The sequence below is a fragment of the Borostomias antarcticus genome, assembly GCF_949987555.1.
Source record: "Borostomias antarcticus genome assembly, chromosome: 23".
Classification (NCBI taxonomy): Eukaryota; Metazoa; Chordata; class Actinopteri; order Stomiiformes; family Stomiidae; genus Borostomias; species Borostomias antarcticus.
In genome coordinates this window covers 2,199,610-2,270,074 of record NC_140256.1, presented here as the reverse complement: position 1 = coordinate 2,270,074, position 70,465 = coordinate 2,199,610, and the positions used below count along the sequence as shown (strand labels likewise).

The window sequence follows — 70,465 nt, the reverse complement described above, 5'->3', positions numbered from 1 at the left end:
TCCCTGTGCTCATCTCCAAAAACGCCGGTCAAGGTAAGGCCAGCGGAAATATAGGGCCTCCGGTAGAGTGAGGAGTCTGGATCCACAGCTCCGGGTCGGTCCACTCATCCTCAGGGCACACAGCGTCGCGCCATCTGCCCTCCTCAACCCTCACAGCCGGGCAAGATGAATGCTCAGGGCCTTCGTTCGGAAGGCCTGACCGCAGAGTCCATTCACTTACTGAACACCGCTGATGAGAGGCTGATGAGTGCAGCTTGTCACATCCTGGATGTGCCACGTGGAACTAGGGAAGTGCACGATTAACCGATTAGTCGATTAACCGATTAGTCGATTAACCGATTAGTCGATTAACCGATTAGTCGATCAACCGATTAGTTGATTAACCGATTATTCGATCAACCGATTAGTTGATTAACCGATTAGACAATTAACCGATTAGTCGAGTGACCGACGGGAGACCTGTTATTCGGCAAAGAAATCCTAACCGGTTTACCTGAAATACAGATTGGCCACTGCAGCTCTGACTGCGAGAGTGAATCGTGTCGCGATGGCGTGATGTAGCCAGTAGTGGAGTTGCCCTGTGAGAAATGTCGTGTGATCGGGTGGTATGTCGGCTTTGAAAAAACAAATGGGTGTAGCCTATGAATCAAATCAAACTTTATTTGTATAGCGCATTCCGTACACAGAGGCAACACAATGCGCTTTACAGAGAACAAGGGAGGTGGGCATTGGTCCCACCCCTACATATTCCAGAGGGAAGCAAAAAAACAGTTTCACCCGGGGGCCAGAAAAGTGAGCTGTAAAAATTCTTCCCTGACCTCTAAACGAGACGATCGAGCAAGCAGGAAACAACCAGTCTACCAGCAGCATGCTGAACCATCTTAGATATCGGCATGTCGGCGTTACTTCAGTGAGGCGGAGAACGCAGAGAACCGAACAGCCAGGCTGGTACTCACCTCAGTAGACGTGTGATCAGAGTCAGTAAATATTACTTCACATGTCATGCAGGACGCACGGTTATATGTATGTACATGTATATGTACAGTATTTTTTGTTTAGCCGCGATAAAGCAGTTACAGTTTTACAATCCTCCGTTTAACGGTTTAGAAATAGCCCGAATGTTATTTATCTCTCGGTGTAATCTAACGCGGTCGGTAACACTACTCAATCTGTTTCACTTTAAAAACTATTCAAACCAGTTCACTTGTTAAAGACGGCACTGTTGTCGATTAAATTATCGAATTCAGTTTTTAAAACGCCTACTGACTGATGCATGTTAGAAAATGTTCTTTCTTTGACTTCCAAACGCTGTTACAAGAGCTTCTGAAAGTTCTCCTCAGAAAGTTCTCCCCTCTTATCCACGGGGTAGAAGACGGTTTTATGAGCCGTTGTATATCGACTAGTCGGCTAGTCGATAGTGATCAGGTGAGGTTACCGGACCTGAGATTCACATCCCTCTCTGGAGCATCAGGTCTGTCCATGCTAGCAGCATGCTCTCATTCCAGTGGGCCTCTCTGCTGTCCTGCCTTAAGTTGTAACCTTATCAACTCTGTATTGATTGAATTGGCGGCTAGTGTCCCCATCAAAGGGACCTATTGTCCCCATCAAAGTGACCTAGTGTCCCCATCAAAGGGACGTAGTGTCCCCCTCAAAGGGACCTAGTGTCCCCATCAAAGGGACCTAGTGTCCCCCTCAAAGGGACCTAGTGTCCCCCTCAAAGGGACCTAGTGTCCCCATCAAAGGGACCTAGTGTCCCCCTCAAAGGGACCTAGTGTCCCCCTCAAAGGGCCCTAGTGTCCCCATCAAAGGGACCCTCCACTCTGTTGTCCAGCACTGTTTTGCTTAGTTAGACCCAATCCCAGGGTCTTGTCCCCTTTCATAGGGGGAGATTTGAACCCACTAACCCTTGACACTGTTCTGAGGGGCAAGGATTAGAGAGAGATGATTGGTCCTTAGTGTAAACATGAGACTAAGAGGGTCCAGTTAAGACCTCCTTCTGACTCACCCTGAAATGCTGCAGCTGCATGTAGATAACCTCAGCTTACTGTCTTCTCTCTGTCTTCTCTTCCTTCCCATTCACCCCTCTACCCCTCCATCCCCAATCTACCTTTCTCTCCCATTCACCCCTCTACCCTCCCTTCCATCCCCAATCTACCTTTCTCTCCCATTCACCCCTCTATCCTCCCTTCCACCCCCAATCTACCTTTCTCTCCCATTCACCCCTCTACCCTCCCTTCCACCCCCAATCTACCTTTCTCTCCCATTCACCCCTCTACCCTCCCTTCCCCAATCTACCCTCTTTCCTCTCCCATTCACCCCTCTACCCTTCCACCCCCAATCTACCTTTCTCTCCCATTCACCCCTCTACCCTTCCACCCCCAATCTGCCCTCTTTCTCTCCCATTCACCCCTCTACCCTTCCACCCCCAATCTACCTTTCTCTCCCATTCACCCCTCTACCCTTCCATCCCCAATCTACCTTTCTCTCCCATTCACCCCTCTACCCTTCCATCCCCAATCTGCCCTCTTTCTCTCCCATTCACCCCTCTACCCTTCCACCCCCAATCTGCCCTCTTTCTCTCCCATTCACCCCTCTACCCTCCCTTCCCCAATCTACCCTCTTTCCTCTCCCATTCACCCCTCTACCCTTCCACCCCCAATCTACCTTTCTCTCCCATTCACCCCTCTACCCTTCCACCCCCAATCTACCTTTCTCTCCCATTCACCCCTCTACCCTTCCACCCCCAATCTGCCCTCTTTCCTTCCCATTCACCCCTCTATCCTCCCTTCCACCCCCAATCTGCCCTCTTTCTCTCTCTCCATTGTTCCATCCTTTCTTTGTCTAAACATCCGCTCCCCTCATCCCATCATCATTTTACTTTCCTCGCTCAATATTACTCATCCCCTGCTTCCTGTCCTCCATACTCTCACCACCTCATCCTCCCTCTCTTGCACCCTCTCTCTCTCCCTCTCTTTCTTTCTCTCTCTCTCTCTCTCCCTCCCTCTCTTTCTCTCCCTCTCTCTCTCTCTCTTTCTCTCTCTCACTCTCTCTCTCTCTCTCTGTCTGTCTCTCTCCCTCCCCCTCTCTCTCTCTCTCTCCCTCCCTCTCTCTCTCTCTCTCTCTCTCTCTCCCTCCCTCTCTCCTCTCTCTCTCTCTCCCTCTCTCTCTCTCTCTCTCTCTGGCACGTTTCAGGTGGTCACTCACGCAACAGCAGTGGCAGTTCAGAGTCCAGCATCTCCAGCTTGGCCCGCTCTCTCCTGCTGGTGGATCAGCTCATCGACCTCTAGGGGACGGGCGGGGGGGGGGGGAGAGGGGCGGGGGAGGGGGGGGGGGGGAGGTCGAAGGGGCGTCGAAGGGGCGGCGTGCAATCTTAACCTGTAGGGGGCGCGGAGGGCGGGGCCGCAGGTGCGTCCGTAGCGCCCGCAGTAACCAGGTGAACCCGGAGGAGCTGGCTTGGGTCATGTGGCCCCGCCTCCATACCCTCGCTTGCCTCATATGTAGTCTGGCTGTAGTTCCCATGCCTGCCCCCCACACCCCCACCATAGTGGCGATACGCCCATTAACCCCTCGCCACATCATCTGCTTCTGTCCCGGCTGCGCCGTACTCCCCACACTCACGCTGTCCTCCATTTGCCGTCCTCTGTCCCTCACTGTCCTGTCCCCCGTGTCCCGCCTGGCGCCTCCCCGACCACATCCCCCCATCGCTCTGTTGTCGGTTCACTTGTGCAAAACCCCCAGCAAACTAATTTATGTCCGGGGGGGGGTCTGTCTAACTGTATAACGAGCAGTGTCGTGCTGTGGCTCTCTCCCAGTTATCTTGATGCACTTTTACCCGTAGCGCAGCCTAGGGCTACTGCTAGAGCCCAGACAGCGGTTGACCCGTAGACAACACAGCTCGGCTGGAGGACTCAGCTGCTCTGTGATTGGACACAGAGCGTCACGAGGGACCGATAACGACCAGCTGTCCCTCTTGGGCTTTGTGCTGTGACTTGTCCGACTGCTATGGCTCACTGCACCCCCTCCAGGCTTGTCTCAAATGTTTCTCAATGTGATCTCCAAAGCGCATGTGTGTGTCATGCGCAGTTATGGTGGTTATATGTGTTCAATCTATATAGCTACCCCCCCAAAACTCTCCACTAGGCAGGCGTACCCCGACCATCCTCCTGCGCTACAATCATTAGTCTCTTGGGATTGTTGTCGCTGTCCTTTGCGTCGTTCCTCTAGTCCTCCGTACCTCCACTTGTACCATACCTCTTAATGTAACAATTATATGGAACCGTTGATACAATCATGGTATTATTGTGAATATGCGTGATTAATTTGCCTGCTCCTCACGGCAGGGAACTTAACATCTAGGGCAGATGTGCTAGAATGCATGCTACAACTACCAGTGATGCGTTTACATGACGTGAAGAGCTCACATTGCGTTTGTGTTACCCTTGGGTTTACTTTGAGCAGAAAGCAGAGGGGTAGAAGTTGTTCCATTAGGGAAAACTCATCATGGCGTCGCTGCTAGACCAGGGTTCGAGGCCAGCGTTGTGTTGGTGTGCTGCGTGTCGTTCTGGCGCTGTGGTGTCGGAGGTCAACGTGAACGAGATAGTGCTCTTCTTCTTCGTTTGGGTGTAGATGTTTCACTCCCCCCCCCCCCCCCCCCCCCCACCCCCCCCCCAGGCTCGGGGCCGAGGGGCTATCCTTTTCCCACCCCGAGCCTGGGTGAGGGGTCACCCGGGCTATATATCCGGCACACCTCCAGGAGCCACGTCATCGTTTCGTCATCCACAACCGTCCGGCCACGCGATCCGTTGGGTGTCCGGTAAATCGGACAGTCCTTAGTGACATGGTCAGCGGTTTGATCTGATAGATAGATCGTGACAGTCTGGCCCTAGAGGGAGAAGAGAACAGTAGCAGTGCTGGTTTGGTACGTGTCCTTCTTGTGCAGGTGTGACCCCACAATCTCCAGTCTTTAGTTGAATGTGCCCTTTAGTTTAAATGTTGCACATGGTCACCCACATCATCCATGCATCCCCTGTCCACCCTACCATCCATACCCCACACATGTTGATGTTGCTTGGACCCATCACACACCCCCCAGTCTCCCTTGCATCGCTGGGCCTAGTGTCCAACTCTGGACCACTCCTATGTATATAGAACCACCCTCACAATATCCTCATTCTTCTCTTGTAAATCAGTAGTAAAAAGTAGATTAAAAGTGTTTGATATTTAAAAAAAAGACATGTCATATTATCATGGTATGAATAAATGTGACTATTGATATTATAGAATGAATGTATGAAGTGAGTATCAATATGAAATATATAAGATTCATGAGAACATATTATAGTGAAATAAATCGGTTTTATTTCTGTGTATTCTTTATGAAGCTGTATTTAAGAGTGCAAAGATCTTGTCCCTCTCTTTTGTCCAAAGTATTTTTGTCGATCTCTCATGCTTGGTGTTGTGGAGGACGGTGCGCCCCTTATAGTTAGTGTATAAGGAAGCAGCTGTTCCTGATGGGGTGGCGTTCTGAGTACAACTCTGTCTTGTTTTGTCACGTTTGTGATTTAATTTACTCACTCAGTCTGAGCTGTAGACGCAGCATATTTATTTAGGCGGACTTTACTTGATTGGAACAGATTCCTCCAGACCGCACCCTCGTCCAATCACAGCACAGAGCTCATGACGGGAGTTTGCTTCCTGATATCTCTGCCCCTCCCCCTTATCTGTTCTTTCCTGAGCGGCTATCACTGGCTGAGCTCCTCCCGGCCTGATGCTAGTATGAGACGGGCCACACCCTAGTATGAGACCGGCCACGCCCTAGTATGAGACCGGCCACACCCTAGTATGAGACTGGTCACGCCCTAGTATGAGACTGGCCACACCCTAGTATGAGTCCGGCCACACCCTAGTATGAGACTGGCCACGCCCTAGTATGAGACCGGCCACGCCCTAGTATGAGACCGGCCACGCCCTAGTATGAGACCGGCCACGCCCTAGTATGAGACTGGCCACACCCTAGTATGAGACTGGCCACACCCTAGTATGAGACCGGCCACACCCTAGTATGAGACCGGCCACGCCCTAGTATGAGACCGGCCACACCCTAGTATGAGACTGGCCACGCCCTAGTATGAGACTGGCCACGCCCTAGTATGAGACCGGCCACACCCTAGTATGAGACTGGCCACGCCCTAGTATGAGACTGGCCACGCCCTAGTATGAGACCGGCCACGCCCTAGTATGAGACCGGCCACACCCTAGTATGAGACTGGCCACACCCTAGTATGAGACCGGCCACACCCTAGTATGAGACTGGCCACACCCTAGTTTGAGACCGGCCACACCCTAGTATGAGACCGGCCACGCCCTAGTATGAGACCGGCCACACCCTAGTATGAGTCTGACCACACCCTAGTATGAGACCGGCCACGCCCTAGTATGAGACCGGCCACACCCTAGTATGAGTCTGACCACACCCTAGTATGAGACCAGCCACGCCCTAGTATGAGACCAGCCACGCCCTAGTATGAGACTGGCCACACCCTAGTATGAGACTGGCCACACCCTAGTATGAGACCGGCCACACCCTAGTATGAGACCAGCCACACCCTAGTATGACTGGCCACGCCCTAGTATGACTGACCACACCCTAGTATGAGACTGGCCACGCCCTAGTATGACTGGCCACGCCCTAGTATGACTGGCCACGCCCTAGCCAATGTCCGCAAGCACAGTCAAGCCCTGTTTGTTTAATGTACCCTGCTCCTACAGTAAGACGAGGGAAAGATCTGATCACTGTTCTTTGGAAAATACTGCATATCAAAATGAGATTTTACTAAAGATACATTTCCATTGAGATGTTATAACTACTATATGATATACTTTAAGTTAAAGTTTTTTCTTTCGTTTTTTCTTTGAAATATAAACATTCTGATGAATAGTTCGCCCTCCCCTACAAACCACATTCTGCGAAGGTTAGTCACGGTACACCTAGACAGAGTAGACCATGAAGGTTGTGTGGACAGGTCACCTACTCTTGTTTTTTTGATATCCACTCAATTCAATTGTTGTACAGTAAAAGTCATTAGCAGTTTTTAGTGTGGCTAACCTATGCAATTCTGCAGTAATGCTTATCTTTAGACAGCGAGAGCTGTGTTCAGTAGAGGTGTAGCCTTGCCCGTAGTTTGAATAGTGCTGCTGTGAAGCCCATGTTCCTAGTGTGTTTGGCTGGGGGTAAGACAGCTGCAAGTCCAATCAATTACATTATGGTTTGGATCAAAACTGTTTGACTTGACGGCAGATGTCCACATGCGAGAGCGAAGAGTTATCTAGTGTGTACCTTCTATTTTTATGAATTGAGGAAAAAAAAATAAGTCAAAAAAGAAAGGGATGTTAAATAAACTTGTAAATGTGAATGGAACTCGGGTCTCTGGGGGTTTTTATGCTCACGGTGAACCACGTTGACACCCAGGCGTAGAAACGTCCGTCTCTCACTCACTCTGGGCCTATTAAAACTCTGCTCTCACCGAGTTGACCCACTAACACGCCGGACACAGCGGCGGCGTCCACGGCTCGTCCAAGTGAGACGTTGAGTCAGTAAACGGTAGTGATCACTGGTGTTGAGATGGTTCTAAACGCTGAAAGGTTGAGTAGCTCACACCCTACCCAGCTCCTACCACGCTGACTGAGGAGCTGCGTCCTTATTGGCCGCCACTAACCCTCCCCCTCCGGATCTACCGGCTAACTCCGCCCTCCCACGCCGCCCAGGTAAGACTGTCCCTGTTTCTGCTCTCTGTCTGTCTCTCTGTCTCCATCAGTCCCCCTCTAACTCTGCTGGGACTCCAGTATGACCTCTCACCCCTTGTTTCTACACCTCCTTCCTGTCTTTTTTAGGTCCGTCTATCCTTACAAAGCTCACAGAACAACAGCCCTAACTAAACCCGCCGGCCGCTGCTGCCGTTGACATGGCACAAGAGGAACTGTTAGAAGGGTTTTTAGCGATTTGTATTTAGTTTGATGTTGCTGGTCTCCTGAAAAAAACTTTGTGGAAACAAGGTAATTTCATGTTGTAGGTGTAGAAGTCTAGTCTGTGTGTGTGGTGATGTGTGGGTTGTGTCGTACGCGGTAGTCGCTGTGTGTTGTTTTGGACGTGTGTTTCGCTGGCTTGTTGCTCGCGGCCCATCTAGCTGCTCGCTGCTTCCTCTGTCCCCCGGTGTGCTGTAGAGATGCGTCATCTTTGCGAGATACGTCATCTTTACCGTTGAGTTTTTGACGCTCCGCCACGCCAGAGGGCCTTAGGTAGTCGTCATTCAAGCTGTGATCATGTGTCTCATTGCCTAAAGACCTCAGCTGCGTGTCTTGGATTGTTGTTTTTTTGTCTCTTGAAGTTGTGTCTTTGTTGTTTTTGTTTTCTCCGCAGAGCTGAGCGGAGAGAGTAACGGCTACGCCGCGCTGAGCGAGGGGAGAGAGGCGGAGCTTCCGGGCGGGGGCTTCGCCGCAGACCGGGGCTGCGTTCACTCCAGTGACGAAGAGGAGGAGGAGGAGGAAGAGGAGCAGGAGGGAGCCCAGGAGGAAGAGGAGGAGGAGGAGGAGGAGGGTAGAGGGGCCGGCGAGAACGACGAATCGGCCCTGGACTGCAGCGGCTCCCGACCTCTGCTGCTGGACTCTGAGGAAGAGGAGGAGCAGCTGGCCGAGTTGCCCCTCCACCCCCCCCAGTTACCCTTCCACCCCTCCCAGTTACCCCTCTACCCCTCCCAGTTACCCCCCTACCCCTCCCAGTTACCCCTCCACCCCTCCCATCAGCCTGCCCCCGCTCACGTCCACAAGCACTCCCACCAGACCCCCCAACCGGGCCCCGGGGCCCCCCCCGACGTCTTCTCCAAAGCCCCGTTTCGGATCGCGCAAGAGGCCGCGGCCGATGTGTTCGCCAACGCCCCCTTCCCGCGCCCCCCTTCCACAGTCCTGCCCCATCCGGACGTCTTCTTACAGGCTCCCTTCGGGAAGAGGAAGGAGGCGATGGGAGTCAGCGGTCAGACTCCCCTGACCCGGCCCCACCCCGTGGCCCCCGAACAGGTCCTCCTGGGCCCCGTGGCCTCGCAGCCTTTCCGGCCCCAAGCCCTGGCCAAGTACTCCCGGCACTTCGAGGGCCCCGTGCCGCAGCAGGCCGTGGCGTCCCTGAGGGCGGTGACCAGCCTGGGCAGGCAGGCCGCCGTGGGGTCCGTCCCCGTGGGCCCTCTGCACTCGTGGACGTCGGAGGTGAGCGCCGTCGACCCCTTCGTGTCGGCGCCCTTCCGCCTCAAAGCCCCGCAGGAGAAGCCTTGAGGGAGGGGCCAAGGCGCTGACCGGAGGAACTGACCAGAGGAACTAACTGACCGGAGGAACTGACCAGGGGAACGCTCGCGGGGGTCACTGACACGGAGCAGGACACTAGAGCAGGCGTATCGCATGCCGTCACCAGCATTGAGACGCAGCGCAGGGCTGCATGGAACTCCTCCACCACCCCCATCGTTAACTCCTCCACCTTCATCCTTCACCGCAGCGCTGCATGGAACTCCTCCACCCTCATTCTTCACCACCGCAGGGCTGCATGGAACTCCTCCTCCACCCTCATCCTCCTCCACCCCCATCCTCCACCCTCATCCTCCACCCCCATCCTCCACACTCATCCTCCACCGCAGGGCTGCATGGAACTCCTCCTCCACCCCCATCCTTAACTCCTCCACCCCCATCCTCCTCCACCGCAGGGCTGCATGGAACTCCTCCACCCCCATCCTCCACCCCCTTCGTTAACTCCTCCACCCCTTTCGTTAACTCCTCCACCCCCATCGTTAACTCCTCCACCCCACCCTCCTCCACCCCCATCGTTAACACTCCACCCCCATCGTTAACTCCTCCCCCCCACCCTCCTCCACTCCCATCCTTCACTGACTCAGATGAGTTTTGTTTTTTTAAAGCAAAAAGGGTCATCAAAGCACTTTCCTGCTGCAGTAGAACCCAGAGCCCTGGTTCTGTGCTGGTTGCTGTCATATTCTGTACTTTGGTGTTACAATCGTTCGGTACGAACAGGGATGGTTTGTTTGTTTGTCTGTTTGTTTGTTTGTCTGCCTACCTCACGTACGGTTCTCCTATCAGAGCGGAACCATCGTTCCGTAAGAGAACCGCGCTCGGGGCAGTTGGAAGGTTTCATTTCCTGGATTGCAGACGACACTCGCATGTTTATTCCTACTTCTGCTTTCTACCATTCCAGCTCCTTCACTCTGTCCACTGTCAATAGCAGATTCACCCTTAGGACTCACTTTCCCATGAGCGCTCTGGTGTGTCCTGGTAAAACCATTCCTCCATATTTGTAGTTTTCCTTCAGTAGGGACCAGAAAAATCTCCTATGTCTGTCGTCCATATACATATTATTTCGAAATGGTCTGAATATCTTTTTTCCAGGGTTTATTTCCATCCTTATACCAGGTAAAATAATGGCATTTAAATCTAGACAGTAGTGCTGCTGTTGTATTTGGTAATTTATAATGATATTAATCAGATGCTGGATTATGTTGCACATGTCAATAGTGAAGTGTGACCACATTTTAGCCGTTTTGTGTTTTGATTCAACCAAGTCTATTAATCATGTATTGTGTTTAAAGTGGTCCGTTACTTTTCTGTGCTGCAACCAACATGGATAGAACTGGGTTAGTCTGGAATATACGTACATGTACAAGTTGACCCCATGTGCTGCGTCAGCCTTATGGATCTTTGGCATGATCTACGTCATTCAAAACACAAGACTATCTTTTACGGATGTACAAAGTCAGGGCTTCTTAGTAATATAGTCTGTATTCTCCTCACGATTCTCCGTGTGTACATATTTTGGATGTCGTGTTGGATTGCTTAACATCACAGGAACGCAGAAAACTGACACAAAGGACTATTTCTGAGGCCTTATAATATTCAGCGATGTTCGCACAGTCTCAATCTGCATCTTCACTACAGGCCTTATCAGCATCTACTCCTCCTAGCTTCAAAGGAGCACCTCTACTCAATCAACGCCCGACCATGCACAGCTCTTCCTAATCAGCACTTCGTAACTACCTACTGTACACTCCCTTCATTATACATTAGAAGTGCTTAGGATATACAGTAGCTCTCGAAGGGGGCCGCCTCACTCCATACAATCCATCCATCACAAGACATTTCCTATAGCAACAACTGAATATTAGCAGTAATGATTTCCGGCGAATTGAAGAGAAAAACAGAATGTTTCACTCCGTGTTCTGCCTTTGTTTTCATCGCCAGCTGGAATGCGTTTGGTATTTTAATGTCTGTTCTAGAATCTTGAAGCACTTTGAATCCCCCTGTTCTCATTGGGTGATGGGAGCCAATCGTGAGCTCCACAGCTGTTTCATCCAAAGTACAAGGATCATTGCTGTCTTGCATTAGGGGAAGTCAAATTGTTAATTCATCTTCACTGTGACTGTATGACATTTATTACTCTTCACTCTTTGGCAGTTTTTGCTGTGCAAATGAAGACTGCATCGGCTGTGATTATGTAGACCTGCTCTACAAATACATTTATCGTAGCTGCACAGTTTTGTGAACCTGAATTGCAACATGTTTTTCCCGTTGTCTTTACTGTAGTCCAGGAACGCGTAGGAACGTCAGGCGGCTGATTCAACAGCAAGCCCACCCCTGCTGACATCTATGGCACCCATATCAAAATACTTGAGTCATCCAAAGCTTGCCTTTGATGAAAGCTATTATAATATGTTGTATGTCATTATATAAAGATAATTAAATGAATGTAAACGAGACATTTGAATAATAGTATTTCTCTTTCTCCCTCTCTCATTCACTCTCTCACACACCTCTGATTTATTCACACATATTCCCTTCCTATTAACTCACACACGTTGTGTTACACTGAGTACTGGTCAGCTCACTTATTTATCCTGACCCATTCATTAGGTTCCACCTTCTCTACATTTCATTCCTGCCATTGAAATACGAGCTATTTTGATTTTTAGGAAACTGAGCTTAAACTCAATGTTCTCAAACCACCTATCCTACAGTGTTTTGAAGAAGATAACTCACTTAATAAGGCGCATAAGGGCAGATGATATACCAGGGGTGCAGACTTGTCACCTTTAGGTGAAAATAACTGTTTTAAATCCAAAATAGGTCATTTGTTTGATCTGTGTATGTATGTTTTTGCATGTTTGTCACGTTTTTCACCTGTGATCGGTTTGCACCTCTCTGATATACAGGAGAGAAGTCAACAACTTGATACACACAACACAGTTTTGACAGAACCTCAGACAGACTGTGCAAACACCACACCAACATGCGAACAATGCACATTTGCACTTTTCACACACACACACACACACCACACACATACCATACTTTAATTTTTATTCTATTGTATTACATTGTTCTAATCTGTTGTTGCAGCTCAAGCTTGAGGAGTCAGAAAGCATTTTACTCCCTCATACCTGTATAAAGAAATCTCGATGCACTGCAGTTCGTCATCCCCACCTGCAGAGGGCAGCAAGGCGCTGCAACGCCACGCAACTTCAAGGACAGTACAAGGAAATTACGCAGCTACAAAGCATCACAAACATGGCGACTTACAGACAAGTCGGGAGGTTGTTATGCATTTCTGCAAGGCTTTCCAGACCGTAAGTTGTGTCATATGTGATACCAGCTATGAGCCAAGCTCTAGGGCATGTGACCGTGTGTTTGTGTCATGCAGTGTGTGAGAGAGCAGCTTGCTTGGTAACTTGCTTGGTAACCCTAACCCACTTGCTTAAGCATCTGGTCATGACGCATTTTACGCACTGTGCCAAACATGTTTTCGGATAGCTACATGTGATTTAATCAGCTCGCAGCTGTTATACATGATTACATGTTAGATTTAACCCATGTCACTGTATAGCAGTTTTTTTGTGAATTCGTAATCTTTCTGATAGAGTTATCAAACGATAAAGATGACATGGTGCGTCCTGCGCTGTTACGTGCAGCTGTTTGATAACAATGATGTCATTTGATAACAATGATATGTGAATGATATATAAATTGCACAAGTTATCATAAAGTGTATAAAACAGGGGAAAATAAGCCACACTACGTTGGAAGACATCAAAAATTATCTCAGCAACGAGTAAACCCAAGTGTTTTCTCCCAACTAGTGCGCAGCCTATGGTAACTAGGCATTTACATTCCATACTTTGCTAACAGACTCTTTTCGTTGGGACGTGCACTTCAAAGTAGCTTCTTATGACAGTAGGATCAATTAATCCTATTAATTCAGAACGGAAGGATATTTGTGTTGACTCAAGACCATATTTCTGGGACCCCACAAAGACTGCCTGATATAGACATTAGCTAATGGGGATACTTTAAATAAATAAACAAATAAACACATTGTTGTGGATGGTAGTGTTCACTGAAACGGTGCAGTGCTGATTATATTTTGTGAACTTTCTCCAGGCTTGCTGTGCGTGGGTATCGGAGCGTTGGGTCACAGTGGACTCCACACCACATATGTGCCCCAAGATGTCCAAAGCCACTTCTTTCTCTTGTGTCTGGTACGTCCTCGTCCAGTATGAAAGTTGTTGGTTTTATAATATTGAAGCAATCTCAAAGTACTCAAGATACAAGCAATCATCTTGACAATCTTGTCTCTTTTATTTATCCAGCAAGAACCATGTTCATTCAGACCCAAGACACGCCCAACCCAAACAGCTTGAAGTTTCTGCCTGGTCGCGCGGTTCTGGAAGCGGGAACGATGGATTTTGCTGGTCCCCGGGACGCCTACTGTTCCCCCCTTGCCAGGTTCATCACATACAGATACGCTGCCCAACATGGAGCTCATTCTAAACCTTCACCAAAGTTGAGTCGATCCTCATGTAACAAGTCTCTCTTTTATTTATCAAGGCAGCTATTTAGAATTGATGGTGTAAAGAGTGTCTTTCTGGGTTCTGACTTCATCACCATAACCAAGGTAACATATCAGCCACGTCACTCTCAAATGAGACATATGCATGATCATTTGTTTACATTTTATGTGGATATAACTTTGCTCTGTTTCTGTCTGTTGCCCTTCCGTCTCTAGACTGGTTTAGAGCTTGAGTGGAAAGTGATCAAACCCGATGTCTTTGCCACCATAATGGACTTTTTCACCTCAGGACTTCCTGTTGTCAATGAGGAGGATGCCCCTCGTGCAGATACAGGTTAGAACTCCATTACAGACACAAAACGCATACTTCTCAGGCCAAGACATCTTTGTAAATATTAAATGGATTGTTAAAAGTATTTGGCTTCGTGTTTATTATCATCTTGCCTTTACAGAACCTTCAGATGACGATGATGAGGTGGTTGCTATGATTAAAGAGCTTCTAGACACCCGAATCAGGTATTGATCGGTTTGCATATGAGTGCAGAGACATAATAGGCTTTTTGCACAAGCTCCACTACTACCTGAAATTCTACAGGCATCCTTATTTCCTGTTCTATACTATTAGATGGAAGTGATTAATCAGGTGTGCGGCACACCTGATCACACCTGATTAATCACTTCCATCCAATCGTATAGGACAGGAAATAAATATGCCTGTAGAATTTCAGGAAGTAGTGGAGCTTGTGCAAAGAGCCTATTACCCCAGACAGTTTCCATGAGTAAAGATTAAAGGTGAAATGGTGTTAACAGTATATGCATTTGGCGTGATATCTCACTTTAAATGGTGTCTTCTTCCAGGCCCACAGTGCAGGAGGATGGGGGAGATATAGTGTATCGAGGCTTCCAGGACGGCATCGTGAAGCTGAAGCTGCAAGGATCGTGTACCAGCTGCCCCAGCTCTATGATCACCCTGAAGAGCGGCATCCAGAACATGTTACAGTTCTACATACCCGAGGTGGAGGGCGTAGAGCAGGTGTGTCAGATAAGATGGGCCGAACGGTTTGAATAACCGCGGCACCTTTGCCTCGTCGTTTCTCCATGATCGTTTCTCACTTACTCTACAGCGCGTTGTCTTTGTTCTTCTTCAGGTGAAAGATGAGGAGGAGGGAGTCGCCCAAGGATGAGTTGAATGGAAACCAGAGCCTATAGGAGACATTCTCACCCTACAGGAGCCACGCTGGGACCCGTAGATGAATTAAATGAGCGTCATGGAGGCGACAAAAGTACAGCAGAACGGTGCTGGATGAACCGATCCTGTATTTATTGATTTCTTGTTGGTCTTGATTGGAGTTCCCAGTAGATGGCGTTTCTGATCATGGGATGTTGCATGCTGGGAAGGAAATGACACGCCAGCCATGTTCTCTAGCGCATATCCCATCTGGATGGATTACCTATAGAAGGATCTTTGTATTTATTATCTCATATTGTCACACCATGTACCAACAGTAACTCACTACTGGTTAATGAAACACCGCCCATCCATGTGTACAACAGATATGCTGTCTATAATGTACATTAAGTGTATTTAAAAACATGTTTTATTCCCTTTATTGTCTTCCACTTTTTTCTCAAAGTTTAAAAAAAGTTATTGGTCTTGTATTCAGCGACTCCTGTAATTTAGCCTACTGATAACTAATTCTTCAAAATATGCAACCTGTCCATTTGATCAATAAAGGTGAATGGTTTTTGAACATAAGACATTGCTGTCAAATTGATATTTGCCTCACAAGAGTCTTAATGCTACTGTATTATATTAAATGTGCACGTTGTCCTTGGGATCACATGTTTTAATAGTGCCATCTGATAGGTAGGGGACCACAGTGGCCCCAAGGGACATGGGATTTACCTGTTGATGCTTCCCATTGCCTTCTACACAGTACAGCTAATAGACCGTGTAGGAAGTGTCGGTCACTAGAGCAATGACTCATCGGTCCAAGTAAACTGCACTGTAAACTGTGGTATATTATTGTTTTAAATATGAACAACCCATAAAACGATCAGATGCGTAACTGAAAACGATGAGATATCTTATTTATTTAATTTTATCCCTGCATTCTCGTGTACGGATATCTGCATCCTGCTGCCACGTCAGGCATGTCTGCGTCGACAGGTGATGGGGATGACTGACAGGGCGTCGCATCCAATCAGAGTCGCCTATGTACTTTGGTACTTGGCTCTTACCCAATGAAATGTGATGTGGGCGGATCCCTCACTACCGTTATCACCAGCAGAAGAGCAGCTGAACTAGTTGGTTGTAATTAAAGAGGTATAGTCATGTGTGGTGAGTACGAAACATTATGAATTATCTATAGTTTACACCATAGATGTGTATCAGTATTTAAACGGGTGGCTGTTTATGAACATTGAACAAGTTCAAGTCGGTGTCACTCAATATTTGAGTTTGACTGAGCTAAGCTAGTAACCAGCTGTAGAGCTAGCTAAATCATATTATATCACATTATAACGTGTATAACATGTTCAACATGATGTGGGTTGGGTTTTGTATCTACACCCAGTATCCTGCTTGCTCACATTCAAGCTAGCTGCAGTTAGCTAGCCATGCTAACCTCCCTGTTCATGTATTAGCTAGTAGTACTAGTTCTAGACACAACAGTTTGTGACCTGTTATAAACCTGGTGTCACACCTGGTTTCTGGTTAATAAGTGTACACTTCCTTGCTTCAAGCTATGTTAGCTAGCACAGGAACTTGTTATAGCTAGTTGTTTGGGCTAGGGAGGTTTGAGACGACACGGAAATCACACACGCACACACACACACACACACACACACACACACACACACACACACACACACCATTCACGCACCATTCATTCCAGACAAGTCAGATAATGTGTTTTATGAATAATACCCCCAGCCCACCCTGGATCATAATGCCCCTTCATTACCCCACTTAACTCAAATGCCATCAAATAGCAGGTTATGCCTTGAATATTGAATATCCATCAGGGCTGCTATTTCAGGCACTCCCAGTGATAGTCTAGAGTTTGTCCTTGCCCTGATAAGAGTGTGTGAGTGAAACCAGAGTTCATTATCGGGTGTGTGTCTCAGTGCCACATCCCCCCCCCCACAAGAGCTAGCAGTGGTTAACCTGTTCTCAAAACAAAGCTGGTCCTTGTATACACCCACCTTACTTGGTCATGGCCGTTTGCTGTGTACTCGACCAGACTGTGCCTAGCGGGTCTCAATGGGTCCTCTGTTGGACTGCTTACCTTGCAGAGCGCCCTAGAACCTAATGAACATAGTCACTCTTTTATTTTTTACAGGCCATCTACATGTATATTCTCATTCAGTTCAAATATGGAGTGTTGTGTTAAATGTGTGGAGTATAGATTGAGTATAGGTACAATATATGCTGCTACTAACCAATCCTCCAATCAGACATGTTCGTTTTCCTACACAACCTCCCTTCCCTGTTATCTACACTTGCTCCCAGTAGCAGCTGACCAGTTTAAAACTCTGGTACCAGCCTACAGGGCAATGAAAGGAACCACTCCCTCCTTCCTCCAGGCCATGGTCAAACCCTACACCCCCTCCCGACCACTACACCCTGCTACCTCCACACTGCTAAACAAAGATTGTCTAAAACTTTTAGCCTCATGTTTAATTCAGTGCCACTTTGACTACGCCGTCAGTTCATGGTATTAGAGTCTCAACAAAAACACTAGAGCTAGTCTGGGAAATGTAGTCCTCTACAAGCACCAGACAAAGACAGGAGGAATATCTTTTATCTCTGCTGGTGCTGTGGAGTGGAACAAACTACCCCTCTCTCCATAAAAGAAGTGGAAAGTACAGCAGCTTTCAAAACAAGGATCAGGAAATGATTATTTAGCGACCTTCCTGTATACGCTGTCTGATGAGGATGTTACATTACTCTGGTAATGAGTAACTCAATATGTTGGATTTATTATTTGCATTTTTGCACTTGTATTGTATTTTATTGTTATTTTTTTAGTAATGGTACAATTGCTCGAAGCACTTTAAGCAGATGCCGGTCTCCACTTGGACTCCTTGTCCATCAGGGACAGCGATGGAAATAAGTCTTGGACTTTTCGCTTTTATCCCTGACATTGCAGACATGCTGTATGTTTTTATATATACTGATTGTAATTGCTTTTGTCAAATAAATCAAATCAAATACCTCAGGCGACTGGGACTCTGAGAGGGAGAATGGGTCTTTGGGGGGGCGATTCACACAGAATCTTTGGGGGAAACCTCTGTTTTATGCCGAGTAGCCTACCAGCATATACAGGCCTGTATTCTTCGCTGTCGTTCTGACTGAGCTCACTTTTCAATATCGTGGGAAATCTCCCAACATGACAAGAAAGCGGGATGGGCTGCACTTGAAACAAGCTATCAAACACATTTGGAGAGGATTTGAATTGCTATTTTTATTCTCAATTTTTATCACTTTGGCACTGGTGATTTTCCTTTGGCTCTGGCTAAAATCTCTTTGGGGGGCGCCAAAAATTCCTCTACGCAGGAAAAACCCTCCTTGTGAGTTCTGGTGAGCAGTAGTACGCTGACTTCCTACGTTAAATACAATTGTTGAAAGTTGTTTTGGATAAAAGTCTGCTAAATGACTGTAATGTAATGTTAGACTGAACTGGACCCAGGCCTACAGGAAGGCTAATAACCAATACTCAAATCAAACATGCTAGACTGAACTGGAACTAGGCCTTACAGGTATAGGCTAACAACCGATCCTCCAACCGATCCTCCAATCACAACATGTTATGCTGCTTTCTTTTCCTCTCTCATTGTCTGTGTTGACAATGGCATTCCTAAGCATCAGTCAGTAGTAGCAGGGTGTGTGACTGGCTTGCAGCTTTTTGATTTACACTATTTCACAGTCCTGGGTGTGCCACATGTTTTTAATCAGTGAGAAAAAACTCCTTGTTTTGCTTTCCAGCTCTATGTCTCCATGTTTACCGTTGAGGACGGGGAAAGAGAGCTCTATTCATGACTGGAGCGTATCTCTGAGGTCAATTTAGAGCATCCTGCTTTAGGTCCGTCTTATGACTAAGTCAGTCTACACGCTTCACCCAATAGAAGAAGCACGCCTGTTTTCCTATCACATGACAGGCTGTGTTTTCTTAGGCCGTATCATCGAGGAACATTCCGGTTCATGGTTGTTTGTGTCGCTCGCTCTTTTCCCCCTCAGGAATCTTCGCCTATCTGAACTACCAGGTTCCTCGGACCCGGCGCGAGATCCTGGAGATCCTCCTGAAAGGCCTGCGACGTCTGGAGTACCGAGGCTACGACTCCGCCGGTGAGGGGACATGCCGTGTTGAGAGAGACCACCGTGTGGAGAGACCGCCGTGTGGCGTCACGTTTATCAGCTTCCCCCCCCTCCTCTGTGTCCCGGTCTGACACCGGTGGTCCTGTACGCCCCCACAAAGGAGCTCTGTGACCGTTTCCCTCCTAATCTTTCATATACATGATTGTCATTTTCACGGCTTGAATCGTCCCACAGCTGTGACTGTTTAACACGAGTTTAACACTTTATTTATTTTTTTATTTTTATTTTTTTGGCATGTTTGACAGTTTAACAATAGTTTTTTTTGTTGTTTGTGGTGCAGCTTGTGATCAATGTGTGGTCTTTGTTCGTTAGAAACCAAATGTACTTGTTTTTGTTGTTAGGCGTTGGAATTGACGGAGGGAATGGGAAGGAATGGGAGACCAACGCTAAGTCCATTCAGCTGATCAAGCAGCGTGGAAAAGTCAAGGCTCTGGATGAGGAGATCCACAGTGAGAAACAGATGCGTCTCTTTACGGTTCAAAACGCATCTTTTCACGCATTTTCAAAAGCTCAGCCATTTTGTCTACTCCGTCAACTCGCCCATGTGCCTGCGTGTGATCCACAGAACAGCAGGACCTGGACCTGGATGTGGAGTTCGACGTCCACCTGGGCATCGCTCACACTCGTTGGGCTACCCATGGCGCCCCCAGCCCGGTCAACAGCCACCCACAGAGGTCTGACAAGGGCAACGGTCAGTACCGAGGACATTCAAATCCAATCAAACTTTATTTGTATAGCGCATTTCATACACAGAGGCAACACAATGTGCTTTACAGAGAGCAATGGGATTCATCAGTCTGTACAAACAAGAACTCTCCATCAGAATGCAAAATTAAATATAAATTAAATTAATAACACTCCATGAGATGTCGTTGTCTTGCATCATTGTGTCTGCGATTGAGTATTTTCCTCATGCGTTTTCTCATCTACAGAATTCATCGTCATTCATAATGGAATCATCACCAACTATAAAGACCTGAGGAAATTCCTGGTGAGATCTATTTATTTGTGTAAACGTACGGCTGCGTTCTTCTGTAGCAGGTCGGCTTCAGACCGCTCATCGCAAGTGTGTCCCACTCTCTTTTTAAATTGTTTTGCACAGGAGAGCAAAGGTTATGAGTTCGAGTCCGAGACGGACACGGAGACCATCGCCAAGCTGGTGAAGTACATGTATGACAACCGGGAGAGTGATGACATCAGCTTTACCACTCTGGTGGAGAGGGTGACCCAGCAGCTGGTAAGAGCCCTCGGATTCGCCCCACTTCCCCCTGAGTGGGACGCCTGTGAGGGACTCTGTGTTCCTGATTAAAGCCTAATTTATGCTTCTTGAAAAGTGTTGCTCGACAAATGTCGCTCGACAAAAAAAAAAAGTGTCGCTCGACGTAGCATTTATGCTTCGGGCGACACTTCGCGTCGTCTCTGGTTTGTTGTCATTCTGAGAGAAGCGTCTTTCTGAGGGAAAGAGTTTAATCTGAGGTAAAGAGGTTGTTCAGAGAGCGGTTTTCATTGTGTTTTGTTCTCATTCTTCCCCTCAGTATTTGGGCATCTCTGAAGGGACAGGGATGAATTATATAGACGAGGATATCTCCTCACAAGCTGGGAGAGACGTACCTCTACTCCTTCCATGATAGTCTTACGTCACATGACAGACAAAACTAAAACAAGGCAGCGGAACAAGCATATCCATGGCAACGCACGAGCCTTCTATCTAGCTATCCAATCACACTTGAGCGACAATATGTGGCGGAGTCAGCGACATTACAAAAACCCGTCGGTGCGCTACAGCCCTCGGCGACACTTTTTTTATCAAAGTGTTGCTGGATTTAGGCATGAATTGGTCTTAAGACTCTTCTGTCATCTCCTAGGAGGGAGCCTTTGCCCTGGTCTTCAAGAGCATCCATTTCCCCGGGCAGGCTGTTGCCACCAGGTACACCTCTCCAAGTTCTCCTCCTTCTAACCAGGCGTGCGCTCCCATTTATTGAACGTGTAAAAGCACCGTCGATACATTTTGACCGCCTCTTATTGATTTCTGCTGAAATGTTTTTTTGTTCAGGAGGGGAGGCCCTCTGCTGATCGGAGTGAGAAGCGACCACAAGCTGTCCACCGATCACATTCCCATCCTCTACCGCTCGTGTAAGTCGGACGCCCGGACACCCCGCTCTCTTTCTCACCGAGGTCTCTCGTCTCGGCGAGGTCTCTCGTTCTAGTGTGGTCAGTGTGAGGGGATTGGCAGCGCTGAACTCCAGGGTGTGTGACCTCCAGGGTGTGTGACCTCCAGGGTGTGTGACCTCCAGGGTGTGTGACCTCCAGGGTGTGTGACCTCCAGGGTGTGTCTTCTCTCCTGTAAATTAAACATCTTACTTGGTTTAGTTTAGATTTCAAAGAACACGCTGAGTGGTCGGTCAAGCTGGTTTCAAACAAAGACAATAAGTTTATTCTATGTTACGATTTGCAAGTCGGACTCAATGCACAGGAAGTGAATCCAGGCAAGAGTGAGTGACTGGGGAATGAGATCGATAGGTTATAACGTGAAAAAGGAAGTGACATAGTTTCAGGATGAAGAGGACAGGGAAGTGATGTCACACAGGAAGAATTTGTAGTTTAAAAGACTGATTCTAGAGGAACGAACTACAAAGTTAGAACAACAGTCAAGTAGGAAAACAAAACACTTTGGTGAGACTTGTATTTCATTCCCACTCCCCAGCCGTGAAGGACAAGAAGGGCTGCGCCACGCTGCCCAGGATGGACCAGGACACCTGTCTCTTCCCCGTGGAGGAGAAGGCGGTGGAGTACTACTTTGCGTCCGACGCCAGGTCACTAGTCCTCCTCTACCCTTTGAATATCGTCAAAAAAGCAGCCACTGACACTGTGGCTTCCGTCGAGAATGTTTGATTGGCTGTTTGACGTTCCGCTGTTGTCCCGGCAGCGCGGTGATCGAGCACACGAACCGTGTGATCTTCCTGGAGGACGACGACGTGGCGGCGGTAACCGAGGGCCGTCTGTCCATCCACCGGATCAAACGCACGGTGGGAGACCACCCCGCCCGCGCCATCCAGACCCTGCAGATGGAGCTGCAGCAGATCATGAAGGGTGAGGAGAGGAGGAGGAGGAGGAGGAGAGGGGGGGGAGGAGGAGGAGAGAGGGGGGAGGAGGAGGAGAGGAGGGGGAGAGGAGGAGGGGGAGAGGAGGAGGAGGAGCACAGAACTATAAAGAAACAACCCCCTCGGGGAAGTAGACAGTGATTTCGTCTTGTCTGCAGTGTTGGTCAAGTTACTTAATAAAAGTAATTCAGTGAAGCTACTCATTACTTTCTCCAAGCTGTAATTAGATTACTTTACTTATTTCTCTCTGAAAAGTAATCGGATTACTAATAACTTTGCTTTTGAGTTGCTTTCCAAAGCCAGATCATTTCTTACCCGAATCATAGAAGTGCTGATCCAGGATCAGTTTTGCATCATAGATACAATAAAAGATAATCTGATCCTAGACCAGCACTCTTGGTACAGCTCCACCCTGGTGACATAAACAGTCAGTTCAGCCACGACTGCAGCATACGCCTATCAACCACATGAAATACTGCTACGTGCGCAAGTAGCTCAAGTAATCACATTTTTATTAGATCAGTAACTGTAATCTGATTGCTGAAAATTCAAACGTAATCCCTTATATTACTTAGTTGCAGGAAAGGCAAGTTAATTACTAGTTACCAATTCCTCCCAACACTGCTAGTCTTTGACTGTTCATTTCCAGTACAGTAACCAGTATGGAATGTGAAACGTGTCGCATACCTGGCCGACCCCTCCTTGTTGCTATTACAATGGGGCAACGTAGCTCATTTTTCAGCGTGTGTGTGTGTGTGTGTGTGTGTGTGTGTGTGTGTGTGTGTGTGTGTGTGTGTGTGTGTGTGTGTGTGTGTGTGTGTGTGTGTGTGTGTGTGTGTGTGTGTGTGTGTGTGTGTGTGTGTGTGTGTGTGTGTGTGTGTGTGTGTGTGTGTGTGTGTGTGTGTGTGTGTGTGTGTGTGTGTGTGTGTGTGTGTGTGTGTGTGTGTGTGTGTGTGTGTGTGTGTGTGTGTGTGAGAGAGTAAGTAAGTAAGTAAACCAGGGGCCCGCTCATTAATTCTGTCCAGGAACCTGTAATAACTCTGTAGCAGTAGAGGCAGCTGGAGGCCAGAGCCCCATGGCCTCCCTGTCCATCACTCATCCAGGTGCTTCTCATCCTGCCTGGCTGAGTCAAGCCACCGGGGGGGAGGCTAGTGTCACCCTGGCCCCCATCCAGGAGACCTCCACAGTCCCTGCAGACCTCCAGAGAAACCCACTGTGCCTGGATCATAAGGAGGGCTTATAATTATAATTAACCTACTACCTTGACATAATATATTACAACTTTGAGTCTGTGATCTGTGTTTGAGCTTTTAACTGTCGTCTTGCGCTATAAGCGCTGCAGTTCCCCGGTGTTCCAGCAGAGGGCGGCGATCGACCGATGTTTAGCAGCCTGGAAACATTCCTTTGCGGCCTCGTCATTCCAGCCCCTCTCCCTCAGCTCTCCTGCCAGAAGCTTTGCTTAAATAGCCTAATTCACATGACCCAAATTACTGTCAGAGGCAGGCAGCAAAACACACTCGTATTTCATTGTCACAATTGGTCATGTGAGGAGGAAAGCGCCGTGTCCCTGAAGTCTCTTGTTTGTTTGCAGTCAGCGATGACTTATATTGAGGCCGTATTAAAGAGCGAGCTCCTAAAAGACATTGTTTATCTGGAGCGATGCGTCACCTTCCAACTTGTCAAAACAAAACAAATTGTTTTTGACGTGTGCTTACTTTACTTTTTTTTTGTAAATACAATATTTATCAGCAGTGATTTTTATTCTTCTGCTTTTTTTAAATGTCTTGTTATATAACACTTATAAAAACAACATTTTACTATGATCCTCAAAGCCATAGGTATTGTTTTTAAAGGTACTGACTGAGTTTTTTTAAAAGGTACTGACTGTTTTCTTACCTCCTCAGGGAACTACAGCTCCTTCATGCAGAAGGAGATCTTTGAGCAGCCAGAGTCTGTGGTCAACACCATGAGAGGAAGGGTCAACTTTGATGACAACACAGGTCAGGGAGAGGCCCTCTTTCCCCCGCGGGCCACAGAGACGATAAAGCACCTTCATTTCAACATAACAACACACCCAACCCTCTTATCATGGCTCTAGGTTTCCTCACTCTTGTGGAAAAAAAACCCATTTGAACCTACAAGGCTGTCCTCCCTATTCCAGCCGGATGATTTCCTGTGTTGTGTTTAGAGAGCGCCTGACGTGTGCTTGACCCCGTAGTGATTCTGGGGGGACTGAAGGACCACATCAAGGAGGTCCGGAGGTGTCGTCGGCTCATCCTCATCGCCTGTGGGACCAGCTACCACGCCGGGGTGGCAGTGAGTCCTTGTTTGTTTGTTTTGCTTGATTGTTTGTTTGCTATTCTTGCACTTTGCCTTCAGCACTAGATTATGCACTTGTTTTAGAAAGAAGATGCACTTGTGAGTTCTGGCGAGTAGTAGCACACTGGCTTTTCCTACGTTAAATGCAATTATTGTTAGTCGCTTTGGATAAAAGCGTCTGCTAAATGACTGTAATGTAAATGTAATGTGTGTTGTGATTACCCCAGATCACCACTGTCATCACCTAGCTAGATCCCTTAATGTGGTGCCATGAGGAACTGTTTTTTTTGCTTCCCTCTGGAATATGTAGGGGTGGGACCTACAGTATGCCCACCTCCCTTGTTCTCTGTAAAGCCCATTGTGTCGCCCATGTGTATGAAATGCGCTATACAAATAAAGTTTGATTTGCTTTGACGAGGAGGTAAGTGAGGGGGGTACTGAGCGGTCATGTGGTCTCCAGACCCGCCAGGTCCTGGAGGAACTGACCGAGCTGCCCGTCATGGTGGAGCTGGCCAGCGACTTCCTGGACAGAAACACCCCCGTGTTCCGAGACGACGTCTGCTTCTTCATCAGCCAATCAGGTAGGAGGATCCGCCATCAGCCAATCAGGTGGGAGGATCCGCGATGTCTGTGGCGAAGATTCCATGTGTCTCTGACTCGCGTTCCAAGGACATAAAAAATGCCCAGTGTCTGCCAACGGGACTTCCTGTCCAAACTGGGTTTAGTTACAGTTCTCCCATAACTAATAGGATGTGACGATTGTTTGACAAACGTGCCGTCAAATAAATGAATTTATCTTTTGCACTGCAAAGTTTTGAGATATTTCAGCATTAGGCACGCATATATCCACGTACATCACTCAGCTCCAGACCCAGCTGTGACCCCCTGGTGTTCAGCTCCAGACCCGGCTGTGACCCCCTGGTGATCAGGTCCAGACCCGGCTGTGACCCCCTGGTGTTCAGACCCAGCTGTGACCCCCTGGTGATCAGACCCAGACCCAGCTGTGACCCCCTGGTGTTCAGCTCCAGACCCAGCTGTGACCCCCTGGTGTTCAGCTCCAGACCCAGCTGTGACCCCTGACCCCCTGGTGTTCAGCCCCAGACCCGGCTGTGACCCCCTAGTGTTCAGCCCCAGACCCGGCTGTGACCCCCTGGTGTTCAGCTCCAGACCCGGCTGTGACCCCCTGGTGTTCAGCTCCAGACCCAGCTGTGACCCCCTGGTGTTCAGCTCCAGACCCGGCTGTGACCCCCTGGTGTTCAGCTCCAGACCCGGCTGTGACCCCTGACCCCCTGGTGTTTGCGTTGCAGGGGAGACGGCTGACAGCCTGATGGCGCTGCGCTACTGCAAGGAGAGGGGGGCGCTGACCGTGGGCATCACCAACACCGTGGGCAGCTCCATCTCCAGGGAGACGGACTGCGGGGTCCACATCAACGCGGGGCCGGAGATCGGCGTGGCCAGCACCAAGGTGAGAGACTCGGACACCGTCCAAAAATAACCCCCAAGAGATGCCTCAGCTGTGGAGATATCAGGGGATTTAATAGCTGTAATGAGGTAATAGGTTTGTTTTATTTATTCATTTGTTTATTCATTTGTTTATTCATTTGTTTATTTATGTTTATTTATCTATTTATTGATCTGTTTATTTATCTATTAATTAATTAATTTAATTAATTAATCAATTAATCTATCAATTTATTTGTGTATTTATTTATTTGGTTATTTATTTGGTTATTTATTTATTTGGTTATTTATCTATTAATTAATTAATTTATCTATCAGTTTATGTATTTGGTTATTTATTTATTTGTTCGCTCGCTCACTCGCTCTGGCTGGCTGTCTGGAAGCCAATCAGATTGCTTAGACTTAGTGTCCAGTCCACTTGGCGTTTTTGGGTCGAGTCAAGAGGTTCATTTGGGACCGGTCACATCCAGAGCCCGTCTGTCCGTGATCACAGCGTCAGCCCCGTAACTTTCCCTCCTGAAGATGACTTTACCTTCCTCTCATTCCTCACATACTGTCTCTCAGACTCCCAGTCTCTGAAACACGACACTCCACCGTGCAAGTCTACGCTGGGAAGAGATGGACGCACGCTGGGATGTCTGGGAAAGATCTCTATTCCCCAGAAGGATATTGGTCGGGTCAGAGGGGTCAGTGGGGTCAGTGGGAATGCGCCGGGGGGATTCCTGCTCTCCCACGCTGGTCATGGTGCATTAGGGCTGGTGGAGATTTAATGAGTGGGTCTCATTCTCTATGTGTTAGAGTAGAAGTATGGATTCCAGGGGGATGTTTCCCACAACTGGTCTAGTTTAATGGGTTTGGTTCCAGCCCTGTACAGTGTATATAGTCATTATTGTGGACATGGGTTCGTGCCAACATCCTGGGCTGGTGGTTTTCCTTCTAGTCAGTGTGAAGCCGAGAGCGTTTGGCCACCGTAGTGAAGGTGTAGCGTTTGTGGTTAACCCCTCTCTAAGCCCAGAGAAGCCTGATATTCTCATCTGCACCCTTGTTAAAGGATCCAGGGCCTCTGCACCCTCCTCCGCACCCTCCTCCTCACCCTCCTCTCCTCCGCACCCTCCTCCTCAACCTCCTCCGTCGCCAGATTGGGGTTGAGGAGCAAACATAATGAGAGCCACGAACTGGCTGGTGTAGGCCTAGAGAGAGAGAGAGAGAGACACACAGAGCTGGAGGCGTGGAGCTGAGCAGTGAGGTCCCAGTCCCAACTATATACTCAACTCAACTCACATTTTATTTCTAAAGCACATTTAAAACAACCCAGGTTGACCAAAGTGCTGTACAGCTCCAGAGCAACAGAACACACAGCACACAACAGAACACTACAATACATCACACACAATAAGCAATATAATGAGAGAGTGAGAGTGTGTGAGAGAGAGGGAGTGAGAGAGAGGGAGAGTGTGTGAGTGAGAGTGTGAGAGAGAGAGAGAGAGAGAGAGAGGGAGAGTGTGAGAGAGAGAGGGTTAGTGTGTGTGTGCGCCAGACACCTATTAGCTGCCACGCTGGCTGCCTATTGCCTGGCCGACGCCCACAACGCACACCCAGCTCCGCTGAACACGTCGCCTCAGGAAAGAGTCTGTTCGCCGAATATATCCGCACGCTCGTCTTCCTCTCACACAGGCCTGTCCTGTCACACAATCCTGATACTCAGAGGGACGCCGCGCTCTCTAACATCTTGTTTGTGTTATGTTGCCTTATCAATGGGACCAGATTCAGGTCCACTGGATGGAGGTCGAGGAGGGAGAGGAGGATCGCTGGAGCACCTCTCACTCTCGTAAACATCATCTCTCCTCGGTAAACACAGGAAATGGCTGGAGAGAACAACGGCAAACCAGAACCACTCGGAGTGTCTTTCTGGCGATGAAACGTGTTTGTGTCCTTTTTTGTCATTTGTCACTTTGCAGCTCGCGAAGCGTGAGAGGACACGGTTTGGACGCGTGGTGTTTGTAGTCCCTCTGGGACACCGTGGCGTCCGTTCGTGTGGCATGGCGGCGTGTCACACCCTGTATAACTACATGATGGACGGAGTGCTGGGGATCAAAGCATCGAAAGGGGGACTTTGATGTCCTGCCATGTCCTTGAGACGATGGCATTGACTTCTCAGAGTTATGACGTCCTGCGGTTCGATAATTTCACGGAAAATATCTTGTGTGAATGTTTTACAACCGATGCGTTTGGCTCTGGACGCGGCCTGGCTCTGGCTCTGCCCTGGCACCGCAGAGTCCAGCGGGTCCTTGTTAAACGGGCTTGGCTCCTCTCGGAGAACATTGATGAAATCCCCCAAACACGCAGGCACAGCTTCCAAAAAACGTTAGGGTAATGTTAACGTTGGGAACCATTTGTTGACACTTCAGAAACACGGGAGAGAAGTAGCCCCGCCCCCGTTCCCGTGACCGGCGCTTGTCTCTGCGCTGCACCTTTGTTTTGTTTTAGTGCCGCCTCCTCCTATTGGTCGATCTTTAATGCCGTCAGCTTCACAGCCCATCAACCTATCGTTAAATCGCTCTGCCTCGCCATCATTACTCTCTGCGGATGTAATCGGATGATGGAAATATAAATCCTGAATGGGTGGTCACCCTGGACAGGCCGAGCGCCACGCTGTGTCCAGCCCGGTCCTGCAACTCGGCTCGCTCTCCGGCGCTCATCTGGTGCTCGTTATTAGCCGGGGAGACCGGGGAGAGACCGGGGAGAGAGGGGAGAGAGAGGAGAGGGCCTTGGCTTCGCAGGCATGCGTGAAGCAGAGGCCCCTGAGGCTATTAGTGAAAAAAGCCGACGGGGAATCTGGCCGAGGAGGACCAGCCCTGCCGAGCCGCGTGCTGTTGTCATCTTCCTAGCCGGACAGGGAGCCGCCATGACGGTTTTTTGGTCCAGAGCCGGGCGACCTGCGGCGCGTGTTCATCTCTCACCTTCCTGCAGGGAAAAATAGCAGCTGGGGAAGCGTGGGAGAGTCTGGGACCGTGGGGGGGTCTTTCTGCTGGACCATTGTGCTGATGGTTTTTAAAGTGTGTGTGTGTCTGTGTGTGTGTGTCTGTGTGTGTGTCCAGGCCTACACCAGCCAGTTCGTGGCTCTCATCATGTTTGCGCTGCTGATGTGTGATGACAGGATCTCCATGCAGCCCAGGAGGAGGGAGATCATCCAGGGCCTGAGAGTGCTACCAGGTAAGACACACACTCACTCTCTCTTTTATCTTCCTCTCTCTTATCTCCCTCTCTCTCTCTCATCTCCCTCTCTCTCTCTCTCTCATCTCCCTCTCTCTCATCTCACTCTTATCTCCCTCTCTCTCTCTCTCTCTCTCTGTCTCCCTCTGTATCTCTCTCTCACACACACACTCTCTCTCTCTCTCTCTCTCTCTTATCTCCCTCTCACTCACTCAATCACTCACTCACATGCACACACACACACACACACACTCTCTCTCTCTCTCATCTCCCTCTCACTCAATCACTCACTCACATGCACACACACACACACACACTCTTTCTCTCTCTCTCCCTCCCTCTCTCTCTCTCTCTCTCTCTCTCTCCCTCTCTCTCTCTCTCACACACACACACACACGGTGGTCGTCAGAGAGGCTGGTGCACTTTGGAGACTACCAGAGAGGGAGAGACGTCATGGTTGAAAGAGAGAAAAGGAGAGCAAGTGAGAGGGAAAGAACAGTTGGGAGGAGGGGAGGGAGGGAGGGAGGGAGGGAGGCACACCCCTCTGGGACAGAAGAATACGACGGGGTGTTTCTCTGGGAAACTGATGAGGTGAGAAATGTTTGGCCCGGTGGTCCGGTCCCTCCCTGCCCAGCGAAGCGTGTCCTCATCGGGCTCGGCCTGGAGGAGCTGCCTGTAGGGCCTGGTGGTCCGGGGGTGTGCGTCAGAGCACGGCTGTCACTGCTTATTGTGCTGTTGGCTGATGACGTATCTCCTTTAGGAGTGACAACATTTTTAGTTTTCGACAGTTAATCTCCCTGTGAGATTTTGTTTTTCCTCAAATGTACTGTTGTCAAAGCGGGAGAGACTTGGGGGCGGACCTCGGACCCTCGCTGGGCTGCCCGTCCGCTACCAGTCCGCACGGGAAGGATTGCGCGCGTCAAACTCTGCAAAGTGCAAATCAGGCCCAGAACTATGGGACTTAGGAGTTTTCATAACAGCCACTCATCATGTCATCATTTCCCAGCACAAACGCCCACTTGCTCAGCCGTGGGGCTTACAGACAGTAACCTAATCATTATGCTGGAATGACACCCTAAAAAAAACATGAATAACAATGTCATAATGCTGTTTTTCGTATCTAGAGCCACATACACGCATGTGCAAACCCGCTAGGTAGCGCCGCTCGATGGTACACATGAAGCCGTGATGGTGAATATGAAGCCAGTCCATGGTGCAGAAAGGTTTGGGGACTGCTGCTCTAGTGGCTCCGGGGGCAGAAAGGTTTGGGGACTGCTGCTCTAGTGTCCGGGGGCGAAACACAAAATAGTTTCCTCTGATGACTGAACAGCTTGTATTCAATAGACAACAGATACACAACAGGGAGCACAATTATCAATTATCCTAAACCTCGCCTATACAGTCAGATAGAAATCTGCATATCCTAGATAGAAATCTGCATAGCTTGTATAGAAATCTGCATAGCCTAGATAGAAATCTGCATAGCCTAGATGGATTTAATTGATTGATTGATTGATTGATACTGTAGATGCAGTTGAGCAATGCTGCAGTACTTTTGTCGTCTTAGTTTTCCAGAAAGTAGCCCATCTCCAAACTGCCCACATTTCCATTCCTGGTGAAGAGTGTGAGACGTTGTCGGCAGGGTCTGGCTACACGCTGAAAGTTCCTAGTTTAGTCACAACTGATTACCCTGCTAACATAATGTTTATTTCTCAGCACGCAATTGAACAGAAGCAGATTTGAGCGTTGGAAGGGGCATGATGAATGAATCAGTGAGACCAGGCAGTGCCTGGGAGAGAGAGCTGGTCTCTCCAAACACGGTCTCTCCAAACACAACTAGAGATCTTATCTTTTAGAGAAGTGAGAGAAAAATAAGTCCTTCACATGTAGGAAATACATTTATTAACGGCGACGTTTCATCGTCTGACCTTCATCAGGTCGTCTTTTTAGGGATGTGAAAACTATTTTGGGTTCGTTATGAAACTGCCGGGACACATTAGACAGTGGCGAGCCGCCCGGTCGAGGTCATTAATGCGAAACGCTGAGCATTCAAAGTCAAAGAAGAATTAAGTAAACACGCTAATAATGCTCCCTTCCTGCGTTCGTTGGGTGAAGTGTGAATAACGAATGAGGTGTGAATGATTTATGAAGTGTGAATAACATTCATTATTATTAACAATGCAATAATCTTTTTTCCTGTTTCTACCTCTGTGTGTGTGTGTGTGTGTGTGTGTGTGTGTGTGTGTGTGTGTGTGTGTGTGTGTGTGTGTGTGTGTGTGTGCGCGCGTGTGTATGTGTGTCTGTGCGTGCGTGGTGTGTGTGTGTGTGTGTGTGTCAGACCTGATCAAAGAGGTACTGAGCCTGGATGATGAGATCCAGAGGCTGGCGGCGGAGCTGTACCAGCAGAAGAGCGTTCTGATCATGGGCCGAGGATACCACTACGCTACCTGCCTGGAGGGAGCACTGGTCAGCACTGACACACTCTCTCTCTCTCTCTGTCTCTCTCTCTGTCTCTGTCTCTCTCTGTCTCTGTCTCTCTGCCTCTTTCTCTCTCTGCCTCTTTCTCTCAACCGCTCTCTCTCTCCCTCTCTCTCTCAACCTCTCTCTCTCTCTCTCTCTCTCTCAATCTCTCTCTTAACCTCTCTCTCTCAATCTCACTCTCTCTCAATCTCTCTCTCTCTCAATCTCTCTCTCTCAACCTCTCTTTCTCTTAACCTCTCTCTCTCATCCCCTCTCTTTCTCTCAACCTCTCTTTCTCTCAACCTCTCTCTCTCAACCTCTCTCTTTCTCTCAACCTCTCTCTCAACCTCTCTCTCTCTCAACCTCTCTCTCTCTCTCAACCTCTATTTCTCTCAACCTCTCTCTTTCTCTTAACCTCTCTCTGTCTCTCTCTCTCTTCTCTCTCTCTCTCTCTCTCTCTCTCTCTCTCTCTCTCTCTCTCTCTCTCTCTCTCTCTCTCTCTCTCTCTCTCTCCCCCCCTCCCTCCCCCTCTCTTTCTCTCCGTGGTGGAGTGAGAGCATGTCCTGCCAGGTCTGGCCTGTAGAGACCGTTCTGCTGCCGTGTTTCTCGTCTCGGTAACTAATGACGACGTCTCTGTGTGTGATGGCCGCCTCCCTTCTCACACATTCCTCCACGCACCCATCAAATCAAATCAAAACTTTATTTATACAGCGCGGCTCCTACACAAAGGTAGCGCGATGCGCCGATCACACTTGAGAGAGAGACCTGAGAGGGAGACCTGAGAGGGAGAGACCTGAGAGAGAGAGGGAGAGACCTGAGAGGGAGAGACCTGAGAGGGAGAGACCTGAGAGGGAGAGACCTGAGAGAGAGAGACCTGAGAGGGAGACCTGAGAGAGAGAGAGACCTGAGAGAGGGAGACCAGAGAGGGAGACCAGAGAGGGAGAGACCAGAGAGGGAGAGACCAGAGAGGGAGAGACCAGAGAGGGAGAGACCAGAGAGGGAGAGACCAGAGAGGGAGAGACCAGAGAGGGAGAGACCTGAGAGGGAGAGACCTGAGAGGGAGAGACCTGAGAGGGAGAGACCTGAGAGGGAGACCTGAGAGGGAGACCTGAGAGGGAGACCTGAGAGGGAGAGACCTGAGAGGGAGACCTGAGAGAGAGACCTGAGAGGGAGACCTGAGAGGGAGACCTGAGAGGGAGACCTGAGAGGGAGACCTGAGAGGGAGAGACCTGAGAGGGAGAGACCTGAGAGGGAGAGACCTGAGAGAGGGAGAGACCTGGGAGAGACCTGAGAGAGGGAGAGACCTGAGAGAGGGAGAGACCTGAGAGAGGGAGACCTGGAGAGGGAGACCTGAGAGGGAGAGACCTGAGAGGGAGAGACCTGAGAGGGAGAGACCTGAGAGAGGGAGAGACCTGAGAGAGGGAGAGACCTGAGAGGGAGAGACCTGAGAGGGAGAGACCTGAGAGGGAGAGACCTGAGAGGGAGACCTGAGAGGGAGACCTGAGAGGGAGAGACCTGAGAGGGAGAGACCTGAGAGGGAGAGACCTGAGAGGGAGAGACCTGAGAGGGAGACCTGAGAGGGAGACCTGAGAGAGAGACCTGGAGAGGGAGACCTGAGAGGGAGAGACCTGGAGAGGGAGACCTGAGGGAGAGACCTGGAGAGGGAGACCTGAGGGAGAGACCTGAGAGGGAGACCTGAGAGGGAGACCTGAGAGAGAGACCTGAGAGGGAGACCTGAGAGGGAGAGACCTGAGAGGGAGAGACCTGAGAGGGAGAGACCTGAGAGGGAGACCTGAGAGGGAGACCTGAGAGGGAGAGACCAGAGAGGGAGAGACCTGAGAGAGAGAGACCTGAGAGAGAGAGACCTGAGAGGGAGAGACCTGAGAGGGAGAGACCTGAGAGGGAGAGACCTGAGAGGGGGAGACCTGAGAGGGAGAGACCTGAGAGGGAGAGACCTGAGAGGGAGAGACCTGAGAGGGAGAGACCTGAGAGGGAGAGACCTGAGAGAGAGAGACCTGAGAGGGAGAGACCTGAGAGGGAGAGACCTGAGAGGGAGAGACCTGAGAGAGGGAGACCTGAGAGGGAGAGACCTGAGAGGGAGAGACCTGAGAGAGGGAGACCTGAGAGGGAGAGACCTGAGAGGGAGAGACCTGAGAGGGAGAGACCTGAGAGGGAGAGACCTGAGAGGGAGAGACCTGAGAGAGAGAGACCTGAGAGGGAGAGACCTGAGAGGGAGAGACCTGAGAGGGAGAGACCTGAGAGGGAGAGACCTGAGAGGGAGAGACCTGAGAGGGAGAGACCTGAGAGGGAGACCTGAGAGGGAGAGACCTGAGAGAGAGAGAGACCTGAGAGAGGGAGACCTGAGAGAGGGAGACCTGAGAGAGAGAGACCTGAGAGGGAGACCTGAGAGAGAGACCTGGAGAGGGAGAGACCTGAGAGGGAGAGACCTGAGAGGGAGACCTGAGAGGGAGAGACCTGAGAGGGAGACCTGAGAGAGGGAGAGACCTGAGAGGGAGAGACCTGAGAGAGAGACCTCTTGTCTCTTCCCTACTCTGGAATATGTAGGGGAGGGACCTTTACCCACCCTTCCATTGCTCTCTGGGAAGCGCATTGCGTTGCCTCTGTGTGAGATGCGCCGTACAAATAAAGTTTGATTTGATTTGATTCCCCGAGGGAGGCGGTGGACGCAGAGACGAACGGCAGGGTGAGGGACTGAGGGCGTGTCTCTCTTTTGCAGAAGATCAAGGAGATCACCTACATGCACTCAGTGTGTGTCTCTCTTTTGCAGAAGATCAAGGAGATCACCTACATGCACTCAGAGTGTGTCTCTCTTTTGCAGAAGATCAAGGAGATCACCTACATGCACTCAGAGTGTGTCTCTCTTTTGCAGAAGATCAAGGAGATCACCTACATGCACTCAGAGCGTGTCTCTCTTTTGCAGAAGATCAAGGAGATCACCTACATGCACTCAAGAGTGTGTCTCTCTTTTGCAGAAGATCAAGGAGATCACCTACATGCACTCAGTGTGTCTCTCTTTTGCAGAAGATCAAGGAGATCACCTACATGCACTCAGAGTGTGTCTCTCTTTTGCAGAAGATCAAGGAGATCACCTACATGCACTCAGAGCGTGTCTCTCTTTTGCAGAAGATCAAGGAGATCACCTACATGCACTCAGAGCGTGTCTCTCTTTTGCAGAAGATCAAGGAGATCACCTACATGCACTCGGAGGGCATCCTGGCGGGCGAGCTGAAGCACGGCCCGCTGGCCCTGGTGGACAAGCTCATGCCCGTCATCATGATCATCATGAGAGACCACACCTACGTCAAGTGTCAGAACGCCCTGCAGCAAGTGGTGGCGCGTCAGGTGAGCGCCACGCACACGTGCGCACACACACACACACACACACACACCATGCTTTCACACGGATTCCTCCACACACGCCACAGTGGTTTTCACCTCTTATCTGTGAGACGTGCAGTGCTTTTTTTAAGTGCGCAGTCACAGCAAATCATTCCAAAGCCTAAGTAAGTTTTATTTATATAGCGCTTTCACAGCACGAATGCACAAAGCGCTTAATAATACAAATAACACATAAAAAGGAAGAAAGAGCGACATTCAAAATGCAATACATACAAAATACAAGGCAATTACGACATACAAAATACAGTACAAGGCAATGGATCTCTATGTCCTCTTTCTGATTAGACAGTAGGGATATCTGGTCAGTCAGTAGCTAGTTGTGACAGGAAAAGAGTCTCTTGCACACCTGAATAAACGTCTCAGTCACAGGTGTGTAAGTGTATCACATGCCGGACAAAAGTCACATGACCGAAACAGTTTTTTTTTTTTCTATAATAAAGTTTTGAGCAAGTGAGACAGTGTGCGGGTGCTCCTACTTTATCTCAACAGTAGCTGGTTGTTGAAATGCCTGGATACTGTACCATCTGTGTTTACTGTGATACTAGATAAAACACTAGATGCTAGATAAAACACCACATCTTGGATATGGCTGCACAATTAATCGTGAATTAATCGAAATCGCGATTATGACCTCCGCAATTAACTAATCGCAAAAGGCTGCAATTAATGTGATTGATAATTTTGCTTTGAATTGAGTGTGCTAGGACTACACAGACGAATCACAGGCGCTTATGCTGTCTGACCAATCACACGCTGAGTGCGCTGTGCGCAGCAATTTCACTGAGAAGACAGATAGCAGTAGGTCAAGACAAGTGTCACAAGAGCACCTGCAGCCGTGAGTAGTGAAGAAATGAGCAAAAACGAGGTCAGTGAGTTAGTAGCAAGAAAGGGATCAACGTCCGTGATTTGGGAGCATTTTGGTTATTATATATTAATATTATATATTAAATATGAATCGCAGTTATTAATCACAATTACCATTTTGAAGCAAATAATCGCAACTATTATCTTTTGTCATAATCGTGCAGCCCTAATCTTGGATATGAGGTTCAGCCAAACTGTTTGCATGTTTGGTTCATTTTCACGAGGACAATGGGTTCCCCCCCGTGCCTCTGGCCCAATACATAGAAGGGTGGAGTTATTCCAGCACGACATCACTGTGGTCAGTAATCTGCTACAGATGTGTACTTAACCCGGAGAGGACGAGTCAAAGCAGGTATTCTCCAGGGAGGGAACGTTTGAGATCATCTAACTTCCGTAATTTGGCGTATTTCCGACGCAAACAAGCTATGAGGGTGGGACGTAACGTTTAGAGGAATTTGATTGGAACATTGACAAGTGGGCGGGTTTTAACAACTTGAGATAGATTCGATAGGGCGGATAGCGTTGATTGACGTGTGGATGCAGAAATACGTCAAAATACGGAAGTTAGATCTCAAACGTCCGTTTCTGTGCGACTTTAAGAGCGGGCTTGTCTCAGAGGGAGGGGGAGAACGGGGGTCATCGTACCCGGAAGCCTAACGCCGTGGTTTTGGTTCGCAGGGCCGACCCATCGTGATCTGTGACAAGGACGACTACGAGACCATCAAGAACTCCAGCCGCACCATCAAAGTGCCCCACTGTGTGGACTGTCTCCAGGGGGTCCTCAGCGTCATCCCCCTACAGCTGCTCTCCTTCCACCTGGCCGTGCTCAGGGGCTTCGACGTGAGGACCACCGGCACCACACACCTCCCTCCCCTCCCCTCTCACCTCCCTCACCTCCCTCACCTCCCCTCTCACCTCCCTCCTCACCTCCCCTCTCACCTCCCTCACCTCCCCTCTCACCTCCCCTCTCACCTCCCTCACCTCCCTCACCTCCCCTCTCACCTCCCTCACCTCCGCTCTCACCTCCCTCACCTCCGTTCTCACCTCCCTCCCCTCCACTCTCACCTCTCTCCCCTCTCTCACCTCCCTCCCCTCTCTCCTCTCACCTCTCTCACCTCTCCTCTCACCTCCCTCACTTCCCCTCTCACCTCTCTCACCTCCCCTCTCACCTCCCCTCTCACCTCCCTCACTTCCCCTCTCACCTCTCCTCTCACCTCTCTCACCTCCCCTCTCACCTCCCCTCTCACCTCCCTCACTTCCCCTCTCACCTCTCTCACCTCTCCTCTCACCTCCCTCACTTCCCCTCTCACCTCCCCTCTCACCTCCCTCACTTCCCCTCTCACCTCTCTCACCTCTCCTCTCACCTCTCTCACCTCCCTCACCTCCCCTCTCACCTCCCTCACCTCCGCTCTCACCTCTCTCACCTCCGCTCTCACCTCCCTCCCCTCTCTCACCTCCGCTCTCACCTCCCTCCCCTCTCTCACCTCCGCTCTCACCTCCCTCACCTCTCCTCACCTCCCTCCTCACATCCCTCATCTCCGCTCTCACCTCTCCTCTCACCACCTCCCTCCTCACCTCCCTCCTCATCCCCGCTCTCACCTCCCTCACCTCCGCTCTCACCTCCCTCACCTCTCTCACCTTCCTCACCTCCCTCACCTCCGCTCTCACCTCCCTCACCTTCGCTCTCACCTCCCTCACCGCTCTCACCTCCCTCACCTCCGCCCTCACCTCCCCTCTCACCTCCCTCTCCTCTCCTCTCACCTCCCTCACCTCCCCTCTCACCTCCCTCACCTCCCCTCTCACCTCCCGACAAACACGCACACACCCAAAATCAGCTGGACAGGCCGATCAGGAGAGAGAGTCTGTAGTTGGGTAGTTTGAGTGTCCATGCAGACTGGATTTGAAGGCCTCCTAAGCAGCAGTAAGACTCACTCGCACCTTGTTAAATTGGGTTAATTTCAGCAACAAGGCAGTTCAAAGTGCTTTACATGAGACATTACAAGCATCAAGACAAAGTGCAACACATAAAAGGTCATAAGACGAAATGCAAAAAAGGAAATTTAAAACAAAATGCAGGAAAAATAAAATACAGGAATAAAAGTTACGGTGCCAGTGTATGAATGAATAATTATTTGATTTAATAAAAAGCAGCGGCAAAAAGAAAAGTCTTCAGTAAAGATCTCAAGTTATAGGATGACAGTATCAAACTAAATGCACTCGATGGTTTTTGCCGCTCGTCATAATTCTACATGTTTTCCCGTTATGCAGGTGGACTGTCCAAGAAACCTGGCGAAGTCTGTGACTGTGGAGTGAACTGCAGCATCCTGAGCTCAAAGAAACACACACACACACACACACTGTGCTGCAGCAGCTGCTCACACAGTTACAGTACCAAGAGCGATAAGAAAGTTGTGTCTAAAGAATCAGCACTTTTTATTGTAATTGTTACCCTTGAACATTGACTGTAGCAATATCTTTTCTCAACCTAAATTTGAAGGCATTGTCATATCACATCTACATGTTGCTGTTTTGTCTGTGGTGGTAATGTTTGGGTTGGCAGTAATCAATTTATCTTCCAAGTAAAGGAAAAGCATGAGAACGGGCTCTAGCCATTTTGGATAATTCGCAACCATGCACATGACTTGGCTTGCTGTACGTGTGTGTGTGTGTGCGCATGTGACTAGGTTTGCTTTTTATAGGGTTTATTGGCCTACGAGCTGTAGACAGTCCTGTGTTTCCTCCTACAGTTGTTCATGTCTGGCAATCTGCCCAAAATTGCATACTTTTATATAGCTTAGCATAAGTCAGTGGAGTTTAACATTGTGAAAATTAGAATCACGGCTAGAGGACATTTTTTGACAGGGAGTAAGAGATGAAATATAAAAATTTTCGGTTCATTATGAGTCTTGAGATATGATGGGAAATGCTGTAGCTAAATATGTAACGTAACCACAGTTTTTAGTCGTCTTCTGATGCTAGTAATGTGTTGTGGACAGAGTTCTAAATGCCGTTGGCATTCAAGTTAGCTAGCTAGCTAAGATAGCAGCAGACAAGCTAATCCAATACAAATTGGTGCATAAAAATTCACCAGAATGCAGGAAATTAAGTGTTTGATGCTGAACATTTTCTAGGAGTGAACCCCAGACCCCCAGCTCAATGTGCCCCCCTGGGTGGGCACCACCTGGCCTGCAGTCCTGGCCTAGATATTTGAAAACCTGACTGAAATTGCTGGTTCATGTTTGCATGTTCATGTAGAGCAAGGATTTGTGTGTTGGGATCATTTTATGTGGCAGCTAGCCCTCTGAAAAGCCTTTGTATCTTCTACTCTTGATGGTTGAGTGAAGTTTTAAATCATTCCGAGCCATAATTTCGTAACACTGTATTATGATTACTTCCAGTGAGGCTCGTGATACACTAGCCCCATTGAGTTCCTGGCTCTCCGAAAGTGGGAGGAGCCACAAGCTCACACCATGGGTCATCTAAGGTCAAATAGGTCATCTGAGTCACTCGTGTTCTAGCATAATCTTGCTCTGTCTGATTTCATGGTGTTTGCTGAATCAACCATCATTTTGATAGTAGCTTACTCCATTAGTAAACACGGAGCCTAAGTTGTTGAATCATGGTCTGGTTTATTTACAGTTGACCTGTACATGTAAGTCGAACCAGGAGAAATGTTACTTTTCAGTACAACTTGCATATTGCCAACCCATCCCCTGCCACCATGCCGATTCGGATTGCAGTAGTGGGACCATAATTTTTTAAAAATTATTATTAATATTTTCATTTTTCTATCTGGTGGAAAATGTGCATATTATTTGTTTGATTTTGGCCCAAAAGTGAATGTTGCTGATGTTTAAAATGCCCCATATCTTCCCAAAGTATCTTATGTTGTGCAGTCAGAAAACAAAAAGTCTTTCATTTTACTTGTTTTGTTAACCAAAAGTGTATTCTCTCTTGAATAGATGTTGTTGAAGGGGTTTTATGGTAAGACAAGGTCAGTCCTGGGTAGACATATAAGATGGCGTAGCCTTGTTAAGTTATGTAGCTGCTATTGTAAATGGAATACAAAGATTACATCCAAAAACAAAGTAATTTAGTTTTTATTTGTAGCCAAGCATAGCTGTTGTCCAGTATGTATGCAAAATGGTCAATGTTAAGAGTTTACTTTACAATGGGACAGGGTTTGTTTATATTTTTATATTTAATTTTGTGTCAATCAGTTCATAGGATCTGCATCTTATTGGAATCAAGCCTTAAACTGTATTTCAGCAAAATAACTGACACTTCAAAAAAATTTGTGTCAGATGTTTTCTACATCTTCTGTGCCAGTTTGAGCTCCTCTGCTAGTATCGGAGTCATCGATTGGATAATGTTACTAGATCTGCACACGGGACCCATTTGAATGTGCTATTGGCTGGTTTCTAGACTGGAAGCATGTGCAAGGAATCTGCACTATAACTCGACCTTGCAATGTCTGTTACCATTGGGTTACTGTCGGGGCGGGGCACTATTTTATTAACTGATTTAATTAAACTGATGCAATAAAGTGTCAAGAACATCTCTGTCCCAGTCTCTTAAGAAGCTAAGCAGAAATTTAACAAATGTTTTATTTTATTAAAGTAATTCAAAATAAAACATTGAATACACATTAAACATTAAAAGATAAAATGTTTAAAATCAGATTAGTAAACAGTGAGGATCCCAGAGGAGAGTAGGCCTATCCAGTGACAGCCTAGATAGAGGAGTGTTGGGCTTATCGCCTAGATAGAGGAGTGTTGGGCTTATTGCCCAAATAGAGGAGTGTTGGGCTTATGGCCCAGAGATAGTGTAGAGTGTTGGGCTTATCGCCCAGATAGTGTAGAGTGTTGGGCTTATCGCCCAGATAGTGTAGAGTGTTGGGCTTATCGCCCAGAGATAGTGGAGAGTGTTGGGCTTATCACCCAGAGATAGTGTAGAGTGTTGGGCTTATCGCCCAGAGATAGTGGATAGTGTTGGGCTTATCGCCCAGATAGTGTAGAGTGTTGGGCTTATCGCCCAGATAGTGGAGAGTGTTGGGCTTATCGCCCAGATAGAGGAGTGTTGGGCTTATCGCCCAGATAGTGGAGGAGTGTTGGGCTTATCGCCCAGATAGAGGAGTGCTCGGCTTAACGCCTAGAGATAGTGGAGAGTGTTGGGCTTATCGCCCAGAGATAGTGTAGCGTGTTGGGCTTATCGCCCAGAGATAGTGTAGCGTGTTGGGCTTATCGCCCAGAGATAGTGGAGAGTGTTGGGCTTATCGCCCAGATAGTGGAGAGTGTTGGGCTTATCGCCCAGAGATAGTGTAGAGTGTTGGGCTTATCGCCCAGATAGAGGAGAGTGTTGGGCTTATGGCCCAGATAGAGGAGAGTGTTGGGCTTATCACCCAGATAGTGGAGAGTGTTGGGCTTATCGCCTAGATAGTGGAGAGTGTTGGGCTTATCACCCAGATAGTGGAGAGTGTTGGGCTTATCACCCAGATAGTGGAGAGTGTTGGGCTTATCACCCAGATAGAGGAGAGTGTTGGGCTTATCACCCAGATAGTGGAGAGTGTTGGGCTTATCGCCCAGATAGTGTAGCGTGTTGGGCTTATCGCCCAGATAGTGGAGAGTGTTGGGCTTATCGCCCAGAGATAGTGTAGAGTGTTGGGCTTATCACCCAGATAGTGGAGAGTGTTGGGCTTATCACCCAGATAGTGGAGAGTGTTGGGCTTATCACCCAGATAGTGGAGAGTGTTGGGCTTATCGCCCAGATAGTGGAGAGTGTTGGGCTTATCACCCAGATAGAGGAGAGTGTTGGGCTTATCGCCCAGATAGAGGAGAGTGTTGGGCTTATCGCCCAGAGATAGTGTAGAGTGTTGGGCTTATCACCCAGATAGTGGAGAGTGTTGGGCTTATTGCCCAGATAGAGGAGAGTGTTGGGCTTATTGCCCAGATAGAGGAGAGTGTTGGGCTTATTGCCCAGATAGAGGAGAGTGTTGGGCTTATCAACCAGATAGTGGAGAGTGTTGGGCTTATCACCCAGATAGTGGAGAGTGTTGGGCTTATCACCCAGATAGTGGAGAGTGTTGGGCTTATCACCCAGATAGTGGAGAGTGTTGGGCTTATCGCCCAGATAGTGTAGAGTGTTGGGCTTATCACCCAGATAGTGGAGAGTGTTGGGCTTATCGCCCAGATAGTGTAGAGTGTTGGGCTTATCAACCAGATAGTGGAGAGTGTTGGGCTTATCAACCAGATAGTGGAGAGTGTTGGGCTTATCAACCAGATAGTGGAGAGTGTTGGGCTTATCACCCAGATAGTGGAGAGTGTTGGGCTTATCACCCAGATAGTGGACAGTGTTGGGCTTATCACCCAGATAGTGGAGAGTGTTGGGCTTATCACCCAGATAGTGGAGAGTGTTGGGCTTATCGCCCAGATAGTGGAGGAGTGTTGGGCTTATCACCCAGATAGTGGAGAGTGTTGGGCTTATCACCCAGATAGTGGACAGTGTTGGGCTTATCACCCAGATAGTGGACAGTGTTGGGCTTATCACCCAGAGATAGTGTAGAGTGTTGGGCTTATCACCCAGATAGAGGAGAGTGTTGGGCTTATCGCCCAGAGATAGTGGAGAGTGTTGGGCTTATCGCCCAGATAGAGGAGTGCTCGGCTTAACGCCTAGAGATAGTGGAGAGTGTTGGGCTTATCGCCCAGAGATAGTGGAGAGTGTTGGGCTTATCGCCCAGAGATAGTGGAGAGTGTTGGGCTTATCGCCCAGATAGTGGAGAGTGTTGGGCTTATCGCCCAGAGATAGTGTAGAGGGTTGGGCTTATCACCCAGATAGTGGAGAGTGTTGGGCTTATCACCCAGATAGTGGAGAGTGTTGGGCTTATCACCCAGATAGTGGAGAGTGTTGGGCTTATCACCCAGATAGTGGACAGTGTTGGGCTTATCGCCCAGATAGTGGACAGTGTTGGGCTTATCGCCCAGATAGTGGACAGTGTTGGGCTGATCAATCCACGCAGAGTCAACATGGCGGTGAGAGTTGGGCTGACATGGCCACCAAGAGGCCGCAGGACGATCCACGCAGCTAGAACACTTCTGATCAGAGACAAGATGGCTGACCATATTGACAGAGAGCAATTTAACAGAGCGCGCAGCTTCGTCTGGGTTGAGCAGAACCCGGCCACGGTGTCGTCCCTCTGAAACGATGACCGTAGCCCGTTGTCATGGAGAGACTTTGTTGAACAAGTGGACTTGGAGGAGATGCAGCAGTCAGAGGCTGCGTTCCGAATCACATACTACCCTACTATATAGTATGCCAAAACAGGATGTAGTAGGCTATGTCCCAATACATAGTATGCCACATGCAGTATGGCAAAAATACCAGGATGTCCTACTACATCCGGTCGTATTTTGCAGTATGCACACCAGCAGGCTTTTCTGGCTATTCTGACCCACAATCCTGTGCGCAGCGGAAATGTGTGTCACGTGCGAGTCGTGACAGCTGTAGACGAATGTCGCGTTATGGACAGTGACGGATGTGGGCACATTTCAAGGCACAATGTTATGACAAGGTAGTATGTCCCAATTGGATGCCTACTGCTTGCAAAGTACGTTCTTTCTAAGGGCAGCTGTAGTAGGTACTGGTAGTAAGAAGTAGAAGTATGCGATTCGGAACGCAGTCAGAGATGTTAAGACACAGACCCACACTGTCCTCATCTGTGATCATAGCCAACAGCATCAACCTTAAGATTGTGTTGAATCTCAACACAGCGGAAAGAAAAACGGTAAGACACTTTGTAAAAACAATTGCAGCCTCCAGAAAAATGTCATTGCACTGGCTTAGTGCTGCCATAACTTCTAGCACAGGAGTTGTGGAGTTAGAAAAAGTAGCCTTAGCCTTCAGCACATGGCCAAACAGTCTTGATCCTCCAGTCAGAGAGAACATTCTAGCTCTTAGTCCTCAAGTAACCTGCTTGTCCACTAGACTCCATGTTCTGGGGCATTTTGTGGACAAGTCTTCATTGTAGCCCTGTTCCATTTCCATGGCTGCAGCCGAGGTGGTCCTTGGTCAACTTGTAGAGCTGTGTTGTGTTAAGTGTAGCATTCCTCTCCAATAACTGGAGCTAGTTTGAGGCACGAGGCCTCTATAGTGACAAAAAGGCAATTGACCTTAATTGCATAACTATCAGCAGCTGTTGCCTCTGCTATCAATAGAAAAGTGGGCGCTTTGCCAAATACCTAAGTTTTCACATACCATAAGTCTACGAAACTCATAAAATTAAAATATTACCTACTGTACAGTTGAAGCCTAATACAAATAGTATCCATGTTGATGAAAGCCAAGTTTCTCTGTGGAAAATATGATTTTCTGTTTTGTCTTGACTTCCTCTTGAGGCGCTGGACTATTTCAGGATAGGCCTCTTTGCAATCAGCTTAGTTTGGGATCGAAAGTTGTAAATGCTCACTTGATACATCCATAATATCACTGGCAAGAGTTGGAAGTGGGTGGAGTCCAGCTTCCTCAACTTTCACTATGGGGTCAGGGAAGAATTTTTACAGCTCACTTATCTGGCCCCCGGGTGATTACTGTTTTTTTTGCTTCCCTCTGGAATATGTAGAGAGTGGGTCGTATGCCCACCTCCCTTGTTCTCTGTAAAGCGCATTGTGTTGCCTCTGGGTATGAAATGCGCTATACAAATACAGCTTTGATTGATTGATTGATTGATTGATTGACTATGGCTAATTAATGCCAGTCCATCACACATGGACAGTCAATACTGTACATATACAGTATAATATCCACCACAGAAGATGGCTTTATTAGACATAACTAAGACAGAGTGTATCATGGACATATTACCCATAGGCTGAATCTCTGTAAGAGCATGATATCAGAAAAATAGAAGCTCCACACAGCGAAGCTCCTTTATTCTGGTGACGTTTCGAGCCGCTGCTCTTCTTCAGTCATAATGTTTATGAGATTGGAGCTTCAGTGTGTGGATCTTCTATTTTTCTGATTTCATGCTCTTATATTGATTCAGTCTTATAAGTCCATGATACACTGTGACATCCTGCTGTCTTTTGGATCCAGCGCCTGCCTGAAAAGGTTTGAGTTGATTTTTTATTTGTAAGAGCATAACAGCATGAGCCCCTCCCTCGGTGCTGGAGGGTGCGTGTGTATAGACGGACCATGAAAAAATGGGCCCCTGGGCCTGGACATGTAGAGAGGGCCCCCCCCCCTACCAGCTCCCCCCAACCTCCGCCACAACACTGTTGTTTTCATCGTTTGTTTTCTTTAAAAGTGGAAATGTGAGGAACCGGCTGTAAAGCATCTCACTGCTTCGGATCTTTTGTTTTGCTGCTCCGCTGAATATGTGACGGTGCTCCATTTCACATGTACGGTTCTTTGTCAAGATCAAACAGATTGAACCAATTGACCTTGTGACCTGATCTGTCTCGAGTTCACAAACTTTAATAGTGCCCTCTATAGACAAGTTTTATAGCCTATTAATTTATCAATGGAAAGGTAGCCTACATTCCCACCCAGTAGGCTTAACCAGTAGGCTATAGAAAATATGTAGCCCACACAAGCTTCTCTCTTCTTTTAAAAGACGTGGGCCCCTATAAACTGTTAAAAATATTAATATTTTTTTTATGTTTGTGTAAGGAAACCTCACCCTAAATTTCTATCGGTGTCCCTGCAACAAGAAATGCAAAGGGCCCCCTGAGGTCTTGGGGCCCCTGGGCCTGGTAGGCCCGTTCGGTAATATGTCTTTGTCTGTGTGTATCGTTTTAGTCCACAGAGGACCGTAGGTACAGTCAGATTAGACGCTGAGGTATCACAGACGCCCGTGCTGTAACGGTTTGGCCCAGCGGGAGAGAGGAAAGAAGGCGGCCGATGCCAAGGCATTTCTTGCATTGTGAGCTTGGCGGCTACTGAGGGGTCAATGAGTGCAGGAAACAATATTCCCCCTGTCTGCTCTGGGGACATAGAAATATTCTGCACAGTCCACAGAAATAGTATGCTTTCGAAGAAGTGTGCGTACATTTTTGGGGGGGGATTTCTCAAATTTGAGGACATTATAGGACAATGACTTATACTTATTATACAGCGAAACATAATTATATCATGTACAATTAACGCTAGCAGTCTGGCACGCCCTTCCCCCAGCCTGTACACATTTCCTGTGGATTAGATGAGGGCTAATATTTTCCAAGATAGCTCACTCCGTTTGTGCATGTGACATAATTCAACATATGAACATCTGGATGCCGTTAGCTTCGTTGCACATAGTCGTTTTTTCTAGGGGGAGTGAGGTAGTCGGCTGCTAGGGAGGCGGTCGCTTTTCAATGCAAACACATCACAGTAACTAGCCTACTGTAAATAATCCACTCATTGTGAACCCAGTCAACCCAATGGCAGGTCATAACATCATGCTTTTAAACTTTAGTACACAGTATTGAAAAAGGATCAAATAAAAAAAGATATAATAAAAAAATGTATAAATCAGTCATCACATTGCAACATGACTGAATACAGAAGCCATGTTTGTCATCGTCTTTTAGGATGAGGGGGTGAATCTCTGGCAGTTGGGGTTTGGGACAAGAAGGGGCTTTAGGATATGTGAGGTAAACCCAGTAATGTGTTTACAGGTCTCTGATGAGGAGTGAAAACTTCAGGTCTCTACCTGTTCACCCTGTCACGAAGCACCATGTAACGGTACATCTCACACGTCAACAATGTACCCATGTGCCCTTTACGTGTGGATTGTCCAGGTCATAAAAATGCAAGCAGCGCTTGAATGTAGCACTAATGATGCCTTTTCAGGTGGGAGTGAGTCAGTGAGTCACTCTTCAAGTTAGAGCGAAAAAAGACCCAATGTCTGTTTTATCTCTAGGGTCATATAATCAGAATGAATAATCGGATGCACTAAGCTGCACAAAACCAGACATCAATCACTGTGTACCTCGTAAGAAAAAGCCAACTTTCCATTATCTGCGTGTTGTGGATAGGTTAACAACTCTGTCTATATTACACTTCATCTGGAAGGATACAGATCTACTGCCACAGTGGATTTCCAGAGCCACTGGGTGGACCCTGATAACAGCCCTCCAGGAACAGCTCTATCGATCAAAGCTGTTTATAGAAGGATAATCCTCTCATTGGGCTGCAGGAGAAGAAGAAGATGATGTGATAGTTTGTTTCCACTGGGGTTTCAATCTGGCCCACAGTCACAGAACAGACACCCTCAGAATCAACAGTTTAAGTGATTTCAGACCGGCTCAGATGCTCACCATAATTATACTACGGTTTTAGATCAGTGAGTTAAATCCGGAGTTAAATAGAAATGTATTGACCACACACTCATGTGAACAACGAATCGGCCAGAAGTTCAAAGTTCAATTTTGAACGCAGAGAGTTTGTGATAAACTTTGAGCACGATATAAATGTTTAATAAATTTACCGTTATTTATTTACAAAACACACTCACACCAACAATCAAACTCACTGGCTAATGCAGACAAACCATAATAAGGAACAAAAAAGTTACACATTTACTGTACATGTATTGAGTGTATAAACATTTTACGCTAAGAAGTAACACAACTACAAACTAACGTAAGGCTTGAAACGCCATCACATGCATGAAAATATTGCAGAAACCCCTTGAGTTCAATAAGATATCACTTTAAAGATGTCCGATTCCTTCTCTTGGCTGTGCTGTAAACCTCTCCTGTAAACCTGCATGCTACGAGCATGCCCTTGGCCTTGACGGACATTGACGAATTGCACAACTTAGTGATGATTGGCACTACAAAAACGATTTGTACTCTGGAAATAATTTTTGAATCATCTCATTTTCTCACATAAACGCAACCGATCCGCCTCTGGAGAATCAGTTCATCTCAAAACAACAATCCGGCCCCTGGTCCGCCTCGTCATCCCCGTCCAATCCCCCGTGGAACCAGGATGGAGTCCGGGGGCCCGTGTGAGCTCAGACGGCCGTGGCAGGGTACCAGTGTGTTCGGGCCCCCCGACCGCGTGTCTGTCTAGCGTCTCCGTCAGGGGACGTCTGTGTAACGTCAAGCTCAACCTGTCATTGCGCTGCTGGGCTAGATGTGTACACGAGTCACAAATAGCCGTGAAAAATAAGTCGTGATTCGGTCGCTCCGCGTACAAAGTGAGGCGCGAGTGTCCGAGCCGGATGACCGAGGCGTGAGCTGCTCCGACCTCCCGGCTGGCTGGCCGTCGACCGGAGGGGCGGTCGGGTCAGAGGAGGGGGGGGGGAGGACGGACACGAGGGACTTCTGGGTAGTTTCCTCCTGAGAGTCCCCCTCTCCCTGCTCTACAGAGAGGAGGGGCGTGGCGGGGGGCGTGCGGGGGGCGGGGCTCGTCCCGGAGGGGGTCCCGGAGGGGGCGGGGGGAGGGAGCCGGTGGGGGACGTGGGAGGCGGGGGGCCGGGCGGGGTCGTGGGGGGAGGGGGGATGTACAGGGCGGTCGGAGGGAGAGCTCGTATCGGCGGGGGCGTGTAAGGGGGAGGGGAGACCGGCGGGGTGGCGGCGAGCGGAGGCGGGGTCGGGGGAAGCGGCGGCAGGGTGGGGGAGGGGGCGGGGGGGAGCATGCCCTGGGGGGGAGGCGGGCTGCAGCCCCTGGGGGGGGTGGAGATGGGAGATGGGGGGAGGTTGTACTGAGGGGAGCGAGGGGGAGAGCTGGTCTTGACCCTGGTGAAGTTCATGCATCGGCCCTGAAACAGCGTAAGGAAACGGAGGTTAGAGAAACACGGTGAACTTTAGGACGAACCGGACAATATTGTGACACATATTTACCAGGGAACCCTGTGAGGAACCTTTCTACAGCACTTTGGTCGACTGCTGTCGTTTTAAACGTGTTCTATAAATACATTTTTGATTTGATTTGATTTGAGGAAGAATTATTATAGCTCATACAGTAGATACTCTATATCCAATATCACATTTAATAGATGAGGTCACAGGGTAATCTGGAACTGTATAACCAGCAAGACAGCAAGAAACCACCCTTGATCCCATAAACTTATATTTCAGAAATCCATCATGCCTCTCGTCTCCTTTTGCTATGACGAAGCTCCCATACTTTATGGCTCAGTCAGTTGGGCTGGTCAGATGAATTAGCTCGGGTCATTAAAATGTCTGCCTATCGTTACCAATGAGTAGATAGACTGATGGCTACGGCAGATCCTGCCATGACAACCAACTTGTGTGCGGTCGTTTCCACATTTCCAGTTCATATGATGGGCTTGTTTACGTTGGGGAAAGCGGGTCACATGCTGTAATCTGGACTCATGTTTCATGGCTGCTTATGAGGAGCCGTACTGTGAGTCAGATATTCAATAGCTGAGTCGGTAAATCCCCCCCTTTGCTAAAGCCAATCTGGGGGGCTGTCAGGCCAATCTGGGGGGGCTGGACACCAGCTCCATAACGCCCCTGTGGACCTGGCTCTGTGGCCCTGGCTCTGTGACCCTGGCTCTGTGGCCCTGGCTCTGTGGCCCTGGCTCTGTGGCCCTGGCTCTGTGGCCCTGGCTCTGTGACCCTGGCTCTGTGGCCCTGGCTCTGTGGCCCTGGCTCTGTGGCCCTGGCTCTGTGGCCCCGTGGATGGAGCTATGAGACTGATGGTAGTAGACAGGGGCCATCCCTCTTTTTAACTGGCCCCTCTGATGTGAACGCTCAAACAGGTTGGCCCTGGGAGAACCTTTTGGGATTCCTCAAATGGAACTAGCTACTCAAATCATGGCTTTGACTGTCTAACTCGGGCACGGAAAACATGATGTGGTTTTGCTTAAAACGTAGTAAGAGAAATATCCTTTTGGATATGCAGCACTTAAGAGTAATTTCCAACAAAAGACAAAGCAAATGTCAAGAATGTCCAAAGAAACGAAGGCCAAATGTTGCTGAAATATCTCACATGCAATTCTTGTGGTGTGATATGTTGCAATGGCAGGACATTAATAGAAAACATTAGCTCTGTTCACGAGGGACTCGGCAAAGAGACTCCAAAACAAGGAAGACGCGGTTCTCTCAGCAATGGAGGTGAATGTTCTCAGCAGAACGTCCTGGAGGCAGGAGGTTATGACCAGCCTGAGAACCCACCGCCCTGGGGGGGGAGGGGCGGGGCTTGGGGTCCTGGAAACTACTTTAAAAATGCTTTAAAAAAATATAAAAGCTTTGCTTCAGAGATCTTGGCAACCAGTGCAGGCTTGTTTACTGGAAGCGATGCAGAGAAGAGGCGTAATAAAAGCTTTATCTTATCTTATCATTCCTACACTCTTCATTATGGACTGATTATTAGCACTTTAAGTCAGACAGCACGCCAAAAATGATTGAGACGGTTAATCTTCGACGACTCTAGATGTTATTTCCCATCAACGTTGCCCTGTTTCGTGCCTAGTAGTAGTTATCAAACAAGAGGAATGAAAGCAGGTCAGTCAGACAGAAGCATCCATGTTCTCCTGGTGGGTTCAGAGACTGGCCCCGCCCTCTCTCGTAGCCACGCCCCCCAGACCCCAGCGAGAGCATCTCTTCACCCGTTCTTTGCACAAGAAACCGCACAGCTTTATGAACATATACAGTAAAACTGAAAACAATTAAATCAACCACATTGCATAAACCTATGTTAAGTTGTAAGCACATTTCTGTGGAACGATTCGCGCCAAGAAAACCCCCCCAAATTATATCATTCCAAATGTGGCTGACTAGGCTTGTTTCAACACGACCGTGTGTGTTTGAGGGCTGACCGACCTCCTCTTGGGGAGGAAGTAAAGAATACAGAATCAATCTTCCTCTTTGCTCTCAACACCCGCTGGACTGGCCCCTCCCCCGAGAGCTGACCACAGGTCTCAGCCCCGCCCCTCCCCCCCCCCCCAGACTGTCTCAGACCAGCAGGGGTCAGAGGTCAGACAGGCGGTCACCCCTGGAGCTCGAGCTCTGAAGAAGGTCCGGGAGGTTGATTTTACGTCTTCATAACGACTTCACCAGACTTGGGAGTAAAATTCTTTACGTTGGGATGCATTGAGGCTGGTCTCTGCAGCGAGTGCCAACTCACCACAACTAGACAGCTTTCCAGAAGCTTCTCTCTCTCATGTGTGTGTGTGTACTTTATTGCTCACAGCTGTCTCGTTTTTACAGAATTTTCTGTTACTTATAACGCTCTCCTACCAACCCTATTCAAAGCCTAGTTCATTCATTGCGTCACCAAATAAAAGATTCAGACCATGTTTGGATTCTTGCTGTGAAAGAATGTCTCTGTATTGTCTGTTGTTATGTTTCTGTTATTGCTGTAACTTTGTTTCTGCTGCCTTCTCGGCCAGATCGCTCTTGAAAAAGAGATTTTAATCTCAATGATGCTTATCTGGTTAAATAAAGGATTTGATTGATTGATTGTATATGAGGACAGAGTGGGATTCACACTGTAGTCTTAGTTAAAGTACAAATAACAAACCTCCCATCTTTGCTAGATAGGTTCATACAGTGCTTCTTTACTTAAATGTCAGTGCATATCTACGTCTCTCACCTTGTCCCCCGGATGCGGTCTCATCACAGACACGCGGTCATATCCCTTCCTCAGCAGAACCCACAAAGCGTCCAGTTTGCCCTGCGGCACAAAAACAAAACATCACACACATCCTCCAAGCCACTACATTCAAACTTTATTTGCAAGCGGTCGCTCAGACAACCAGCCCTCAGCTTTATTTGTAAACGCACGGTAGGTTCCTCCTTGATGTCACCCAAGAGAACGCTGGACTCGTTCCAATTCCATGATTAAACATCTGACCTACATTATGCAATTATCCACTTTAAAGCCAGATTCGGGAGAAGAGGAACAGTGTGTTTGCTCAGTACGAGTGCTTCGAATCTCCGGAGAGCGCTGGGAGCTCAGAGAGCGGCAGGAGGAGAGAATCTGTTTTTCCTCACACGACTGCTGGCTCCTCACCCGTTGTCCCCAGGAGCTCAGCTGGTTTCGACTAGCGCCCCCCTGCTGACAGGGAGGACGGATGTCTCGTATGAAGCGACGTCTCTAACCCCCTCTGGTCTCTGAGGACGGGGGACTGAGCCAGTGGTGACGTCGGCGACCGAGACCTCAATTCATCACACTATCACCCCGTATGAACTTAAGGGTCAATTCTGCATAGAAATGGGGCGGTTGTGTAGCTCAGGAGGTAGAGCGAGTCGTCCAATGATCGTGGGGTCGGCGGTTCGAATCCCGGCTCCTCCTGACTACCTGTCGAAATGTCCTTGGGCAAGACACTGAACCCCAGATTGCTCCCAATGAGCAGGCTAGCACCTTGCATGGAGGCTACCGCCATTGGTGTGTGAATGGGTGAATGAGAGGCCTTCATTGTAAAGCGCTTTGGATAAAAGCGCTATATAAGTGCAGAACATTTACCATTTATTCTACACATAGTGACTGTAGGGTCTTGCTCTGTCCACAGCCGTGAAGACAGAACATATTGTTTGTAGAGTGAGGATGATGATTATGGTGATGATGATGATAATGTTTACTCGGTGACATCGCAAATGAGGACTTGGTCACACTCAATGTATTTTCTGAGCCTAAATAAAGGTTATGAATGAATGAATGAATGAATGAATGAATGAATGAATGAACGAACGAACGAACGAACGAACGAACGAACGAACGAACGAACGAACGAACGAACGAACGAACGAACGAACGAACGAACGAACGAACGAACGAACGAACGAACGAACGAACGAACGAACGAACGAACGAACGAACGAACGAACGAACGAACGAACGAACGAACGAACGAACGAACGAACGAACGAATGAATGAATGAATGAATGGATGGATGGATGAATTAATGAATGAATGAATACCTTGATGGGTGAATACCACTTGCGTGGTCCGAGGGGCTTGCGCATGCCGTTGTTGAGGACGCGAGAGGGGGGCTGTATGAACTCCTGCTCCGGCATCTTCACCTTGGCGTTTTTGGCTTTCTCCAGCTTGGCCCCCTCCTCTGTGGATCCCTTCTCCCCCCAGCGGACCTGAGGGGGCACAGCCAGAGCCTCTTACAGCCGGTCTAGTTTAATTCACCCTGGACGACGGTCAGATCAACCGCTGAGCGGTCAGATCAACCGCTCTCAACACAGCGAGGGTTATTCCTGACGAAGCGGCAGGAAACAGGAAACAGGAAGCTGCAGGTGGCGGGGTTAGTGAAGGTTTGAGTTTGATTTGGGACTAGAGCTCCCCAGGAACGCTCACCTCCATCCTTTTGATGCCCCCCACGCCTCTGCCGCCGTAGTAGGAGGCGTCCACCGTCGGCCACTTCTTCTTGGGGACCCCGTCCTCCTCCTCGTCCTGAGAGAGAGGGGCGAGATGTTTCTCTCTCTCTCTCTCGCTGGGCCTCCTGTCCCCCCCCCCACCTCCCGTGACCCGTTCTCAGTCTCACGCTGCAGCTGCTGCGTCTGGTTTCCTCCTCAATCAGGCTCTAGCTCGACCCCCCCCCCCTCCGCCCCATCACCCCCCCCCCCCCCCCACCCCTCCGCCCCATCACCCCCACCCCCACCCCTCCGCCCCATCACCACCCCTCTGCCCCATCACCCCCCCCCCCACCCCTCCGGCCCATCACCCCCCCCCCCACCCACTAGTAACGCCTCACCCCCCAGACTAGTAACGCCTGACCCCCCAGACTAGTAACGCCTGACCCCCCAGACTAGTAACGCCTGACCCCCCAGACTAGTAACGCCTGACCCCCCAGACTAGTAACGCCTGAACCCCTCAGACTAGTAACGCCTGACCCCCCAGACTAGTAACACCTGAACCCCTAGACTAGTAACGCCTGACCCCCCAGACTAGTAACGCCTGACCCCCCAGACTAGTAATGCCTGACCCCCCAGACTAGTAACGCCTCACCCCCCAGACTAGTAACGCCTGACCCCCCCAGACTAGTAACACCTGAACCCCCCCAGACTAGTAACACCTGACCCCCCAGACTAGTAACACCTGACCCCCCAGACTAGTAACACCTGACCCCCCAGACTAGTAACGCCTGACTCCCCAGACTAGTAACGCCTGACCCCCCAGACTAGTAACGCCTGACCCCCCAGACTAGTAACGCCTGACCCCCCAGACTAGTAACGCCTGACTCCCCAGACTAGTAACGCCTGACCCCCCAGACTAGTAACGCCTGACCCCCCAGACTAGTAACGCCTGACCCCCCAGACTAGTAACGTCTGACCCCCCAGACTAGTAACGTCTGACCCCCCAGACTAGTAACGCCTGACCCCCCAGACTAGTAACACCTGACCCCCCAGACTAGTAACGCCTGACCCCCCCAGACTAGTAACGCCTGACCCCCCAGACTAGTAACGCCTGACCCCCCAGACTAGTAACGCCTGACCCCCCAGACTAGTAACGCCTGACCCCCCAGACTAGTAACGTCTGACCCCCCAGTCTGATCCACACCACAGAGCTGGCAGCAACAACGAAACAAACAAAAAAGTATTGATAAATAAATAAATCCCTGTAAATGCCCAGTGAGACTGTGATTGATGGTCAATGTAATGTGACAGTCTTATCATTCCATCGCTTTCGCCTTCTCACTACGTCCTGTCTGCCTGTGGGGTCTATCACAGTATACCCTGGTTTATCCTTTATGGAAGATAATATGGAAACTTTTCTACATTTCCTAAAACTCCCAGCAACAACGGTTTCTTACCGAGCTGTCTTCTTCTTCTGGTGGCGGCGGCTCATGAATGATCTGTCCAGAGAGTGAAGGACAGAGAGGGTGGAGAGGTTTACACTTTTTTTTTATCTACTTGTCAGTAATACTGTATGTTTATAGTAGTTACAGAAAAACATATGGCCGCCGAGTTGTTTCTACCCCCCCCCCTCCCCCTCCCCCTCCCACTATTTACAAGAGAACTGCTTTGACCTAGAAATCTGCCATCCAGATTTTCCACCTGACATGGGCTCGATGGGGAAAGGGGTATCTACTATCTATTGAGAATAAAAGGCCCAAAAACTACTCTCCAATATGACTTATCTTTTTGTTTTCCAATGGACATAAATTTCAAGAATATAAAAAAAAATATTTAAAACACAGACTGTAACATACTTGTTGAATTTTAAATCGCATTACTTTTGAATCATTTGAAAATATGTTAAAACAGTGTGAAGTATTTCTCATCAATCTCACAACATTAATGTGGCTGAATGTGACGTTACTGGCCACTGCATTCTCACAGCCAAGAGAAGGAATATCAGTGACTTCAAATGAGACTTGTTTTCTTCTTCTAGAAGGCTCTAGGGCTGAGCTCTGGATGGTTTCCCATGGTTACCTAGCTTCGTTTTCCTAAATAGTGCCGGGCAACGAAGGACTCCAACTGCAAATAACTGACGAGAATTAAAAAGTAAGGAGAGAAGCTCATGTTGTTAAAACTGACTCTCTACAACTTCTCCTGTCTCCAAACGTGTAAAAACTGATTTCCAATCATGAAAGCTCTTCAGTTCAATAACAGAGACTTGTTTTATCAACTCTGTTTACTGCTTGAACAGGACAGAGAGCTGATGAACAAGAAGCAAGAAGGACCAGATGATTCATCTTTGCATTCTGGGAGTATAGTTTAGCTTCTCAAGTCGCCTTTCCACAAACCTACATTTCCTATCAGTCGGTGCAGTAAAGGATTCTGGGTAGTTGTAGTTGAGCTTGTCTCCCAAAACCTGCTGGGTCAACAATTATGTGACACTAATTACTTCACCAGAGATGCTAATTGCTTCACCACACCTTTACCAGCTGGCCTTGACCTTTGACCTAATAGACTATTTGAATCTACTGGAGACCAAAAGCCACGTTACCCTCATCCCTCATTGGCTCATATAGTGTTTCCCTCCCTCCGGGGAATGTTGTTTAGGTTAAGAAGGTGCAGTGAGGGGGCCTGGGTGAGACCAAACAAACCTGAGAGGGATATCATCCCAGAGGGATATCATCCCAGAGGGATATCAGCCCAGAGGATATCATCCCAGAGGGATATCATCCCACACTGCCTGTGGGCAGCAGGCTTGTTCATCTAGACCTCAAACTTCCTAAGAAAAACCCTGGAGTGAAACTTCATGTTACCATATTGTATTTTGGATCATTTGAACGTGACAGATATGGGATGTAAGATTGTTGCATGTGAAGTTGTTGCTTTTTCTTTTTTTCTTTCTTTTTTTTGTGAGCGGTTTTTTTGTTTCCCTCTGGAAAATTAGGGGTAGGATCAGTTCATGTACACCTCTACCCCCCCTTTCTACCCCCCCTTTCTCCTTTGCGTAATAAATCTGCTATACAAATAAGGTTTGATGTGATTGTGATTGGATTTGAAGTGTGTGTATGATGCCAGGACGTTATGGGGTTAACTCACCACAGTACAGCACAGCGGCCAGAACCACCACAGCAGAGCCAGAACCACCAGCAACATCAGGATGAGCAGAGAAATGGCCAGGATGGTCCCATCAGACTGAGAGAGAGAGAGAGAGAGAGAGAGAGAGAGAGAGAGAGAGAGAGAGAGGGGGGGGGAAAGAGAGAGAGAGAGGGAGAGTGAGAGAGGGAGAGAGAGAGAGAGAGAGGGAGAGAGAGGGAGGGAGACAGAGAGAGAGTGAGAGAGAGAGGGAGAGAGAGAGGGAGAGAGAGAGTGAGAGAGAGAGGGAGGGAGAGGGAGACAGAGAGGGAGAGAGAGAAAGAGTGAGAGAGAGAAGGAGAGAGAGATTGAGAGAGAGAGAGAGGGAGAGAGAGAGAGAAGGAGAGAGTGAGAAGGAGAGAGTGAGAGAGAGAGAGAGAGAGAGAGAAAGAGAGAGAGAGACATTACCATCTGCCTACTTGAAGATATCTACTTGTGAGTTTATCTGTATACTTTAGGCTTTGGCTTTGCAGCCATGGCGGTCGTTTGGTTAATTATCCCAGTCAGAAGTTCTATTGGGGTCGGGGGTTTTGAACCGCAGCTCTGGCAGGTCGTACTCACACAGCCCACTGTGGTGATGGTGACCGAGCTGGATATGAAACTGAGCCCTTCGTTCATGCTGACGTAGAGGTTGGCTGCCCTGGAACACAGAGACCTGGCAGCTCAGACCGTACGCTAACTGTGTGATTGATTGATTGATTGAGAGAGAGAGAGGAGGAGGAGGTAGGAGAGTACGTGGAGGGGGATGAAGTCATTTAGTCAGAAATCGTTGGGTTACTTACATCCCCTCTTCTTGGAGGATGGGAGCAGGACACAGGAGGTAGGTGTCCTCCACCACTAATGGCTTCACCACTGGAGGGGGTAGAGCAGAAACAGAGTCATGTTACACAAACGCAATACATAAACTGACGGTTGTGGATGACGAAACGGTGACATGGCTCCTGGAGGTGTGCCCGGATATATAGCCCCGGGGTGGTAAAAGGATAGCCCCTCGGCCCTGAGCCTGGGGGGGAAGGAGAGGACACATCGAACCCAAACGAAGAAGTAGAAGAATACATAAACTGCTCAGGGCTGAGTTTCCCAGAGGCATCGATGAACGCCGTAGCTTACGATGAACGTAGCGCTACGATGCCTCTGGGAAACTCAGCCCAGTATGAGGCCTCGATCAAGAGCCACAGGCATCTCAATGTAACGAGCGATATCTCTGACATCATCGTACTGGATTATCATAATTGGTCAGTGAGGGAACAGCTGATGTGATGACAGCGGTGAGGTGATGTCACGTCTGTCAGGAACTCTAACGAACAGAACATCCCTCTCGCGCACTCCTCCTTAAAGATCAAAAGAAACACAATAAAGTCGAAATCGTAGCTCTGTTATTGACGAGAATCTCAATTCTCCGTGTCTTTGGAGAGCTCTTCCAGCGAGCGTCATCGTTGCACAGGGCTGCCTGTTTACCCTGGCCCAGAAAGGACATACTCCAGTCCTGAGGAAATCACCATGAGCCCTTAACGGCTCCTCGGCAGCAACAGCAGGCAACGGGGTGGGGGAAGGGGGGGGGAGGAGGGGTGGGGTGGGGGGGAGGAGGGGGGGAGGGTGGGGGCAGGGAGCACACCGCAGGAGATCAATACCGCGGCCTGCCAAACGGCTCTCTGGGCCAAAACAAACTGGGCCAGATATCTCACTCGGAGTTCAACGCCGCGGTGGCCTACCTTGCTCTCTGCGTGGAACTTAAACTATCAAAGGGAACCGAGAGGGAACCTACTCTGACTGACAGCACGCGGATGAGGAGAAGTGTGGTTCCAAATCTCCAAGCATTTCATACTGCTGGATGCCATGTGGATTGAGATGCTAGCGAACAGCCCCAGTTCCACGTCACAACATCTTACTGCGTTGTTTACTCCCCGAGCATAAGAGGGGTCAGGCTTGATGTGCAAACAGACATGTGTCCAGGGTTAAAACTCGCTCGACAATTCATAGGAATGACAGATCTCTGGAACTGATGGACCGTTCTGATGAAGTCTGCACAATTCTTGAACACATGACTGGTAAAAGAGAGATTGATGCAGGGTTATTCTAGTAGAGGAGATTCTATCTTTAAGATACATTTTATATCATCCTTTGACCAAAGCAAATTCCTAGGATGTGTAAAAACGACCACGCCTAATAAAACTGATTCAGAGTCAGATTTAAATGTGATAACGGCAAGTGCTGTTGCTCATTCTTCTGATATAATCTGATCTCTGGAGCCATCGCTGCTACGTCCGTCCCCAAAAGAAAGGAATGCTCCGGGTGCGTCTCCCCGGCCGAAGCCCGGAGCGCCTGTATTTACCACTGCTTTTCCTGCTTTTAGACTCAGACATCCATTCAGCTGCTCAACACATGTAGCTACACACAGCCTCTTTCCTATGAGGTCTGGGGAGGGTGGGGGCGGGGGTACGGGTGCTAAGGGAATAGGTACGACAGGAAAGGCGCCGTGGGGAGGGGTGAATGTCACCCTAAATTCATCAGAAGAGCAGGGAAGCCGTCTGCAGGAAACAGGAAAGCATCCCACAGTGGCCTCGCTGTTCTCATTTAAAGGCTCCCCTGCTGTGTTTGAAATGGAGGAGCGGTTTGTTGTGGGTGGAGGACAGACTACGGTGGCCTGGATGTATATCTGGAGGAGTTAGGGCGGCTGCCGGAACACAAGGAGACAATTTATACAATTTACTAAATTGTTTCCATGACTTCCGCTGGTCTGTGGGGAGTTGGGTGTTTAATCACACACAAGGATTTAACATTCAGGGTTACTGTGCTGTAAACTATGTATTTATTCATTCTGAATCAAAACATCTTCACTGGCAGGTCGTTAAGAAAAGATATCTCTTTAATCATAATTAGTCTTGATGACCACATACTGAGGTAAATACGCTCAATCACAGGAAAGGTGCAATTAAACATCAACAGTCTCAGCATTGCGCCAAAAAAACAGAATGAACCATGATGGTTGAGTTAGGCAAATATTGAAGAACTTTGAGCTTAAAGGGACACTAGCACAATAACCAGCTATTTATATTCCCTCCCTCAGTCTAAGGCCTGACATTCCATCGGCTGCTCAGGGTATTAAACCACTTCCGGGACAAACATCTTATTCTTCCCCTCCGGCTCCAACTGACAGACTTGTTTGTGCCTCAGCTCTGGCTTTTTCCCTCTTTGTTTTTAATTAGAACCCCACCTCCCACAGCTACCCGCCGGTGTGCACCTCCATTAGGGCCACTTGTAAAGTCCACAGTGGTAATCTGGATGTGCCTCAAGGGCTTTTCCCCTCATTGCCTTGTGTGTGGCAATCCTTTATCTTCTGTCTCTGGCCCTCTCCCAGGCCACGAAAGCAATGTTCTCTTTAAAAACACAAAGCTGTCATAGCCTACCAGGAACAAACGGTACAGACGCTCATTTAGGCAGAGAGGACTCCCGCCGAGATCCTGAGCTTTGACTTTTTGGGAAGTAGACTTTCGGGAAACTTAACTGTTCCTCTAAACTCCTCTCTAGGTCTGTCATTAATTCTCATCAGTTTCGCTCCTGGAACTCATTAATGAATACTACGTATTCGTAGATCACATTGATCCATTTCATATGCAGAGTTGACGCAGATGGAAACAGATTACATCGTCCGTTAGTACTCCGTTTGACTCAGTGTTCTACTTACTCTTGGTGAGTGTGTCGTTGATTCGGAAGCTGCAGAGAACTTTATCGACGTTCCTAGCATGGAGGAAGCCGTTTCCTCTCACCACCACCTGAAAGGACTCTAGAAGAGGAGAGGGGACACACAGCAGTGACCAAGAGGGCCGGGAGCCAGACTGACACCATGTAAAACTGAATTTAACCAACCACACATACAGTAATGGCTTCTCGTCTGTTTTCAGCGACTCACACTCTGGACAGTAGCTGCCAACAGACTCCTTGAGAACCACCATGTCTCTGACCATAGTGGTTGTTGAAAAGAAATTCCTTCGCCGAACGCTTTGACAAGAAAGATATTGCGGTGAACAAGATTTCAACTGTAGTTGTTCAGACATGTGGATTTAAAGGCTTCCCTGGAGCCAATACCACAAAACCCCAAAACATGAAATGTAAACACTTACTTTAACAGTGAGGGAAATGGTGGTTTGCAAGACTGTAGAACAGATAATGAATAAGCACTACTACACTGAGAAATGGAGACATGATTTGTGTCCGAAGTACAGTTAGCTAACTAGCGTTGGGAAAAGGTCAGGGATCAGGCATTCAAGTATAAATTCAGTTGCTGCTACCATGCAGAGGTCACTGCGTAGCTGGCCCCAGGCCCTGGCTTGGCCAAGACAGCTTGTGTCTTCACTTCCGGGGGGGTCTCAGGTGTGTTAGTAACCGTTGGTCTGAGAGAGCCATGTTTCATGAAGCTCACTTACCTCCTGCACATATGCTGGAGGGCTCAGCAGCCAAGATCTCAATGCAGGATTTCCTCAGGATCTAGGGGAGAGAGGTAAATGGTAAATGGACCGCACTTATATAGCGCTTTTCCACCTTAGCGGCACTCAAAGCGCTTTACAATGGCCTCTCATTCACCCATTCACACACACATTCACACACCAATGGCGGTAGCTGCCATGCAAGGTGCTAACCTGCTCATTGGGAGCAATTTGGGGTTAGGTGTCTTGCTCAAGGACACTTCGACATGTGGACAGTCGGAGTTGGGATTCGAACCACTGACCCTTCGATCATTGAATGACCCGCTCTACCAACTGAGCTACAGCCGCCCCAGGTGAGAGGGGTCAGGGGTCAAGAGAGGCTGGTTCTCTGGAATGACCCTGGTTGTCCAGGTTACCACCAGCATGTGTACCCGTTCTAGATGGTTCCTAGCAGAATCCTCTTCTACCCTCCAGTAGCGACAATGCCAATGAACTCTTTGTGTACCAGGGTCTCTTAAGGGCTGTTTGATGCGAGCTATTCTGGGCTTGCCCCAGTGCCCTACTCTCGTCCTGCTCCATGCATGTGCGTACGCACTGACCGCCTGGAGACTGAAGTGATTTATGACAGCTGCCCTGCTTCTTTGAGTCCAGGCTAGGAACTTTCAGTGTGCTGTTAATCTGCCCCAGATGACCGTCAGCTGGGCTGCCCCCCCCCCTTACCTCCTGCTAGAAAACTCACAGCCCCCGGCAACAACAGCCCCCGGCAACAATACCCCCCCCCCCCTTTTCTTCTCATCCATCAGCTTTTTCAATCAGCTGGTGGGATAAGAAAATATACCTTTGAGTTGGAAACTAGACGATACAGAGCCAGTCTTTGATCGTGTTTAGGTAGTCTCCAGCGGCCGGGATCAAAAGCCGGAAAAGTCATGGACACAGCAGGTTTTCCCAGAATCCTGTTCTGTCTTGATGGATGGAATATTTCTGTTTACTATTCTCTCATCCTGTATTTTCTTTTGTTTGCTGTTTGCTATTTGATCAGTGTGTCAATGGAGGTGGGAGGTATGAGTGCCTATTAGAGCCCATTGCGTTTGAGCCCGGAGGAAAGTTCTGGCTGGGTGGGAGAGTATTGAAGATATTGTTTTGACAGTCCAGAGTCCGTAGTGGAGATCTTACCGAATCAATAACCCCCTGGAGAGCCTCAAAGCCGTCGTTCACAGGGAAGACATGGTCCTTGCTGTCTGCGATCTTTGCCAGCTATCAGAGACAGAAAAACACACACATCATGACACTGAGTAAAAAAAGTTAAAGTCGCACTGAAATGGACGTTTGAGACCATCTAACTTCCTTAGTTTGACGTATTTCCGATGCAAACAAGCTATGAGGGTGGGACATAATGTTTAGAGGAATTTGATTGGAACATTGACAAGTGGACGGGTTTTAAGAACTTTAGACAGATTCGATAGAAGGATAGCGTTGATTGACGGGTGGATGTCGTGAGATCATTGGCCTAAAATCTAAGGTACCTGTTGTCGTCATTGCACGTGACCTACCATTTTCCAGGAAGCTTGTTTGCGCCGGAAATACGTCAAACTACGGAAGTTAAATGATCTCAAACGTCCGTTTCAGTGCGACTTTAACATTTTAAAACCCCACCAAGCCCTCCTCTGACCAGTGTCCGTCTGAGGGACAGTTTGAGACGTCGTATCTAATGGGAGCCCAGTGAGTCAACGCAGTGGAACACACACACCTGCGTCTCGTTGAAGTCTTTCACCCCCACACAGTACACCGAGGCCCCCAGACTGCGCGAGCGGTTGGCCTGTCAGGTATGCACAGGATGAAAGTGAGAAAAACAGGAAAGGGGCTCACACATGGATTCATTTATAGCACTGCATTTCACAACGTCTACCAAAACACCGTCACGTGCCACGCTTGTGATGGCGACGTTGAGTCACTGAAGTCAGGATTTGACTAGTCTCGCATAGCCAGACCTATCTCTTCGTTGGTTTACGCTGTGCCAGCGCCGGAGACAGGTCTGGCTGCACGTATTACCATTCTGCAATAAACCAATCACAGTCGTCTTGGGCGGAGCCAACCCCCGGACGCAGCGACGGTGCTCTTGCAAAATAGTCTGGATCGAATCTGATTGGTGCCGAGAGAATCTCCCGGCCGAATCAGATTAATTTGCGTTGCCAGACTCGCTACTGATTGGGCAGTGTGACAACAAATGACGATGTTTATTGCCAAAACCTACAACCGTTAAGCCAGACTAGGATTTGACAAATGGTGTATGACAGCTATGGTTTTATCGTTGCACAAATGGAATTTGATGGGGGTACGTGTGCTATAGATCCCAATAGAGCCAAATGTTGAATTTCCTGATTTTGGAAGAAAAAGGCCTGTCATTGTGTCAGCCACGCACGCTTGCTCTTGCGCACTCTTTCGGGATGAGTGACTTTTCAAACAGACGTCAGCCTCACTTCATCAATACCTGAGCAGCCTCCCTGTCTGCCCATATGTGTTGGAGGGCACTCGACCGACACGCGACCTCAGGGAAACATTCAGATCATGTCTTAATAATGTCCGTCGGCCCAGAACCCTATTTGTAAGTCTGCTGGACCCCTCAATATTCAAACGTCTGGCTTGGACCCCTCTAAGATGTCTGTGGACGTGCAAAACGGGTTCAATATCTGAATGTCTGGCTAGGCCCCTCTTAGACGTCTGTGGACGTGCAGAACAGGTTCAATATCTGAACGTCTGAAAAAAAACGTTCATTCTGGCTCCTAATTGGATGTCTTTGGACATCTGAAAAAGACGGAAAAGACGTTTTTAGTTGTGTCTTTGCTCAGTGGGAAGCTGATTAAACAGTCTCAATTTCGCAAGCGGCACCTTCTCTCCCTGGATGTTTTGAGGATAAATCATGGCTTCCTGCTGCACATGTGTGGCGAATGACCAGGCCTGTTTCATCGACGGGGCAGATGGGAGATATAAATCTGACAGACGCCATGACCCCTTTTTCCTTCACTAAAAAGAGGGGATCAAAGTGCTACCAGCGTGATGTTAATTGGTGGTAACGTTTGATGTGTGCCATCGTGTGCATACTTTGTGTTTACAGTTTTTTGCCCTCTCTTTCTCTCTTTTTTCTCTCTCTCTCTCTCTTTCAGGCTGTCTTACCTCTCGTTCAGCGTAGTAGAAGAGGTCCTCATGTAGCTCTCCATCTGTGAGAGCTATGATGACACTGGCTGTGCGGTACCCTACCAAGAGACACAGAACTCTCCGTTAGAACCTCAGCTCTGCCATAGAGACACAGAACTCTCCGTTAGAACCTCAGCTCTGCCATATAACTCAAACAATGATTCAGGGTAATCCGCTGTCACTGAAAACTATAAATCAAAGTGAGTACACCAAGAGACAGGCGTAAGGAAAGAGGATCCAAGACCTCCAACAGGAAGAATAGAAGCATTGATTTACACACCTTCAGAGTTTCCATAGTATATCTGCTCACTGGCCTGCAAACGAAGAGGAACTGGAGTGAAACTTTGTCACGGAATCAAGTAACTCCTCCATGCTGATAGAGTGATACAGGAGCCATTTTGGCTCTGATTCAAACAGCCTTTGTTCTAGAGCCAGAATGGAGATGGATGCCGGCTCGGAGCTCAGCTAAAGGCTGACAACAGCTCACCCTCTGGATGCCCTCGTGCATAAAGGTGTCTCCCCCTGGAAGAACCCTCTGGAGCTCCTCCAGGCCTTGGCGAATACGATCCCTGAACACAGCAACGGCAAAAAGATGTCACATCCACAAGTCACATCCACCCAATTATGACATTACTAGGACTAAGTCCTGACAAAGGCTGTCTTTTGATGTTGAAAGAGTTTTCCATTTCAAATAGTGGTGGATTTTATGAGTATTTCAGAATATGGAGATGAACTAAAGGTATTATGAGGTTTTGGCACAGGGCACTGTCAAGCTGTTGGTGTGGAAACGAGGCCTGTGTAAAATAAGATGGCCGGAAGACTATAAACACTGAAAACATTTTGTGGCTGTGAGAAAACAGAGCCTAAGGAAAGATTAGACACATATGCAACGCGCACTATTTAAGAAACACATGTTAAAATTATGTGGTTTTCCAGATGGACATCTATATTAATTGATACTACTAGACAGATATTACACTATAGGCTCTCTTTTTGATTCTGGATCCTGAATGATACATTCAATATGTTTTTGGTCTTTGATAATGCTGGATGAAATATCAGCTCAGTTATTAGAAACACACCTTCTTCAGATTCCCTTCTTACGGATCCAGAATGAATAGTCAAGCTACGGTTGTGAGGAGGCGTGTGATCGTCACCCACCTGTCCTCTGTGAGGCGCATGAGGATCCTCCCCTCGGTGGAGAAGACGATAAAGGACATCCGAAGCTGTGGACTGAGATGGAGAGAAATGAGCAACGATCCCACCAGCTTTGGAGTCACCTTCACCCCAGTTCTCTAAACTGAAGAAGTGATTTGTATTTGAAGGACTTATTTGGTATTCTGTATTATAAGCCCTGTTATATTATATTCAGGATTATATGTCATCAAGGTGTCAGTGTGTGAAATCGGGTAGCATTCAATCTGATTTCCTGTAATCTAGCTAAAGGTGTGCCCCAGGGATCAGTGCTGGGTCCTGTCCTTTTCACCATCTATATTAATGATATTGTCTCTACTCTAACTGGCTGTCATGTTCATTTGTATGCTGATGATACTGTTGTCCACTGTATTGCGGATACTGTTCAGGAAGCCATTGCTTTTAATGTACTACAAGAAGCTCTCACTAATCTTAAACTAGTCATAAATCCTAGCAAATCTAAGTTTATGTTGTTCTCTAGAGCCAGGACTATTGATTATGATCGACTCCACCTTTCAACTGCTAATGGCATGCATATTGAGAGAGTCACAGAGTACAAATATCTTGGTTTGTGGTTGGATGATAAACTCTCTTTCAAGTTTCATGTAGATAATCCAGCCTCTAAACTGCGGCATAAAATTGGCTTCCTGTACAGAAACCGTTCTAGCTTTCCTGAGTTCAGCAGGAAGAGAATTATTCAAGCTGTTTTTCTATCAGTATTAGACTAGGGTGACACTATCTATAGACATGTTTCCGTGACAACCTTGAAATCTAGACTCCGTCTACCACTCCGGCCTAATATTTATTATGGGTGATAGATATGACACTCACCACTGTGTTCTTTATCATAAGGTGGGCTGGTCATCTCTTTCTCTAAGGCGTAACTATCACTGGTATTTATTTTCAAAGCTATTATTGGTAAATGTCCACCTTAAATCTCATCTCTGTTGGACTGGAGCCTTGGCACCTACCAGACGATCTAATGACTGGCTTGCTCTCAGGGTTCCTCGAGTGCATGCTAAACTTGGAAGGGCTGCTTTTTTTCCATGATACTCCTTATACTCGGAATACTTTACAACAGATTCTAAAGCTTGAGGTGAAAAGAAAATAAGGTTATTTGCGATCATATACAATAGTCCATTTCAAAATGTTGACAGACTGAACTTTTGAGATACATTGTGTGCTTAGCTGTGACATGAGCAACGAGCACTAACATCTCAAGAGAGAAAAACACGTCAAAATATGTATAAAAGGACTTGTATATGATCGTGAATAACCTTATAACAGGGCTTATTGCCTGGTGTTGAATACCAAACTAGTCCTTTAACTTCAGTGCACAAAGTGAAACCGACTGTTCTCACCTTATGAACTTTTGCGCCAGATGTTCTACAAAGTGATATATTTCCGCCCAGTGGTGTTGCACACTCCCAGATCTATAAAGACAAGTGACATTGTGAGGGTTATTGCACCCAGACAGAACAGCTGTTAACAAATAACAAATAGTCAAGGCATGTGTAGTATAAAGAGTCTGGGTAGACAACATCTGCACGCTCCACAGCGATGGCATGTTGATGACGGTTGCATCATCATCCGTCTATGTGTGTCACTAGAACACCCTCCCACCCCAACAAACCAATGATGCCCCTGGTGTTCACACCTACTTTACAACACACCATAGTCATGGTTGGACAGCTGCGGAGAAGACAAGCCTGACTGATAAGTTAGCTGGCATCTTTGGACAGCATAAATTACCTCATGCTGATGAATAGCAGTGACCACTCTCCTACGATTACTAACAAATGTCTTTATAATGCACCAGTAATGATCTCAGTGTTATTGCAGTCAGGTAAATTATCCATCATTATGCCCTACATGCCTGAGAGGCTCTGTGATTACAATTAGACCAGTCAGACTGAGCTGTATTACGGCCAACACTACATCAACATAGGCACAGCGCAGCTGACAGAATTATACCCAGATTGTATATCATGTCGTTACATGGATCTTTTCCAATTCATTACAGGATTGTATGGAACACATTATATAGTTGACCATAGTTTATGTTTCATCAAGACCTCCATTTGACCCCTTGACCTCTCAATTTACTAATTGTTCCCCAGAGGGAAGTAAGGATAAAGGCATGAAGGGTTCAGATAACGAGAAACCTAGAAGTGTAGTAATTTATTTTCTAAAGTAAAAAGATAAGCTCTCAACAAGGTATATCATTACAAAAGTTGCTGAGAATGCAGATTTATTTATTTTCTTAAATCCCACTGTCTTTTAGTTTCTGTGCATCGTTCGTATAGTTCTTATCTTTTACTTGTACTCTTAAGTCACCACTTTCTGCTCTCTTTCCTTGCACCATTTCTCACAACACCTCTTTTTCCATTGTTATGAGATATGAGTCCCACCAGCACAGACAGCGCAGCCAAGAGGCTGAAACGTTCTGGAACATCTGGACCTAATGGAGAAAGGGTGGCGCAGACACAGCAGAGGGAGAGGAGGGGACAGACAGACAGGCAGACAGACAGACAGACAAGCAGACAGGCAGACAGACAGACAGACAAGCAGACAGACAGACAAGCAGACAGACAGACAAGCAGACAGACAGACAGACAGACAGACAGACAGACAGACAAGCAGACAGACAGACAGACAGACAGACAGACAGACAGACAGGCAGACAAGCAGACAGACAAGCATACAGACAGACAGACAGACAGACAGACAAGCAGACAGACAGACAGACAGACAGACAGACAGACAAGCAGACACACAAGCATACAGACAGACAGACAGACAAGCAGACAGACAGACAAGCAGACAGACAAGCATACAGACAGACAGACAGACAGACAGACAAGCAGACAGACAGACAGACAGACAGACAGACAAGCAGACAGACAGACAGACAGACAAGCAGACACACAAGCATACAGACAGACAGACAGACAAGCATACAGACAGACAGACAAGCATACAAACAAGCAGACACACAAGCATACAGACAGGCAGACAGACAAGCATACAGACAGACAGACAGACAGACAGACAGACAGACAGACAGACAGACAGACAGACAAGCAGACACAAGCATACAGACAGACAGACAGACAGACAGACAAGCATACAGACAGACAGACAAGCAGACAGACAAGCAGACAGACAGACAGACAGGCAGACAGACAGGCAGACAGACAGACAAGCAGACAGGCAAGCAGACAGACAGGCAGTTCTGGTGCAATGTAAACTCAAAAAGCTTTAATTAGGATAATGAATGAGAAAATAGAACAGAACTCACAAGTGCCCTCCCTATGGAATAGAATGTCAACACATCCACTAATGTATTCTTGTATATTTCTGTGATTGTGAAAACACAGGACACCTCAGGTACAGTCTGCCTTCCAGATCCTTGTCTGACTGAGTTTCCACTTAGCTAAATGTTGCACCACCACAGAAATGTCTGCCTGGTGTTGGCATTCTGATGTAGGTCAAATGGAAAATCCATCTCCATCTATTCTATGAATAAGACTTTTTCTAAGTGGAACAGAGGGAGAGGGAGACCCAAATACTACTGTAAATAAATATAAAGGCAACAGTTACACAGTATACAAATCATAATAAAGTCATTAGTCACTGTTCACAGTGCACAAACTTAACCTTATTGATTTGGCCTCTACTGCCCATAACTAGCCTCATGTAGGTGTGATGCCCACTAAAGTGTGATCATATTTGTATACATTTAAATGTTTGGTTTTATTTAGAGTGCTTAATAATTTGAAAGAGCATCTGCATTTTCTTTTACCTTTTGTCTTTAGTTTTTTCCCACGGTGCTGGGAGCAGGCCAGGCCGTGGGTATACAATGTGAAATTCAGGTCAGTCATGGACATTAAAGGAGTAGTAAAAGGAAAATGCATGTTTATCCCTGTTTTAAGGTTACTTATGATCATATACAATGGTTCAGATCAAAACGTTGACAAAGTGTGTGTAGCTATTAGTGCTCCCATGGCCTAATAACCCATCTTGAATGAACAGCCATTGTCTATATATTACAAAGAGCACTCCCACGACTCACTCCTAATGGTGACCGCATGTTGCCACTCCTTAATGTTGCTGACGGGAGAGATTTATCCTGGCTCAGCATTTGATTGGTTTCAATCCGCGCGATCAGTGCTTGTTATACAAGCAGGGGCGCCAGACTGAGGGGAAAAGGGGGATTGAGTAGGCTACCAAGGGAAAATCCTGGAATTAAAGTTTGCTTTTGTCTGTAATATTTGATTTCAGATGCATTATTGCCATAACTAAGTTTGTATCCCCGCAAAATAGTGGAGGCACTCTGAGCCCCCCCCCCCCCTCTGAAGAAGTCGCAGCAGCGGTTATAATGAATTTCAAAAAAGCAAAATCAGGGTTGCAAAAAAGAAATGAAAGTACAGAAAGAGAAAGGAGGGATATTGAGGGAAGACACCTGCTTGCAACTTTCTTTCAGAGAAAAGCCAAGAGCCAAATTAGCACAAGCTGCACCTAACAGTTCAAAGAATGCTATCAGCAGTTAGATTGAAGGCAGCCAGTCACAGGAATATAACTTATTATACAAGATATTTGCATTGTATAACAAACTAGAGAGGTTTACAATGTCTGGGGGAATCATATAGTGTCCAGCACTGTACAGTAGGCTATTGTGTACTGATATCAACTGGCAATCTGACATCGACTCGAGTGCAGTCGTAGTGCTACTGTAGCTGAGTCTACCAGATACACTAGCTAGCTAGCTAGCTAGCTGTGTGTTACAGTCATTGTTTAATTACAATCCACATTGATCGACATATCAGTTTTCACATCAATGTAAATGTGCCAGAGTTAGCTAGACGTGGATCAAGAGAGGAGGCGGCCACTTCCGTCAAATTCCTTGCACTACGCTCCACACTTCACAGACGACAACAACCCATTGACCTATGTCATGAGTAGGCCTACAGCAAAGCTCAACGCTGTCGCTCATCGTTTGGGGAGCTCTCCGATTTCCGGTTCAACATCAAATATAAGCCTGGAAAGTCCACTTTGGACGCAGATACACTGTCTGGCCTCCCTTTGGATATGGAGAAATATGGAATGACTTGTACAG

The 70,465-nt window shown here is 48.1% G+C and overlaps 4 protein-coding genes across 4 annotated transcripts in view; 3 read left to right on the top strand and 1 right to left on the bottom strand.

Annotated features, from left to right (window-relative positions):
- The window catches only part of LOC311324671 (AP2-associated protein kinase 1-like), a gene marked incomplete at its 5' end in the record, with an annotated part of 28,832 nt that extends 19,324 nt beyond the window's left edge, over positions 1-9,508 (top strand). The window contains 2 exon segments of the mRNA XM_084457205.1: positions 1-33; positions 8,417-9,508. The exon segment at positions 1-33 is cut by the window's left edge and continues 54 nt beyond it. Of these exon segments, the coding sequence (XP_084313331.1) occupies positions 1-33; positions 8,417-9,318 (935 nt within the window). The 3' untranslated portion in view covers positions 9,319-9,508.
- Positions 9,509-12,589: 3,081 nt separating this feature from the next.
- Positions 12,590-15,597, top strand: nfu1 (NFU1 iron-sulfur cluster scaffold homolog). Its single transcript, XM_084457214.1, has 8 exons — positions 12,590-12,665; positions 13,477-13,574; positions 13,686-13,821; positions 13,924-13,990; positions 14,102-14,219; positions 14,338-14,401; positions 14,744-14,918; positions 15,034-15,597. Exons 1-8 carry the CDS (start codon positions 12,607-12,609, stop codon positions 15,067-15,069), a joined length of 753 nt encoding a protein of 250 aa, XP_084313340.1. The 5' UTR covers positions 12,590-12,606; the 3' UTR covers positions 15,070-15,597.
- A 555-nt stretch (positions 15,598-16,152) lies between these two features.
- On the top strand, positions 16,153-40,615 carry gfpt1 (glutamine--fructose-6-phosphate transaminase 1). The gene is made up of 19 exons (XM_084457212.1): positions 16,153-16,226; positions 19,128-19,235; positions 19,607-19,714; positions 19,831-19,956; positions 20,198-20,256; positions 20,368-20,502; positions 21,131-21,192; positions 21,319-21,398; positions 21,970-22,078; positions 22,192-22,355; positions 24,271-24,366; positions 24,585-24,682; positions 25,146-25,266; positions 25,993-26,150; positions 29,245-29,359; positions 31,698-31,825; positions 35,015-35,182; positions 36,782-36,943; positions 38,372-40,615. The coding sequence occupies exons 1-19, from the start codon at positions 16,220-16,222 to the stop codon at positions 38,414-38,416; spliced, it is 2,049 nt and encodes a 682-aa protein (XP_084313338.1). The 5' UTR covers positions 16,153-16,219; the 3' UTR covers positions 38,417-40,615.
- Positions 40,616-56,468: 15,853 nt separating this feature from the next.
- LOC311324676 (anthrax toxin receptor 1-like) overlaps positions 56,469-70,465 on the bottom strand; it is an 18,375-nt gene continuing 4,378 nt past the window's right edge. The window contains exons 2-13 of the mRNA XM_084457213.1: positions 66,708-66,779; positions 65,314-65,385; positions 64,640-64,721; positions 64,433-64,466; positions 64,132-64,211; positions 62,708-62,776; positions 62,134-62,214; positions 60,961-61,021; positions 60,222-60,320; positions 57,319-57,388; positions 57,098-57,176; positions 56,469-56,596 (exon numbers count right to left, since the gene is read on the bottom strand). Coding sequence (XP_084313339.1) covers positions 56,492-56,596; positions 57,098-57,176; positions 57,319-57,388; positions 60,222-60,320; positions 60,961-61,021; positions 62,134-62,214; positions 62,708-62,776; positions 64,132-64,211; positions 64,433-64,466; positions 64,640-64,721; positions 65,314-65,385; positions 66,708-66,779 — 904 coding nt within the window. The 3' untranslated portion in view covers positions 56,469-56,491. The remainder of the gene's footprint in view (positions 56,597-57,097; positions 57,177-57,318; positions 57,389-60,221; positions 60,321-60,960; positions 61,022-62,133; positions 62,215-62,707; positions 62,777-64,131; positions 64,212-64,432; positions 64,467-64,639; positions 64,722-65,313; positions 65,386-66,707; positions 66,780-70,465) is intronic.

Bases quoted from the DNA above. Each gene is read 5' to 3' on its own strand.
- nfu1 (XM_084457214.1), top strand. From the start codon at position 12,607: ATGGCGACTTACAGACAAGTCGGGAGGTTGTTATGCATTTCTGCAAGG. The intron at 14,220-14,337 runs GTTAGAACTCCA...TTGCCTTTACAG, and splicing joins TGCCCCTCGTGCAGATACAG to AACCTTCAGATGACGATGAT. The intron at 14,402-14,743 runs GTATTGATCGGT...GTCTTCTTCCAG, and splicing joins CTTCTAGACACCCGAATCAG to GCCCACAGTGCAGGAGGATG.
- gfpt1 (XM_084457212.1), top strand. The intron at 19,715-19,830 runs GTGAGAAACAGA...TGTGATCCACAG, and splicing joins TCTGGATGAGGAGATCCACA to AACAGCAGGACCTGGACCTG. The intron at 22,356-24,270 runs GTGAGGAGAGGA...TTACCTCCTCAG, and splicing joins GCTGCAGCAGATCATGAAGG to GGAACTACAGCTCCTTCATG.